At 33.7% G+C, this 72,089-nt stretch overlaps 7 protein-coding genes across 7 annotated transcripts in view; 5 read left to right on the forward strand and 2 right to left on the reverse strand.

Annotated features, from left to right (window-relative positions):
* The window catches only part of LOC123321031, a 1,047-nt gene extending 869 nt beyond the window's left edge, over positions 1-178 (reverse strand). Inside the window, exon 1 of the mRNA XM_044908534.1 lies at positions 1-178. This exon is cut by the window's left edge and continues 869 nt beyond it. Within this exon, the coding sequence (XP_044764469.1) occupies positions 1-178 (178 nt within the window).
* A 6,971-nt stretch (positions 179-7,149) lies between these two features.
* Positions 7,150-16,541, reverse strand: LOC123320420. Its single transcript, XM_044907740.1, has 2 exons — positions 16,485-16,541; positions 7,150-9,961 (listed from the first exon to the last, which is right to left on the reverse strand). The coding sequence occupies exon 2, from the start codon at positions 9,952-9,954 to the stop codon at positions 7,165-7,167; it is 2,790 nt and encodes a 929-aa protein (XP_044763675.1). The 5' UTR covers positions 9,955-9,961; positions 16,485-16,541; the 3' UTR covers positions 7,150-7,164.
* Positions 15,127-15,966, forward strand: LOC123321032. Its single transcript, XM_044908536.1, has one exon. It carries the CDS (start codon positions 15,127-15,129, stop codon positions 15,964-15,966), a length of 840 nt encoding a protein of 279 aa, XP_044764471.1.
* Positions 16,542-20,995: 4,454 nt separating the features above from the next.
* Positions 20,996-28,906, forward strand: LOC123321033 (ankyrin-3-like). The gene is made up of 4 exons (XM_044908537.1): positions 20,996-21,182; positions 21,551-21,814; positions 23,071-23,925; positions 28,848-28,906. Exons 1-4 carry the CDS (start codon positions 21,089-21,091, stop codon positions 28,904-28,906), a joined length of 1,272 nt encoding a protein of 423 aa, XP_044764472.1. The 5' UTR covers positions 20,996-21,088.
* Positions 28,907-31,117: 2,211 nt separating this feature from the next.
* Positions 31,118-33,741, forward strand: LOC123321034 (ankyrin-3-like). The gene is made up of 2 exons (XM_044908538.1): positions 31,118-31,519; positions 32,777-33,741. The coding sequence occupies exons 1-2, from the start codon at positions 31,228-31,230 to the stop codon at positions 33,739-33,741; spliced, it is 1,257 nt and encodes a 418-aa protein (XP_044764473.1). The 5' UTR covers positions 31,118-31,227.
* Positions 33,742-39,809: 6,068 nt separating this feature from the next.
* LOC123321035 (ankyrin-3-like) lies at positions 39,810-52,104 on the forward strand. Its single transcript, XM_044908539.1, has 4 exons — positions 39,810-40,211; positions 41,469-42,323; positions 49,218-49,481; positions 50,735-52,104. Exons 1-4 carry the CDS (start codon positions 39,920-39,922, stop codon positions 52,102-52,104), a joined length of 2,781 nt encoding a protein of 926 aa, XP_044764474.1. The 5' UTR covers positions 39,810-39,919.
* A 7,156-nt stretch (positions 52,105-59,260) lies between these two features.
* Positions 59,261-60,365, forward strand: LOC123321036 (putative ankyrin repeat protein RF_0381). The gene is made up of 3 exons (XM_044908540.1): positions 59,261-59,279; positions 59,381-60,225; positions 60,345-60,365. Exons 1-3 carry the CDS (start codon positions 59,261-59,263, stop codon positions 60,363-60,365), a joined length of 885 nt encoding a protein of 294 aa, XP_044764475.1.
* The last annotated feature ends 11,724 nt before the right edge of the window (positions 60,366-72,089 follow it).

The raw sequence follows: 72,089 nt of genomic DNA on the forward strand, positions 1-72,089 counted from the left end.
TGATGAGAGCTGCATCATGCATAAGGACCCATGTATCAGCACGATTTATGGTTATTTCAATAGTATCATTATTGCCGAAAGATTTTACAAACGGCAAATATGTTCTTGTCTCCACATTTGTGATTGATTCGTCATTGTTGACTGGCTGATATAGGTTAAAGGTGTTGTTGGATAGCATGTCCAATAGATTTTAGGAATAATTTATTCTTCACGGTGAGTTTTCCACCCAGCTTCTTACACGTTCTCTTCACAACTGGTTTAGATGGAGTAGGGGCTGCATATTTATTTTTCACAACTGGTATAGATGGAGTAGGGGCTGCATATTTATATGATGAGTTAATTATCAAGACCATTTTTTCAATTCTAATCGTATTATTATCTCCTCACCCCTGAAGTTAACTAGTTCAGAATCTTGATCGAGCACTTTCAAAGTTATATTGTATATTCTTGATGTCGTCAGTGGCAAATAAATCAAATTTCTAGGCACTTCGTCGATACTATATCCAGGATCGGAGTCTACTGAAAATTCATATATTGTATGTGATGGTCTATTGTTATAGAAAGCTCCTCCAGTAATATTGCTATCTATGTGTATAGTTTGAACCTTAACAATATTAACAGGTATATCAGATTCGTGAATTTGATTTGGTGGAAGAATTATTTTAGAGAACCCCAAGAGTTTTCCAATCGAATTGTCTTTGGAGAAATCAATCGCAGAGTCTTTATGGTAAATTTCACTTTTGAGTGTATTGCGATTGGGTCTTAAGAAAAATAGTTCCTCACTGTCACTCCTGTATTTTTCTTCCGGAAGTAGTTTTTTCTTCAGAAATTCTTCAATATCACTTATTTCATACGCCCCTGAAGGAATTTCAATTACCTTTTTATTTTCATTCAGAAAGTCATCAAAACCTGCTTTAGTTTCATAATAACAGAACTTATTATTATTTTCGTCAATGTTTGGGATTGAGTTATAAGTATGAAATCCTATCAATGCAATGCCATACTGGTAATTTGGATCTAATTCTATTGGAGTTGGTAAATCAATAGAGAGTATAGGAGATCGATCTTTCAATGTGAAAAGAACAGACATGACTGAAAGAGAGTAACACATCATCTATTCATTTATATCATTTTGTTTGATAAAAATTCCAAACACAGATGACCACAATTGTAGGGATTAGTTCTCTGATAATCAGTTTGGTTATATTTAATTTCAGAGTTTCTGAAATAACGAACTAATTCTTTAGGCGGTTTCAAATTTCCATAACTATCAAAATATTCCACATCTTTTCCCTTTTTGACATATGCAACCCAGTGCGTTCCTGGACCATATGAAGTATCTAAATTCACAACTCCACACTCTGTTCTGTTTATAGCTTTTGGTAAAGTGTTTCGCATAAATACACCTCGAAAATGAGGAATACTTTGGGCAAATTGTAATATCTCGTGATCATATAATGCCCTTTTGGGCAAACTTTTCAGAGGTTTTTTTTTTTTTGCTTCTTCAAAAATAGTCCATAACCTTTATTCATCTTTTTTAAGAACAATCCATGTCCAATAGCTTCCATAGCCCTATTATGCCGTTTTTCTTCCTCTAACTTCTTTTTTGCTCTGTTGGCATTGATAACAGCATTGGCAACTGAACCACTTCCTCCAAGCACTGATCCAATAGCACCCAAACCAGCTAAAATACCCATTAATGGTAGTACTCCACCACACTTACTTTCAAAGGGTATAGTTCGTGGAATTCGTATTTTACGTTTACAACCTGCCCTTTTAACAGCTGCTCTTGCTGCTCTCAGAGCTATGGATGCTAATTTCTTCAGATCATTCGTATAAGATTTTTGTAATATTTTATTCACAGGGTTCAATATAGCAGTCCGGAAGGATTTTCGATATCCCATACCTAATTTTCGTTTGGCTTTCATAGTACCAGTTACAAAAAGCGCTGCAGTTTTTTCACGCCACGAAGCGTCCTTGGAGCGAAATCGATTCCAAGCTCTATCTTCCAATTCTTTGTCTGCTTTATGTCTTTCTTCTAAATTGTTTGTCCTGCTATAGGTTATATCATGAACCTTACACGCCTGATCTAAAGGATTTATTCCAGGATCACCTCTTTCTAATCGTTTTTGCAGTTTAGTACCAGGTCCACAATATGAGTATCCTACAGAGAGAGAGAAAGAGAGAGAGAGAGAGAAAGAGAGAATATATTAATTATAATCGTACAACTTTCATCATTTTTTTTCTCACCAGGCAAATGGAGTTCAATAGGAAGCTTATTTATTATGGAGTTTATAAGACCCCCACCATTGGCGAAGGTCAGCATTATACTGAATAAATAATGTGTAAGCTCTATTCATATATAACATTATATAATGAGACAGAAAGAGGATCTGGCTTTATTTGATTGTAAGATGGAAGTCGAACAGCAACCATCTGTTTTATCAGTTGATAATTTAGATATGTTAGAAAATGAAAGATTTCCAAAACATGGAGATCTCTTTCCTGACAGTTGTCGAATTTTATTTGCCGGACCAAGTGGTTGTGGAAAATCCAATGCACTTTTGAGTTTACTGTTATCTCCGAACGGATTACGATTCAAAAATATATATATTTATTCTAAGAGTCTTTATCAACCGAAATATCAATTGTTGGAACAAGTGCTGAAAGGCGTGCCTGAAATAGGTTATCATCCATACAAGGAGAATGATGATATAATTGATCCTAATGACGCTGAAGAAAATTCTATCATTATTTTTGATGATGTTGTTGGAGATAAGCAAGATAAGATTAAAGCCTATTACTCTATGGGTCGACATAAGGCCATTGATGTGGCATTTCTATGTCAAACTTATGTTATGGCAAGCAAACACTTATGTCGTGATAACTTGAATGTTATTGTATTATTCAAACAAGATGATACTAATCTGAAACATGCATTCAATGAGCATGTCTCTCCGGATATGTCATATGAAGAGTTTAAACAACTGTGTGCATTCTGTTGGAATTCAACCAAATATGGATTCATTGTTATTGTTAAAAACTTTGATATTGATGGAGGACGCTATCGTCAAGGATTTGATAGGTTCATAAAAAAAAAAAAAATCAGTCAAATATAAAAATTATGTAAATACATGAAATGCCCTCAGTATAGATCAAACTAAGCCGTAATGAAGAGTGCTATTGAGCAGCAGAGAAAACGTAAAATACAACAACTTATAAGAGATGTGAGAAAGAAGTTTCTCACATTCAAGCTAGGAAAAAATGAAGACGATCGATCAATTTCTCAATTATTTGATCCGATCACTAAACGACTAGATAGAATAGAATATAAGCAAACAGATGGTTTATTGAAGACTGTGAAATTCCATACAGCTCCAGTACAGCTCAAGACAGCTCAACTGACAGATCCAACACAGCTTCAGACAGATAAGCTGTCAGCTCTGAAACAGCATCAGACAGCAGGGCTGTCAGATTCCTCATATTTTTCAAAGGAAGATTTCTTTCCGGAAAACACTGAAGAAGAAAGTCAAGAGACTCAGTATGAAAATGTGTACCAATCAAGTGTTGATGAATATTTGAAACAGTATCCAGTTGAATCTAGACATTATATTTCATCTATATTGTCATCCCCTGAACAAGATAATGTAGTCGATATCACATATGGGCCTAAATACGATTCTAAAATTTCTAAATGGTTCCTTGGTAACAAGGCTATCAGTTTTGATGGGAAAACTAGTGAGATTATAATAGACAATAATGAACGATTTCCCGGTACACCAGGGCTGTACAGACTGATATTCGATAAACAACCGACCGATTATACGAAAGAGGATTCACAATGTTATAAAACAGTTTTAAATTTGACAAACGTTCATAGGAGACAGTTTGATGCTACAAAGCAACGACGTGGATCAGCAGCATTTAAATGGGTTGAAATTATAAAACCTTTAACTTCAACTCAAGGAGGTAGTTTGTTGACATACAATGAAAAACCAATCGAGTATGTGTATTGGAATGATGTGAATGAACTAGTTGATAGATTACAATTACTTCATGCGTCAAGAGATGCAGGTAATACATCGGTGGATAATGAAATCCAATCTATTATCGAAGAACTGCGCGAAGCTAACATTATATATTAATAATGCAGTTTGAAATGATCAACAGTTCAAGAATGCCTCTCAGTAAGTTTGGTGGAACCTCACGAGGGCTGCAAAATAAATATAAACGTAAACGTACTGAAAGTCAAAGCTTCCCTTTAACTTCAGATGGTGATTATGATTTCGGTAATCGTAAGCTATGCAATGTGAGAATACCTACCGAAAAAAGTGATGTTGTGACTAAAGAAATTCTAGACAATGAATTGCTCAAAGTTATCAATTTAATGGGCGATTTAGGAATCAGAGTCCAAAGTATCAAAAACGAGTTGGAGCTCAGCCATGAGAAAATTATCTCTGATGTTTTATCCAACCAGGAAAAATGTCTTCAGGATTTGAAACAAGAACTGAGGGAAGATTTCAGATCATTTGTTATAAAGTTTAGTGAGAAGGTCACAAAGAATTGATTGAGATTTTAACTTTACGAATAGACTAGGTACAACTACAACTGACTCGATAGTTATCCTACTCAATAAAAAAAAAGACCATTTCCAATGGAGCACTCAAAGGAGAAAGTTCAAGTGGTTAATGAGCTGCATAGACCAGCTAGAAAAAATTTCCCCCGAAGGCGTACTATCATCAAGGGTATAGATGATTTGTGGCAGAGTGATTTGATGCAAATGGACTCGTATGCTGATGAAAACAAAAATCATACATTTGTTCTCGTTGTGATTGATTGCTTTTCCAAATTTGTCTGGACTAAAGCATTGAAAACGAAATGTGCCGAAAAAGTTACTAAGGCGTTTTCGGAAATATTGAAACAGAGTAATAGAAGACCCAAGAACCTACAGACTGACCAAGGAAGAGAATTTTTCAATTTTAAATTCAAAAACCTAATGAAAAAATATAAGATCAATCATTACAATACATATTCTGTGAAAAAAGCAGCAATTGTTGAACGAGTAATACGAACTCTTAAAGAAAAACTATTCAAGTATTTCAGTTTGAATGGAACATACTATTGGTTGCAAATCCTACCGAAAATTGTCGCTGATTACAATACAATTAAACATAGAACAATTGGAATGAGTCCTATTGAAGTAAATAAGTCAAATGAGAAACTCCTACTTAGAAGTCGGTACAATCACATCAAAATAGCTGGTAGAGGAAAATTTAGAGTTGGTGATACTGTGCGTATAAGTAAATTCAAACATGTTTTCTCTAAGGGTTATTTACCAAATTGGACAACAGAAATATTCAAAATCAGTAAGATACAAATTACTAATCCAGTAACTTACCTTCTTGATGACTTACAAGGTAATCCAATCCGAGGAGCTTTTTATGAGCCTGAACTGCAAAGCGCTTCAAACTCAGATATATATTTAGTTGAAAAAATTCTATGTGAGCGGGGAAACAAAGTACTTGTGAGATGGCTTGGATTCGATCAGTCACATGATTCATGGATAGATAAATCCAACCGTTTATAGAGATTTTTTAATTTAGTATCGCTTTGATCTTCAGTTCAGCAACATGTACTGTCAAGAGAGTGATTTTAATCCATCTCCATATTACGATTCTGAAATGATTGATATCGAAAAAAAATTTGTTTTGAATACAAATTTCAAAACAGGAGGATATAACATCGATTGTGGCTTAAGTAGTGCGAGAAACTATGAACCCTCAGTGAAGCTGTCAACGAATGAAGACTCTTTGATGTTTGGTGGAAAAATGTTCATTTCGTTTGATTACATGCAATGGATGATGCTTACTGAAATCCTCAACTTGAATGAAGCAAATGATATTCGATTTATTGATGATATTTCTGTTACAACCACAACTGTGAATGGATTCAAAATGATCATGATATCAAGGAAGGAAAATCATTTATATCTTATTAGCGACGATGTTGCTAAGATTCTAGAATTCAATAAAAGTTTTCTCAGAAATAGATTGGAAATGCTTATGAAACTTGATTTCAAATCTTATTATAAGAATTTTCTGATAACTATAACCAATATTAAAAAAGATAGTTCGAAATCCATTGAAGAACTAATAGGAATTTTTTGTCAGATCAATCCTTCTATTGAAAATTTGATATTATGTGAATGTATGATTTCAAATGAAAACAACATTCTTTGTGACATAGAGAAATATTTGTGAAGGATAATAAAAATACTTTTTATACATTTCTTAGTATTTATTTCATATACATATATATCCACATATTTACAATGTTGAATGGTTCATTTAACATATTTCATAAATAAAATATTTCAGAGTCCGAATCTGAAGATTCGGAATCGAAACAAAATGAGGATTTGTATAAATCTGGAGGTTCCCTTTCCAACTTTTCATATAAATATCTATAAATGGGGTACACAGAGGGATCGCTTAAGTATTTCAAAAAAGACAAATATTTAAGAGGAGGAGGATTATAAACTAAAACATTTTTATACATTTCAGAATCAATTGATTCAACACAATGAGAGTGACATTTACTATATTAAGAATTAATCAATATGGATTTTTTTAACAGCAATGCTCTTCTGTCAACATGATTTGAAAAATAATCATTCAGTTTACTGAACGTGTCCAAATAATGACAATGCGACATATTTTTCGCTGGCATATCTGTGTATTCCATAACATGAACTTTGATAGTAATTTCATTAATCGTACATATATATGAATCAGATTTGATTAAATTCCACTCAAAATGAAAATCTGCGTGATTTTCATCATCATCATCATCATCATCATCGCCCTCATTTGTCTTTGTCCACAATATGGATTTGCCACGGAACCAATCCATCATTAGATCATGATGAGGACCCAGTATCCATACTTCGATTATGTCAAAGGTTGGAATCAATCCCTGTAAGTACAATATGAATTGTCCCACAAGCATCCAATCCTTTATTGGAAACTGTTCAAATTCTTCATATTGTTGTGGAAACTTTTTGAAGAATTTCTCAGACAAATTCGGGTCGTATGAGAAAGTTCTCTCAATGGCTGTCACAGCATAATTCATCATTATAGTTCTCCCCCTCTCACCCTCTGGAATCTAGGATGATGATGGTATTCGATAATGACCCCAAGGTAGAGTACAATGTGAATTAGGTAGGATGTATCTTTTATCGTCTCTACTACACAATGCAATTTTCTCCTGCTCAATAGAAAAAACATCATGACATTTAGATATTATATTTCTTTGTCTTACTAATTTAGTGTTGGAATCAATCAAGCATTTCAAGTAGTCATCGAAAGAAAGGCTTTTAATCACATTCCGCTTTATGCCTTTCACTTTTTTTATTTCCTCTTTATCAACACGAAATGAGTACATTTTTGATCTTAATCCTACAAAATCGGTCATAATCTTACCATTATTCTCATCCTTCATCAAACCCAATACTTTTTTATTGACTTGAGGAATTCCATATGGATTTCCTTTAGGATAGTCAGATGTATCAAAGCGTGTGTAGCAATCTCGTTTTATGCACTCATAGGGATTTTGATTTGATACCTCATAAGTTAAACTATCAGTATCTACATAATTCAATATACTTTCTTTGAAATTAGGTTGGAAATAATCGTAATGAAATTCATACAAGCAAACCTTTGAAATGTCTAATACAGACATTCCTACATATATTGGTTTATCGATTGTGATTAAACGCTTTTGCAATTCAATAGCGACTAGATTTTCTCCGAAGATCATTCTATCCTTGTAGAAAGGGCTAGAAATCAAATTCATTGCACCATATCTGCCATACCATTTGTTGACCAATTTAACTTCTCTATGCTTCCGGACGTTTTCAATCGTTTTCCCATACACAGCATTAACCATTAATTTGAAAAGATTTTTTTCAAAATTGTTTTTTGCTGTCTGCCTCAAATGTGTATTTTTGTCAATATACATTTTGAGCCAGGCAGATTGTTTGAATTGAAGAACTCTATGGACTTTTTTCAAAACAAGTCCATGACTCAAGGCTTGTTTCAACGTCCTATAATGCACGATATAATTTTTTTTATGATAAAGGGTAGTTAATAATTTAGGCAACTTTGATCCAGGTGGGATACGTGATTCCGCACAGAATGGCAAGTCTTTGTGCTTGTCGTGTATTTCGGCGGGATATTCCAAATCAACCTCTAAAATATATCCCTCGGGAGCATCATCAGGTATTTGTGTAATATCTATATTTGTGTCTGTCCACTTGAATCCCCCATATGGCAAAAACTGACTCATAGCCCAACCATATAAGTTATTCACATCTAAGTAGAGTAAATACTTTTCAGGTTCATTAACATCGAATTTTGGCCCCATATATTTGTTATTAGCCGTAGAGTATCTGTTTGAACACTGACTTATTCCACCTCTTATACCGTTTTCTATGAATAGTAATATGTCAATATCTTTAATGATTTCTAATTTGATTTTTGTTGTTTTAAGCATACATTGAAAGGTATAACCCGGAAGGGTGTAAAAATGAATAGGATCTAATTCATACTCTTTTATACAGCTATTGCGGAATTGTTCAAACACATCGGCTAAAAGCATAATATCAGTTTTAAGATATAACATCATATAATCTTTCAATGATTGACAATTGAATGTGGACCATATTAGTTGAGCGTGTAGATATTGTTCATCACTTATCTCTTCATAATTCAATTTGTTGTAGAATTTCTCAATGGACGGTAGACATGTATCATTCAATTTATCAACACTACTAATATAGTCATAGGGAAACACACCTTTTTTAGTCAAAAGTTTGAATGCATCATCATTATAGTCGAAAAATTGTTTTTTCAATTCAATAAACTGATTCAATGAAAGATATGAGGCTAAATTCTCTAGCGAACTGTTGAGAAAACGTAAACTGTCAATGAACCTGAATTGTATTTGAGTATTTTCATCATATTTCGTAAAACTAATATATTTTTCTTTATTTAATGGTAGAAGAGAAACGCGGCCCTGTTTTGCAATCTCCTTTATAAGAAAATGTGCGTCATATCCACCTAGATTATGGAAAACTACTGGTATGATAAAAGACTTTTTGAAATTGAGATTACAACTATTGTGAGCCCACCCGCGGCACACTCCAGTAAAGTGATCATGGTCCATGACTATTTTATCATCCGCTTTGAATGTTTTCTCACATATATGGCATACAACTCGACTATGTGAACCAGTTGAGTTTATGGGTTTCACATGATTAATTATTTTGCATAACCTATCTGCAATCTCACACAATTTATTCGAGAACCATTCCATGCAATCAACCCCAGTATAGCTCTCATAATATGACGGTACAATGTCCTCATAAGAACTTTTCAAATAAAAACCTGCGCTGATAGGTTTGTGTTCTTGATACTTTAAACAACTCAAATTTATATCATTGATTGGTTTCAAATATGACTCAAAGTCACAATACATTACAAAAGGACTTCTCTGTTTGTATCTGTAATTTGTAAAACTAACATGAGACTTTTCTGGAAACTGTATGTGACATGGCTCATGATTCGAGCACAATTCGATATGTTTCCCTAGTTTTTCTTCTGTAGTGAAATAATTAAGACATTGATCGCATATGAACTTATTTTTCTTAGACTTACTAAGTTGTTTCGACACTAACCTCGACAAGTTCTTAATATACACATAATGATATTCTATTTTGGCATCAATAGGAGCATTTTTCCCATCATCAATATGGTTATATATATTCTGAATTAGAAGTAAATTGGCATGTCTTTGTGGAATTTTGGATTTGCAGATACGAGATGGAACTACAATGAAATCATCATTTTTAACCATTTGCAGTGAGAAAACATTCACTGAAACATTATTCAACATTTCAAACCTCTTGTTCGGGCATCATTTTTTGTTTATGTATGGGTTGCTTTCTAATTTTTCTCATACAATATATTTTTGTTATTGTTACAATTGAACTATTGTAACGCCTCATTTATTTTCTGTTTTCCTTCCAAATTAAAGTGTTTGTTGCGTGTAGTGTACGTACTTCGCGGTTCATTCAATTTTTCGCGCATGTGTGTTGGCCAATTTTCATATGATACCTGGTGCGAAGAAAGAAGACATATGCTTGGAATGTTGTTGAACCGAAGAGTGAAAATTTCGATCGAGCGAATCTTAATTATTCTCATCAATTCTCATTGTTGTATCTTCACAAACAAGAAAATCAGTGAATCTGATCTACCAAGCCAAACTACCCAGCGAGATCTTCAGCTGTTAAAAGGTAGGTGGAATTGGCCAATATTCGATTTGTCAAATTCGTTTTTCTTTCATACAAGTCCACTAAAATATCGTTGCGCCTCAGTCGGCGACATTGGTCCTTCGAGCCGGATTTTCTTTCCAACAAACATTTTAATTTTGAAATTCATTCATTTCAATTCATAAATATTCGTTTCACCTAATTCATTTTTTTCTCGTGTTGTTTCCGATAAGAAGCGGAGAGAGCATCAGACCTCTATCCCACATTTCGATTGCTTATCGTAAACATCACAATCTGTTTCCTTCATCACTGATTATTTCCATTCACGTCATCGATTCGCACATTCATATTCATTTTCGTTCTGAAAATAAAATTGTCATTCAATTTAATTCTTAATTTCGTAAATAGTTTCGGGTTTAACTGGGGGTAATTGAACACACCTATAATAGAGATTCATCTGTTGTATTTGTTCCTTCGAATCTTTGCAGAATATCGAAGTTCATTCATTCCTGATTCTTACGAATAAAATGAGTAGTAATAAGTTGAAGCAGGCAAAAGCGATTCGTCAGCTGCAGGTAGATGAGATTGAGGAAATTCTCGCACTCGCTCATATGGCTGTGACTGATGAGAGTTTGCATGTTCGATTTAAATTACGATGTTCAAATTTAGATGACATTCTCGAAGAATTCAAAACAATGCATAATTCAATAATCTCGATAATGTCAACTACCGAAAATCCGGATATGGCTGCTGAAAAAACAATAAGAACAAGTTTCATGGAGAATTTCTTCACTGTTAAGACTGTTTATACGAACATATTTTCCGATGAAACTGCTTCGAATAATGATACAACATCGACAACGCCAAATGTCAAACTTCCGAAAATTTCCTTACCAACATTTGATGGAAATTATACAAACTGGCCTACGTTTCTCGATATTTTCAATAGTCTTATTCACAAGAATGCCACATTGTCAGATATTGATAAATTCCAATATTTACTCGGTTCATTATCTCCTGCAACGCGAAATCTTCTAAAGGGATTTCAATTAACGAGTGAAAATTATCATTCAGCTTTCGAAACATTAACTGAAAGGTATCAAAATAAGAGGCTTTTAGCAAATTCATTTTGGCAGGAAATATGCAATGCACCTAAACTTAATAATGAGTCAGTAGATGGTCTTAGAAATTTATTAGCTATTTTTTCTGAAAATTTAGCATGTTTGAAGAATATGGAATTACCCATTGAACAATGGGACTTCGTTTTATTTCATTCACTTTTGCAGAAATTAGATACAGCTACAATTAAGAGGTTCGAACTGCAGGAATGTTCCACAGAAATTCCTTCTTATCGTGCTCTTACTAAATTTCTTAAAAATCAGTGCATCTCTCTAGAGTCATTAACGCTTGCAGTTTCACAACGCGCGCATTTAACATCGAAACAAAATGATAAGCCTCATAAGAAAAGCTCAGCATTTTTCACTCAATCGAATTCAATGAACAAATTGTCATGTAGCTATTGTAACGATAAACATACAATTTATAAATGCTCTTCTTTTATGGAAAAATCTCCTTCAACTAGGTTACAGATAGTTAAAGATAAAAACTGGTGTATTAACTGCCTTCATTCGGGACATAGAGTATCAGATTGTTCGTCAAAGTCAACTTGTCGCCATTGCCATAAGAATCATCACACATTGTTACATTTGAAACCAATTGATCCATCTTCTAACATTAATGATTCTGTCAATGATAGTTCATCTCCTTCCACTTCATATGGTCCTCAAGTTTTAACAAACACCTCTGTTTCACCGTCTACGGTTTTATTAGCTACTGCTAGAGTTGAAATCTTAGATGCTCGAGGACAATATCAAACCATTCGCATTCTCTTGGATCCAGGATCCCAGACGAATATAATTGCACAGAAATGCGTCAAACGGTTAGGTCTTAAATGTTTCAAAACTCCACTTTGTATTTTTGGCTTGGGTGAGACATCATCATCTGTTTCTGATTCCGTTACCTGTACGATTCGTCCTGTTGGATCTATAAATCCGTCTTATACCATCGAAGCTGTGGTATTACCAAAAATTTGCTCTAATATGCCCAACAGTTTTGTACCCTATCATAAATGGGACTCTATTTCGAATATTAACTTGGCTGACCCATCATTTCATTCTCCTGGTTCTATAGATATGCTTGTGGGAGCAGCTATTTTTCCTTTAATTCTGAAATCAGGTCGTTTACAAGGAAACCTATTTCAACCTTCGGCGTTAGAAACCATATTCGGTTGGATACTTATGGGAAATACTTCTAGCCCATCAACAAAAATTAACTCTTTTCATCTCACAACTAATTCTTCGATTGATGCAACTCTCAAGCGATTTTGGGAAATCGAAGAAATTCCTAACTTCGAACAGTCTTCGGCAGAAGATGCTCTATGTGAGCAAATATTTGTCGAAAGTCACTCTCGAGATTCTACTGGTCGTTTTATGGTTATGTTACCTTTCAAAGAAGCGATTTCCAGTTCCTTCGGAGATACCTACTCCATGGCGTTACGTCGTCTATTTTCACTAGAGCGTAGATTCAAAAATTCTCCCGAGTTTCATTGCGAGTACAACAAGTTCATGCACGATTATCTTGATTGTGGTCATATGACGTTACTTCCTGAAGCTTGTCCTTCTGTTGATGAATATTATATGCCACATCATGCTGTTTTCAACCCAAATAGTCCTTCCACAAAACTCAGAGTGGTCTTTGACTCTTCCGCGAAGGTTTCGGGAAACGTTTCTCTCAATGAAATTCTTTTGACAGGTCCGAAGCTTCAGAAAGATGTGATGGTTCTTCTGTTGAAATTTCGGTTTCATAATGTTGTTTTAACCGCAGATATAAAACAAATGTATAGGCAGATTCTGGTTCACCCTTCTCATAGACGGTTTCAACGAATTTTGTTCAGATTTTCGGTTTCTGATCCGGTTCAAGTATACGAATTGAACACTGTTACGTATGGTGTTGGTTCATCTCCTTATCTTGCCCTTCGAGTACTCAAGCAGTTGGCTTCAAATGAAGAGATAGACTTTCCTTTAGCAGCAACGGTTCTTCAATCGGAATCGTATGTTGATGATATTTTATCGGGTAGTGATACCTTGGAGGGAGCTCGAGGTTTACAGGAACAGTTAATTTCTTTATTGAGGCGAGGCGGCTTTGAGTTGAGAAAATGGTCCAGTAATATTCCAGAGCTAATAAATCATTTACCACCAGATCATCGACATCAACAGTCGTTGAATTTCGATGATAATTCGGTTTTGAAAATTCTTGGATTAAGGTGGTTTCCATCTGGAGATCATTTCTCGTATTCTATCGATATTAACGAAAAACCAGTTACAAAGCGGACCATTCTGTCGGATTTGGCGCGTATTTTTGATCCTATCGGTTTTCTAACTCCATTCACTTTCTTTGTCAAACATCTAATTCAACATCTCTGGACACTCGGTCTACAGTGGGACGACGTTCCTCCTACGGATATATTGAATCGCTGGAGTCAGTGCAAATCAGAGTTGCACATTCTGTCCACTCTGCGAATACCGCGCAGAATATTCACGCAATCATTTTCTAAATGTGAAGTTCATGGATTTGGGGACAGCAGCGAAAAGGGGTATGCCGCTGTCATATATTTCCGATTTTTAAATGTTGATGGTACAATAAATGTTTCTTTCATTTGTGCAAAGTCAAAAGTCTCACCTATCAAACGCATGACTCTACCAAAGTTGGAGCTATGTGCAGCGCTCCTCCTTGCAAAATTGCTTTCTATTGTAATAAAATCTTATGAAGGTTCATTAAAGGTGGATGAAGTATTCGCTTGGTCAGACTCAACCGTAGTACTTCATTGGATTAGATCATCTCCTTACCGCTGGAAAAGTTTCGTGAGTAATCGTACTGCACAAATCCAAGAATTGGTTCCTCCAGATAGATGGGGTTATGTTAAATCCCAAGATAATCCAGCAGATTGTGCATCACGGGGTTTGTCTCCTTCCGGTTTGTTAGACCATTCCTTATGGTGGGCGGGACCTCCATGGCTTCAGTCTATGGATCCGATTGAGAAGACTTGTGGTCCACCAATCAAAGAAATTCCAACTGATGAAGAGCGTCAGGTTGTTCTGAGTACCTTCACTTCATCTGATATATTTGACGAGCTCATAGCTAAATATTCTTCCTTCTCTAAACTCAACCAAGTTGTAATATATTTACATCGTTTCATTTTCAATCTTAGAACTCCTTTATCTAAAAGAGTCGGTAGCATCCTATCCGTGGAAAGAAAACAATCTCTCAACTTTCTCATTAAATGCGTTCAGCAAAGAGTTTTTGGTGAGGAAATTCAAAATCTTCGATCAAATCGTCCTATCACAATGAAATATCTTCAGAAACTGAATCTCTTCATCGGAAATGATGATATTTTGCGTGTGGGTGGTCGATTATCGTTTTCTGGCCTTCAATATGACCATAAACATCCAGCGTTATTGCCAGGTAACAATAAATTCACTGATCTGCTCATCAAGCATTTCCATCAATTATATCTTCATCCAGGTTCACAAACATTACAATTCCTTCTCTCTCGGCAGGTTTGGATTTTATCTGCAAGAAAGCATATTCGAAGAGTCACTTCAAAATGCTTAACGTGCTTTCGTTCTAATCCAAAACCCTTACAACCGATGATGGGCAATCTTCCATCTTGTCGCGTTAATCAATTGAAGCCTTTTCAATGTGTGGGTGTCGATTTTGGCGGTCCATTTCGCATTACCATGTCCAGAGGTAGAGGTGCAAAGGTTCTCAAGGCATATCTCTGTCTTTTTGTGTGTTTCACGACCAAAGCACTGCATCTGGAACTCGTTTCAGATTTGTCTAGTGAAGCCTTTCTGGCTGCTCTGAAACGTTTTATTGCTCGCAGAGGTAGATGCAATAGGTTATTTAGTGACGGTGGTACTAATTTCAAAGGTGCTCAACGAGAACTTCTCAATAATATGAAGTACGCCGCAGAAGCTGAGAAGATGGATTGGGATTTTAATCCTCCTTCAGCTCCTCATTTCGGAGGGTTGTGGGAAATCGGAATCAAATCCGTTAAAACGCATCTCTACAAGTTAGTTGGTGATCAGGTGCTTACCTACGAAGAGTTGTATACTGTGTTCGTTCAAATAGAAGCGGTATTAAATTCACGGCCACTTTGTCCTTTGAGTACAGATCCAAATGACCTATCTGTGCTCACTCCAGGTCATTTTCTTACCCTCGCTCCTCTTTCCGACCTTCCTGAACCTGACCTATCCAATTTATCCATGAACAGATTATCCAGATGGCAACTGCTAACTCGGTTACATCAGGATTTTTGGAAACGGTGGCATGTTGAATACCTAAATACTTTGCAACAACGAACAAAATGGTTTACACCAGCCGATTCTCAGTTATCTATAGGACAACTTGTATTGATCAAGGATGAACAGCAACCTCCTCGACGTTGGCGTACAGCTCGCGTGGTTGATGTTCATCTGGGTAAGGACGGTATAGCACGAGTGGCTACTGTTCGCACTTCTAGCGGTATTCTGCAAAGACCGTTGGTCAAATTATGTCCTCTCCCAGGACAATCATAATCATGTATGTAAAATAATTCTATTTTAGGTGGGCGGAATGTTCGGGCATCATTTTTTGTTTATGTATGGGTTGCTTTCTAATTTTTCTCATACAATATATTTTTGTTATTGTTACAATTGAACTATTGTAACGCCTCATTTATTTTCTGTTTTCCTTCCAAATTAAAGTGTTTGTTGCGTGTAGTGTACGTACTTCGCGGTTCATTCAATTTTTCGCGCATGTGTGTTGGCCAATTTTCATATGATACCTGGTGCGAAGAAAGAAGACATATGCTTGGAATGTTGTTGAACCGAAGAGTGAAAATTTCGATCGAGCGAATCTTAATTATTCTCATCAATTCTCATTGTTGTATCTTCACAAACAAGAAAATCAGTGAATCTGATCTACCAAGCCAAACTACCCAGCGAGATCTTCAGCTGTTAAAAGGTAGGTGGAATTGGCCAATATTCGATTTGTCAAATTCGTTTTTCTTTCATACAAGTCCACTAAAATATCGTTGCGCCTCAGTCGGCGACACCTCTCTATATCTTTAAGTTTTATAGGAAAATCTATACCATCACAATTAAAAATAGTGCTTGGGTAGGGATATGATGACACTCTATCAGAGTGGGAAGATGCTGGATGTAAGCATGCAGTAATACTCCACAAAAAACAACATTGATCATTGTTTTTGATATTAATGCATGCTTTTTTGGCCGCAATTTTTTCAGGAAGATTGATGAATGAACTACCTCCATTACCCATTTCCACCTTATTCATATTGACTTCTAATGAAACAATTGATTGAAGAGCAAAACCACTCTCTTTCTCTTGAAATTCTTCAAGTTTTTGTTTGATTATGTTTAAAGCATTTCTTTCAAACCAATCGTTTAAATCTGTTCCCCCATCAATTGTTGCATTTTGTGTAGGGAAATATTTGAAATCGAGTAGCTCATCATCACCACTTTTTTTAATGAATTGTCCGCAAAATACTAAATTCACTTTAACAATTCCAATACTGCTTATTGCATTTCTAATTCTATGTTTGAAAAGATGAAATGCATCATCGAAAAATTCTTCAACGACCGTATGCTTTAAATTGATTATAACCCCAGTTCTTATTCTTGATTCAAATGCTGATTGAACATCCTCCCATTTCACCCGATTACTTCTTACACTTCGTATTCCCTCACCTCTATGCGCATCAAAGGATTTTAGTTGAATTTTGTATCTTTTCAAATGGCAAATGGCAGATTGAATGCTGAATTTTTGTCCGTGATGAGTATTTTTCATTAAATTTTTCAATAAACGAATATGTTTGTTAATCAAATTGATCCATTTTTTTCTAATCATGATGTCATTTTCGTGAAACAGAAGATTCATTGCATTATGGAATAAATCAATATTACATACCTCCATCTTCACAATTGGACAATCTCAAAGAGTTGAACTGGTTTATATTTCGGTATTTCCTTCACCCCAAGGAATTTGATTCCAAACCCAGCTCCACTGAATTCCTTTATGACTTGCTTCAGATGGTCGTTTGCTCGTTTCGGTAGAAATATACACTTTTCTTCCAACTCCAAGAGAATAGATTCCCCGAATCTAGTCTTCAGTAATTTTGCATCAATTATTCGATGGACTTCACCCACTATCAAATCCTTAAGTGATGCAATTGGTTTCTGGTGCTGTGAAAGTGAACCACACTGGTTAATTTTTGTCAGATCCATTGTTATAATTTTTATTGTTTTTTTTTTATTTTATGCTGAAATAAATTTCAAATATTTAAGAATATTTCTATCGCTACAAAGTTTGAATACTTACATTGGAAAATGAGATTCGTCACAAAAATTCACTGAAGAAAAACAATTTCTTATTACTCTATGGACTGCAACAAACTCTGTGATATTTCTTTTTTCATCAAAGTCAGAGCAACTGAGAATTGAAGACTGATGTTGGAATGGCAGTTCTATTCTTTTTATATTCTTCTCGACCCTTTTTCCCCACCATCATGGCCCTTCTTACCATTCAAAAAAATAACCAGACTGTTTTCGTTATAAAAGATCTGCATCAAACGAATCTGAACTGAAGACCAATTAAATCTTTTATTTATTACGGTGAGAAACGCCACTCGACAGGTGTATCGAGAAGAATTAAGGGATAGCTCCGCCCTTTGTCATTAAACACAATAAACCTTCAGCCCCCATTAGCGGTCATAATGTACCAATTTTTGGACAAAGGGAATGAGTAAACCTGTCATTCTTATCACATGAGGCGGAATGCAGACTGACATCTTCGAATACCTATAGCACCAAAACTATTTCGAATGGGTAAAATTTACATTTTTATTACGGTTAGAATCCACAGGTATATTGGGGAGTAAAAGAGTGACCATTAATTCAGATAATTGTCATTTTATGATAAAAGACCCAAACTGATAGTTTTCTCGATACATCCTCATAGATAAGAAAAAAAACCCTGTCAATGGAATCTCATCTATTATACTGAATTATTGCCGATCTTTATTGCTCTTTTTTTCCGGCATGCAAAGACACCCTTATTTAAACAATAAAAGACCCAAACGTTTTTCTCGGAACATCTCCACAGATGAGAAAAAAAAAACCTCTGTCAAAGGAACAAAGAAACATTTCCAATTTTATCTATTATACGAAATCATGGACCACCTTTGTAGCTTCTTCCTTTCACGCACACAGAGACACCACCCTTAATTAAACAACGATTTTTTCATCTAACTCTGAAAAATATTCATCAATCAATCTAATAACACACCAGTATAACATTTCATAATCCAACCACATAATGTTCAAGTACTCCGAATCATACTTTGTCGGATTACTCTTCATTCGCCATTGAAGTGGTTCAGAATCTGCTTACCTACCCTACTGAGGTTGTTTAAATAACGACAAATACAAGATACAAGGATCCAAGAAAACATGTTATTCTGCAACAACAACAAAATATACGTGTAGGATTTATTGGGCTATTACCACTTTCTCCCCAACGTTTCGGCAAGATTTTGCTAGCCGTCTTCAGAATCATAAAATTTATTGGGTTATGAAGTTGAAATTTTTGCAAAAATTTCACAATGACGGACTCAAAAAGTGATTTTAAACGTGACATCCGAGTAAAATTTCAACTCTATGTATACTAACAATTTTGAAAAATTCGTTTCGTATATCATTTCATTTTTCATAGTTCAATATTTAGTGATTCTATATTCACTAATTACATAATTTTTGGTTGAAATCTGTCAAGAAATAACTGCTCTCAATGTAGTACATATCTGGCTATTCAAAATTACACCACAATTATTAAACGTTTTTATCTTTCGAATACTCCGAATTCGACTGAAAAAACGTTTCATTTGAAAATTTTCATTTCAGTTTCTCTTATCATTCCACAATTGATCAGTGAAAAATTATGCTGGATAAGAGACTCAGAGATAGCGTACCCTGTAGACAAGAGAAAAAATTATTTATTCAGGACAATATGTACGAAGTGTGGTCCATTATCTTCACAAGATGTGGATAGGCTGCTATATGAACACATCTTGTATAAATGCTACACTATTAGTACAATAAGAATGAATCAAATGAAGCTTAGAATAATTGAACAATGATTTCAGTAGTTTCTTTTTGTAGGTGTTGTAGTGGGGGTTCCATACAATAGAGGCGAAATTCAATTTGCTGAATACATATAGAAGTCATACAGCGCAATGAGAGATCTGTAGATGGAAAACGATAAATAATCTATTATTCCGAAGAGAAATTTCACAGTTCACATTATTATAGATTTTTGAAGTCTGAAATATTCTTGTAAAAATTGGGAAAACATATAAAAACTCATTATATTTTTGAAAAAGATGTGTTCGTTTCGAACGTATTTGAAAAATTTTAGTGTCATCTGGCGAACACTTTGCGAGATGCAAAATGTTTTTGAGATTTTATTTTCACTTTTTAGTGATACGATTTCCACAAATGCTCCATGAGTCTAGCAAAATTGAATTACATCGAAATGTTTACAGGCATGTTTTTTGTTTTTCAAATTAAGATTTTTTGAATTAAGGTTGGAATATTGGAAACACTTCGAAAATTAGGAGTCTCAGAAGTGATTCCAGTTATTAATGTTCATCACAGGTGTCTATTGCATAATTTCTTCAAGAAACGATAAATATAGGTAACTCACTGATAATTTATGGCAATCGGATTTCAGAACTAGCTCTCAACTTTCATCTTTCGAAAAATATTCCTTTTCTAAAAATCTGCCTCTTACTTATGAAAGCTTGATTTATGTATAAAATTTTCAGAAGTAAAAACAAGGTGCAAATAAATACGTACCTACTTGTTTGCAAACAAACTAATCGAGTGTTATCAAAAACCAACAAACTGACAAATAGAGATTGAGCAAGCGAAAAGGTTCTCCAAAAAGTTTTTGCTGGTGTTTCTCTGTATGATTGCGAGATGAAAGGTGTAGGAAAAGCTACCGCTTAAGCATCTCTCAAGCTTGTTTCCCGAAAAATATTTTCCTTACTCTTATTATGCCATGGAAATAGTTATTTTCCCAACAAGTGTCGAAAGTGAAACTTTTCCGCAAGAGACTCCAGTTGACAGAATGACGCGGAGCGGAGCGGAAAAATATATTTAAGAGAAAGTTTGATTCACTCTGAACAAATGAGGTCTCTTATAATTTCCTACACAACGTTTTAGAGAAAAAAATAATGAATCAATGGATTCGTAGAGGAACAATAAAAAATTTAGCATGAAAATTCGCCTATTTTTTATCTATTTTGATTATTTTTTACAATCATAGGGGAACATCACTTAACATTGAGACCAAGGTGCCTTCTCGGTCGCATAAAATCGCCCCCTTTTTTATGAACTGTATATTACCAGAGGCTCAGAGACCACCCTCCTTTTTGACAAGGAACCACCATACAAAATTTTCCGCAGCTTTTATTCACATCCTGTACCTATATTCGAAATAGTCATAATTGATATTTAGAATATCAAACGGTAATAAAAAAAAACCGTGGTACCCCCGAAAACTTTAAACTTTTTCTCTGCTCCAGCTTATCATTAGTAGAAGAATTTTACCCTTTCACAGTCGAGAATTCCTGGAAGTATGACTTCACTTCCAATAGTTGTTAAATACTTTTACCCAGAACTAGCAGGGATGCTTATCTTCAACAGACTTGAACGAATGGTTCGTATAAAAGGTACCTGTTATAAATGTTTAGAATAGGTATAGTCGTGAAAGAAGTGGAAGTAAAGAACAAGCATTATTTACAATATGAGTAGTGATTCACATGTACCGACAGGTAACAAATTTCATTTTACACTCTGTACCTGCGCAGATCTGGATTCCATGCCCGAAACGAATTGCAGCTTGTATAAAGGGTACTGCCAGAAAAAAGAATAATTAAACGAAAACCGGGATTCAGAGAGTTCATACCTTAAGTTTTAGTTGTGAAGAATCTTCGCTCACTTTTTTTCTTTTGAGATCCATTCCAAAACTATTTTTCTAAATTAAATTATTTCCCAAGTTCGTTGAACATCATGGAGTACAATTACAGAAACGTTTCAGCTGTTCAATTCGTCAAGAATGTGAAATGTCATTGGACCGTCGAAAATGTGGCAGACTTTTTGGAGAATAGGCTGCCGCATTTGGATTTCAGTGTGGACACTTGGAGTTATCAGAGGAAAACTGCCTTAGAATTATTGGTAGGTGACAAGACTCGTCATAGTTCCAGGGACAAGTTAGTGATGTGCCTTCTTCTGAAGCATGGAGCAAATCCTTTGAAATGTAGGAGCAGGGAAACCATTATGCAGAGGATTTTACGACATAAGGGTAAGTTGTTCATATTTCTGACTCGGATATTACTTATTTTGCTATGCGTAAGCATCATTTCGCACAATTCACTAATCTAAAATAGATTGTTATTGATATATATTTCATTTCAACGGCTATTTTGATGTTTTTTGATCAATTTAATTGTTCAATTCAAAAATTTCGGGCTCATAATTATCAGTTCATAGTGATAGTTGGGGAGCATACAAAAAATTCATTAATCTGACACTAATCAGGGGAGTTTCCTTAATCTGATAGTTTCATAATAATAAGGCATTTTTTTTAATTATCTCCCTTCCTGTACCTCTAATCGTTTCTGTATTCTTTATTGAAGCTGTAGATAATAAAATTCTTCGCAACTTTTGTCTGCAGCAGTTTTATAACAGTTTCCGAGTAATAGGGCGATAAGGGCGAGGAGCTTAGCCAGAAATACGAAAATCCAAGGTCGATGTAGAATCACAGTCTAATATACACTTATCGCCATATATCTCAAAAACGTTCGAAAGTAGAAAAAATTGCTTCGGACAAAATTCATAGAAAATGTTATGCTCTACAACTTTCATGTTGAATGCGATAACAATTTGAATCCCAGGAGAGGAGATAATTCAAAAAAACTGATTTTAGTGACCTTTATGGCCATTTTTTTTGTTTCGGCTTGCTGAAACTGTCATATTTTATTTCTTCTGTTATTCTTGAATCATTAGCTTAAAATTAGGGCTCTAAAACGTGCCAATATCCTAAACGAAACCACATGGTCGAATCGATAAGTTTTTTCCATTGCTTTGCGATAATTCAGCTAACAAAAGGTCTAGGGTCGTATCAGGATCTATTTCAGTAATTTTTTTTAATTATTTTATTATTTATTTAATTAATTTTTGTTTTAAGATTTGTCATTTTGAAAGTTTTGTATAGGTGATTTTTGGTGAAACGCTTCATTTTAACCAGTTATATTATACCTTCTGTTAAAAAAAGCCTCACCTTTAAATACACCCTTATAATTTATATTATAAACTCTTGCCTATTTTGAAAAAAAAGTGGAAAATGATGAAACAAAAAATATTTAAGAAAATTTTATCGGAAAAAATTCTTGTTATCACTATTTTTTTTTAACTTCTCTATCACAATATCATCTCCAGATGGGTGAAAGTAAAAGATGTTGGTGAAAATTATATATTTCTGTTTTTAGTTTAAAAATGGATTTTCCTTATGTATCGGCCACATCAATTCAATGTTTTCTCAACATTATTTTGTTACAGATTCTGCCTTGATCATCAACTTTCTTATGTTCGTGAAAGATATAAACATTTTTCATGGAGGAAGTACTGCCTTACATATCGCCGTTAGTAGAAGATTGAAAGACGTGGTGGAATATATTATCAGAAGGAACGAGTTAAATATAAACATGAGGACGAATGGAAAATGGACAGCTTTACACGAAGCTACAAAAGCAGGAAGGCTTGATATCATTAAAACCCTCCTGGACAATGGGGCGGACGTAGAGGCCAGAGATGAAGCTGGGCAAACTCCACTGCATTGGGCTGTCAGATTCCATTCTTCCATGGATCTAGTCAAGACACTGGTTGAAAGCGGAGCGGATGTTAACTCGAAGGATGAATATGGATGTACACCCCTGCATATCCTCTGTACTAAAAGAGCAGGAGTGAATATGGATATATTTGATCTCCTGCTCCAAAAAATGGACAATCCAAATATAGAGGACTCAAAGGGATCTACACCAATTCATAACCTGATGAGACTCTTACCAGCCAATTCCCTGCCTAGAAATAAGAAGCTCGTAGAATTATTTTTGAAATATGGTGGAAGCTTGAACAAGGAAGACGGTATATTTGGTACCGTGCTTCACGTGGCAGCTTGTTCAAACCATTCTGCGAATTTTTTGATGTTCCTTATGGAAAAGGGAGCCTATGCGTGCATTTTGAATGGGGCAAACTCAACGTTCTTGGACTACATTATACGGAGCGATAGGAAGAAAGTGAAAGAAATCGTGAAAAATATGATTGTCCAGGAGTTCAAGGGAAGATTCGATTTGGATCCCCTACTTTTGAATTGCGTGAGGACAGACCGTGAAATCAATGAATATGTGAGGTCGTGTAAGATTGAACTCTGCTTACTTAATGGCCGTCAACTGGGGAACGAAAAACAAGTATCCTTATTCACGGCCTTGTCCTCGGATGACAGAACCCTGGCAAATATTTTCAGAAATGCTCTTACCAGGAATGAAATGGCCAAATTTCATAGGCGAAAATTTCCTATGTTCAAGAAAAAAATTCCTATTTATGGGCGGAATTTGATTTGTAACTATAAACTTGGTTTGAAAAGGATGCAGTCTGAAAATATTTTTCACGATTTCTTAACACGAATCGGTGGAAACGATCTGAGCATTTACTCAGTGGAAGAAATAATAAGACTTTGTCCTACTGAGGAAATGATTAAACTGAAACCGATTTCATTCCAACGGTCTGCTCATATAAAGAGTTTGATCACTGAAAGAGTAGCGAATTTCCAAAATCACAACGCGGACAATTTTGTAAGGAATATTTTATTCAGTATTCATTTGTATATTTTCGTTTATCTTATTACCATTTCTTTCAAATCTGACATTTAATAATTCATTTAAATGTATTAATTTATATATTATTTATTTGATATTTATGTTTAAAATACTGGTGAGGTTTTATTTGTGTTGAAACCATATTTATACCTTTTGTTAACTTATTTTTATTCTATGATATAATATATATTTTGTTATGATCCGTTTTCATTTTCTATTTTATATATGAAGCGTGAGTCTTTGACTTGTAAGTTAAGTATTAAATATCAATACTCAAATGCTTGTACACAAATTTTCACAGATAATTTCTGAAATCAAAAGAAACCCTTTTTTCCTTTACCATCCTTTACATGTTGTTGAAAATCCATATAAAAATGTAATATTCAGAGTTATATAAAGCCGTTTGTAAGAGCCAGAAATTCTCTACAGAATTTTGGCAAGAAAAGAACAGAAAGTCTATTTTTAGAAAATACCTGCAACGGCAAATTTGGGATTATAATTTGAAAAATGAACACTCAGTACCAGTACCTATTGACACACACAACTTAATCATGCAAAATATAACGGGAGACGGACATCGTTTCAGACAAAATTACTTTCATACAATATGAATCTTTGTGTGTGAAGATTTGTGTTTCTTGACGAAACTTGGATTTACCAAGTGGTTTCTGTTCGACAACTGATGTAAGGTCTTCAACCTTTAGCCAAAGAAGATAACCAACATTAACTCTTCTCAAGCAACTGTATATTATTATATTTGTCATCAAATTAATTTTCACCCATTGCGAAAATAGATATATTTAAAAAATGATTTCTAGTACTTTCTATGCAAATAACTAGATAAGGAATCCCTTTTACCAGTTTGTTTAAACGTAAGTTATGTTTATCACTTATAGTCATGTTGAACATATATATTTTCGACTTAATTTATTTTTTGAAGAAAATACGTAATTACTGAAACTTTTACGTATAACGGACAACATAGCGCTGATTTCAAAACAAAAATGTTTCGACAAGTGTCATAACCTCACATTTTCGTATCAGTGTGGAATGTGTCAAATTTCCACGTCCAATAACCGAGTGCTTTCATAAAAAAGAATGGAGTATATATAGTCACTGTACCGAGAAACAAGCTTCAGCGCTCCGTTTCACGGTACATGTACTAATTTGAAAAAACAATTGTAAATGATTCTATAGCGCACATTTCAAGTTTTCTATTAGTAATCCAGACAAACATCTTTGAAACTAGCCAAAGGAAAATCAGAGAAAGATTCGCATCAGCTGTTTATTGCGAAATTGTTTTTAATGAAGAACTAAAGCTAAAAAGAATCTTATTCTATTTTCTTTCCTCGTATTTACGACCATGTTCAAAGCCACTGCACTTTCTTGTAGTGTAGAACTACCAGAAATATTTGGAAGATATCACCGAGCATTTCTCTGTCTCTTCACTCGATCATATTCGATCGAATCCATTTCATTATGCAACTATTTTACATAAAACTAGAAATTAATTCTTTAGTTTTCGAATGATTTATTATTTCATTGAAGTTTTTAGTTAGATTATGTTTTATAAGAACGTTTTCATCATAACGTGATCTTTCGAACTTTTTCCTGAGCTTTGCCTGCAATATTCGAAACTTATCTGAGTTCATCGAAATTAAGGTTGACGCTAACGAATCGGAATTAACTGATTCCTTCAAAGAGTCCACTCAATTAGTTGCCTGATAGTTAGCTGAAACGGAAATTATTCATGTCGGACGCAGTAGATCACTACAGAACACAATGTTGATCACGATCATTCAGGAGTGGCCACGATCTGCTTTCTCCGAATGCAGCTACACCCATCAGCCATCAATTTCAGCATAATTTTTCTTCTTTACTGTACCATCCTAACAGGTGGCGCCAGAAACAAGAGGTTCATATATGTTATTAAATTAATCTTTTATGGATTTTCAACAAACTGTATCTTCTGAACCGAGCAGAAATGGAAAAAAATGGCGAAAAAAAAAGTGTTTCTTTTGATTTCAGGAATCTTCTGTAAAAATGTTTTCACAAGTCAAGGACTAGCCCACTGTTTACTTATTCATATAAAACTGGGTGTTCTCATATAATTAATAAATGGATTATTATGTATTTTTAAAATGTTATATGTGGCCCCTTCTACGCCCTTCTGGGCGGAAGGAAGTTCCTATAGTTCATGAATATCGAAAAGGATGAATCAGAAGATAAAGGCATAAAAACAGGAGTCCGCCAAGGTTCAATGTTGGGATTTGTCGAAAACTCCAAACACAAAACTTGCTAAGTAGGTACCTGTGCAAACACCACAATAATAGCCAATTTAAGCAATTTAACAAGTATATAGCATGATCTACTTTGGTAGGTTATGTGCTTCCTGCTAGATAGATGGATTGAATTAAAGTGAATCCAGTTGTACTATTTCATTATGAAAAAACTTCGAGCAAATCTACTAGTAGTATAAACTTAAAAAGCATCCCAATCTCACCAAGTATTTACGAGTAATATTCGAGGAGAAACTCAATTTCAACGCCCATATCAGACAAATGAACATATCAACGCTAGAAGAATGAGAAGCTTTCTCTATTCATTACTGAACAGGAACAACAAAGTCATAATAAATAATAACACCGGAAATGGACCAGTGGAAATCTAAATTGAGAAGTGAACTGCATAGAACGTGACGTCATCGATTGAGAGAATAGTAGGCAGAAACAGGTTGTCTGTGGTATTAGGCTCATTTGCCGTCATCAGTACAGCCAAAATGCAATTAATATAAGCTCTGCATTTCATTTTGGTTGTCATCATCGATTTGAGCCAGGTGATACTGATGACGTCAAATAAGCGAGAAACTGATCTACCTACTTCTCTTTCGATCGATGACGGCATGTTCCATGCAGTTCACTTCTCAATTTAGATTTCAACTAGTCCATTTCCAGTGTTGAATTGAGAATATACAAGACAGTAGGTAATAAGGGCGACAATAACACACGCAGCGTAGTGTTGGAAGGAAAAGAATCCATAACATCTACCTAAGACAGGCAATAGGATCAGCAATGAACTGATTCACAAGACATAAACATGGCATTATTGAACGGCCATGCAAAGAAAATAAATGAAAACCTTGCATGAGAAAATTGCAAAAATCACAGCAATCCACAAATAAGGAAAATAATGGAATAAAATCAAGAAAAGAAAAGAATACTGTCGAACAAATTACAAGACGGCCGATAAAAGAAAATAACTTCGCAACGCGAAAAAAAGAGAAAAACACGATACAGTATATTGCTTTCGAAATTGACAATCGACGCAGATTCACAGTGACATTTCAGTTATAGGTTATATAAGATGATTATACAGAGCATTTGCTGCCGACCCGAAGCTATTTCTGTCGGTTTTGTCATTGTTTTATTATGGTAGATTACTCATTTATTTTGCTAGCCGTCTTCAGAATAAGTGGACATTTTTGCAAAAATTTCACAATGACGGACTCAAAAAGTGAGTTTAAACGTGACATCCGAGTAAAATTTCAACTCTGAATAAGCAGAAAAGGATAACGGTAAACGCATTTCTTGGAAGGACTGTAAACACCAAAATGATTTACTGAGAGAACTTGAAGCTTTGTTTGCATAATACTTTTCGTACAGTGTTCGGTTGTAAATTCAACCTCACTGGGTGGAATCTTCCTCGAGGTTGTTTAAATAACGACAAATACAAGATACAAGGATCCAAGAAAACATGTTATTCTGCAACAACAACAAAATATACGTGTAGGATTTATTGGGCTATTACCACTTTCTCCCCAACGTTTCGGCAAGATTTTGCTAGCCGTCTTCAGAATCATAAAATTTATTGGGTTATGAAGTTGAAATTTTTGCAAAAATTTCACAATGACGGACTCAAAAAGTGATTTTAAACGTGACATCCGAGTAAAATTTCAACTCTATGTATACTAACAATTTTGAAAAATTCGTTTCGTATATCATTTCATTTTTCATAGTTCAATATTTAGTGATTCTATATTCACTAATTACATAATTTTTGGTTGAAATCTGTCAAGAAATAACTGCTCTCAATGTAGTACATATCTGGCTATTCAAAATTACACCACAATTATTAAACGTTTTTATCTTTAGAATACTCCGAATTCGACTGAAAAAACGTTTCATTTGAAAATTTTCATTTCAGTTTCTCTTATCATTCCACAATTGATCAGTGAAAAATTATGCTGGATAAGAGACTCAGAGATAGCGTACCCTGTAGACAAGAGAAAAAATTATTTATTCAGGACAATATGTACGAAGTGTGGTCCATTATCTTCACAAGATGTGGATAGGCTGCTATATGAACACATCTTGTATAAATGCTACACTATTAGTACAATAAGAATGAATCAAATGAAGCTTAGAATAATTGAACAATGATTTCAGTAGTTTCTTTTTGTAGGTGTTGTAGTGGGGGTTCCATACAATAGAGGCGAAATTCAATTTGCTGAATACATATAGAAGTCATACAGCGCAATGAGAGATCTGTAGATGGAAAACGATAAATAATCTATTATTCCGAAGAGAAATTTCACAGTTCACATTATTATAGATTTTTGAAGTCTGAAATATTCTTGTAAAAATTGGGAAAACATATAAAAACTCATTATATTTTTGAAAAAGATGTGTTCGTTTCGAACGTATTTGAAAAATTTTAGTGTCATCTGGCGAACACTTTTCGAGATGCAAAATGTTTTTGAGATTTTATTTTCACTTTTTAGTGATACGATTTCCACAAATGCTCCATGAGTCTAGCAAAATTGAATTACATCGAAATGTTTACAGGCATGTTTTTTGTTTTTCAAATTAAGATTTTTTGAATTAAGGTTGGAATATTGGAAACACTTCGAAAATTAGGAGTCTCAGAAGTGATTCTAGTTATTAATGTTCATCACAGGTGTCTATTGCATAATTTCTTCAAGAAACGATAAATATAGGTAACTCACTGATAATTTATGGCAATCGGATTTCAGAACTAGCTCTCAACTTTCATCTTTCGAAAAATATTCCTTTTCTAAAAATCTGCCTCTTACTTATGAAAGCTTGATTTATGTATAAAATTTTCAGAAGTAAAAACAAGGTGCAAATAAATACGTACCTACTTGTTTGCAAACAAACTAATCGAGTGTTATCAAAAATCAACAAACTGACAAATAGAGATTGAGCAAGCGAAAAGGTTCTCCAAAAAGTTTTTGCTGGTGTTTCTCTGTATGATTGCGAGATGAAAGGTGTAGGAAAAGCTACCGCTTAATCATCTCTCAAGCTTGTTTCCCGAAAAATATTTTCCTTATTCTTATTATGCCATGGAAATAGTTATTTTCCCAACAAGTGTCGAAAGTGAAACTTTTCCGCAAGAGACTCCAGTTGACAGAATGACGCGGAGCGGAGCGGAAATAGTTATTTTCCTATCAAGTGCGGAAAGTGATACTTGCCCGCACGAAACTGCCGTTGCCCGAACGAGGCGAAGCAGAGTTCGGGTAAGCAGTTGAGTGCGGGCAAGACACTTTCCGCAAGAGTTAGGAACAATATTTTTTCTACAAGCGCTTGAAATATATAAATATAACCATTTCACGAAACAGATCATATCTCATTTGATTAATTCATATATAATGACAGACGTAATTCTGCATGTCATTACTATGGGTTACTCATCGTTGACGTTCGGTGCATAGAGACATGATAGAATTTAATTTATTCTATAAGATTTGCGTGCGGGAAAAACCCCTGCTAATCCATTCCCGCACGCAAATGCGTGCGGGAAAGAAATAGCAGGCGTTTTTCCCGCACGTTTTGGAAAAGTGACTCTTTGCAACTTGAAATGCGTGCGGGAAAAAGGTTGAACGCGCACGCTTGTAGAAAAAATATATTTAAGAGAAAGTTTGATTCACTCTGAACAAATGAGGTCTCTTATAATTTCCTACACAACGTTTTAGAGAAAAAAATAATGAATCAATGGATTCGTAGAGGAACAATAAAAAATTTAGCATGACAATTCGCCTATTTTTTATCTATTTTCCTTATTTTTTACAATCATAGGGAAACATCACTTAACATTGAGACCAAGGTGCCTTCTCGGTCGCATAAAATCGCCCCCTTTTTAATGAACTGTATATTACCAGAGGCTCAGAGACCACCCTCCTTTTTGACAAGGAACCACCATACAAAATTTTCCGCAGCTTTTATTCACATCCTGTACCTATATTCGAAATAGTCATAATTGATATTTAGAATATCAAACAGTAATAAAAAAAAACCGTGGTACCCCCGAAAACTTTAAACTTTTTCTCTGCTCCAGCTTATCATTAGTAGAAGAATTTTACCCTTTCACAGTCGAGAATTCCTGGAAGTATGACTTCACTTCCAATAGTTGTTAAATACTTTTACCCAGAACTAGCAGGGAAGCTTATCTTCAACAGACTTGAACGAATGGTTCGTATAAAAGGTACCTGTTATAAATGTTTAGAATAGGTATAGTCGTAAAAGAAGTGGAAGTAAAGAACAAGCATTATTTACAATATGAGTAGTGATTCACATGTACCGACAGGTAACAAATTTCATTTTACACACTGTACCTGCGCAGATCTGGATTCCATGCCCGAAACGAATTGCAGCTTGTATAAAGGGTACTGCCAGAAAAAAGAATATTCAAACGAAAACCGGGATTCAGAGAGTTCATACCTTAAGTTTTAGTTGTGAAGAATCTTCGCTCACTTTTTTTCTTTTGAGATCCATTCCAAAACTATTTTTCTAAATTAAATTATTTCCCAAGTTCGTTGAACATCATGGAGTACAATTACAGAAACGTTTCAGCTGTTCAATTCGTCAAGAATGTGAAATGTCATTGGACCGTCGAAAATGTGGCAGACTTTTTGGAGAATAGGCTGCCGCATTTGGATTTCAGTGTGGACACTTGGAGTTATCAGAGGAAAACTGCCTTAGAATTATTGGTAGGTGACAAGACTCGTCATAGTTCCAGGGACAAGTTAGTGATGTGCCTTCTTCTGAAGCATGGAGCAAATCCTTTGAAATGTAGGAGCAGGGAAACCATTATGCAGAGGATTTTACGACATAAGGGTAAGTTGTTCATATTTCTGACTCGGATATTACTTATTTTGCTATGCGTAAGCATCATTTCGCACAATTCACTAATCTAAAATAGATTGTTATTGATATATATTTCATTTCAACGGCTATTTTGATGTTTTTTGATCAATTTAATTGTTCAATTCAAAAATCTCGGGCTCATAATTATCAGTTCATAGTGATAGTTGGGGAGCATACAAAAAATTCATTAATCTGACACTAATCAGGGGAGTTTCCTTAATCTGATAGTTTCATAATAATAAGGCATTTTTTTTAATTATCTCCCTTCCTGTACCTCTAATCGTTTCTGTATTCTTTATTAAAGCTGTAGATAATAAAATTCTTTGCAACTTTTGTCTGCAGCAGTTTTATAACAGTTTCCGAGTAATAGGGCGATAAGGGCGAGGAGCTTAGCCAGAAATACGAAAATCCAAGGTCGATGTAGAATCACAGTCTAATATATACTTATCGCCATATATCTCAAAAACGTTCGAAAGTAGAAAAAATTGCTTCGGACAAAATTCATAGAAAATGTTATGCTCTACAACTTTCATGTTGAATAAGATAACAATTTGAATCCCAGGAGAGGAGATAATTCAAAAAAACTGATTTTAGTGACCTTTATGGCCATTTTTTTTTGTTTCGGCTTGCTGAAACTGTCATATTTTATTTCTTCTGTTATTCTTGAATCATTAGCTTAAAATTAGGGTTCTAAAACGTGCCAATATCCTAAACGAAACCACATGGTCGAATCGATAAGTTTTTTCCATTGCTTTGCGATAATTCAGCTAACAAAAGGTCTAGGGTCGTATCAGGATCTATTTCAGTAATTTTTTTTAATTATTTTATTATTTATTTAATTAATTTTTGTTTTCAGATTTGTCATTTTGAAAGTTTTGTATAGGTGATTTTTGGTGAAACGCTTCATTTTAACCAGTTATATTATACCTTCTGTTAAAAAAAGCCTCACCTTTAAATACACCCTTATAATTTATATTATAAACTCTTGCCTATTTTGAAAAAAAAGTGGAAAATGATGAAACAAAAAATATTTAAGAAAATTTTATCGGAAAAAATTCTTGTTATCACTATTTTTTTTTAACTTCTCTATCACAATATCATCTCCAGATGGGTGAAAGTAAAAGATGTTGGTAAAAATTATATATTTCTGTTTTTAGTTTAAATATGGATTTTCCTTATGTATCGGCCACATCAATTCAATGTTTTCTCAACATTATTTTGTTACAGATTCTGCCTTGATCATCAACTTTCTTATGTTCGTGAAAGATATAAACATTTTTCATGGAGGAAGTACTGCCTTACATATCGCCGTTAGTAGAAGATTGAAAGACGTGGTGGAATATATTATCAGAAGGAACGAGTTAAATATAAACATGAGGACGAATGGAAAATGGACAGCTTTACACGAAGCTACAAAAGCAGGAAGGCTTGATATCATTAAAACCCTCCTGGACAATGGGGCGGACGTAGAGGCCAGAGATGAAGCTGGGCAAACTCCACTGCATTGGGCAGTCAGATTCCATTCTTCCATGGATCTAGTCAAGACACTGGTTGAAAGCGGAGCGGATGTTAACTCGAAGGATGAATATGGATGTACACCCCTGCATATCCTCTGTACTAAAAAAGCAGGAGTGAATATGGATATATTTGATCTCCTGCTCCAAAAAATGGACAATCCAAATACAGAGGACTCAAAGGGATCTACACCAATTCATAACCTGATGAGACTCTTACCAGTCAATTCCCTGCCTAGAAATAAGAAGCTCGTAGAATTATTTTTGAAATATGGTGGAAGCTTGAACAAGGAAGACGGTATATTTGGTACCGTGCTTCACGTGGCAGCTTGTTCAAACCATTCTGCGAATTTTTTGATGTTCCTTATGGAAAAGGGAGCCTATGCGTGCATTTTGAATGGGGCAAACTCAACGTTCTTGGACTACATTATACGGAGCGATAGGAAGAAAGTGAAAGAAATCGTGAAAAATATGATTGTCCGGGAGTTCAAGGGAAGATTCGATTTGGATCCCCTACTTTTGAATTGCGTGAGGACAGACCGTGAAATCAATGAATATGTGAGGTCGTGTAAGATTGAACTCTGCTTACTTAATGGCCGTCAACTGGGGAACGAAAAACAAGTATCCTTATTCACGGTCTTGTCCTCGGATGATTTATGGGCGGAATTTGATTTGTAACTATAAACTTGGTTTGAAAAGGATGCAGTCTGAAAATATTTTTCACGATTTCTTAACACGAATCGGTGGAAACGATCTGAGCATTTACTCAGTGGAAGAAATAATAAGACTTTGTCCTACTGAGGAAATGATTAAACTGAAACCGATTTCATTCCAACGGTCTGCTCCTATAAAGAGTTTGATCACTGAAACAGTAGCGAATTTCCAAAATCACAACGCGGACAATTTTGTAAGGAATATTTAATTCAGTATTCATTTGTATATTTTCGTTTATCTTATTACCATTTCTTTCAAATCTGACATTTAATAATTCATTTAAATGTATTAATTTATATATTATTTATTTGATATTTATGTTTTAAATACTGGTGAGGTTTAATTTGTGTTGAAACCCTATTCATACCTTTTGTTAACTTATTTGTATATATATGATATAATATATGATATAATATATATTTTGTTATGATCCGTTTTCATTTTCTATTTTATATATGAAGCGTGAGTCTTTGACTTGTACCGTTAAGTATTAAATATCAATACTCAAATGCTTGTACACAAATTTTCACAGAAAATTTCTGAAATCAAAAGAAACCCTTTTTTCCTTTACCATCCTTTACATGTTGTTGAAAATCCATATAAAAATGTAATATTTAGAGTTATATAAAGCCGTTTGTAAGAGCCAGAAATTCTCTACAGAATTTTGGCAAGAAAAGAACAGTAAGTTTATTTTTAGAAAATACCTGCAACGGCAAATTTGGGATTATAATTTGAAAAATGAACACTCAGTACCAGTACCTATTGACACACACAACTTAATCATGCAAAATATAACGGGAGACGGACATCACTTTACAAAATCTTAAAATCAATTGGTTATACATAAAAAAGGGTGAACGAACGAAAAATTTTATGTGAACAAATGCATATCGTTTCAGACAAAATTACTTTCATACAATATAAATCTTTGTGTGTGAAGATTTGTGTTTCTTGACGAAACTTGGATTTACCAAAATGGTTTCTGCTCGACAACAGAGGTAATGTCTTCAACCTTCAGCCAAAGAAGATAACCAACATTAACTCTTCTCAAGCAACTGTATATTATTATATTTGTCATCAAATTAATTTTCACCCATTGCGAAAATAGATATATTTAAAGAATGATTTCTAGTACTTTCTATGCGAATAACTAGATAAGGAATCCCTTTTACCAGTTTGTTTAAACGTAAGTTATGTTTATCACTTATAGTCATGTTAAACATATATATTTTCGACTTAATTTATTTTTTGAAGAAAATACGTAATTACTGAAACTTTTACGTATAACGGACAACATAGCGCTGATTTCAAAACAAAAATGTTTTGACAAGGGTCATAATCTCACATTTTCGTATCATACAGTGTGGAATGTGTCAAATTTCCACGTCCAATAACCGAGTGCTTTCATAAAAAAGAATGGAGTATATATAGTCACTGTACCGTGAAACAAGCTTCAGCGCTCCGTTTCACGGTACATGTACTAATTTGAAAAAACAATTGTAAATGATTCTATAGCGCACATTTCAAGTTTTCTATTAGTAATCCAGACAAACATCTTTGAAACTAGCCAAAGGAAAATCAGAGAAAGATTCGCATCAGTTGTTTATTGCGAAATTGTTTTTAATGAAGAACTAAAGCTAAAAAGAATCTTATTCTATTTTGTTTCCTCGTATTTACGACCATGTTCAAAGCCACTGCACTTTCTTGTAGTGTAGAACTACCAGAAATATTTGGAAGATATCACCGAGCATTTCTCTCTCTCTTCACTCGATCATATTCGATCGAATCCATTTCATTATGCAACTATTTTACATAAAACTAGAAATTAATTCTTTAGTTTTCGAATGATTTATTATTTCATTGAAGTTTTTAGTTAGATTATGTTTTATAAGAACGTTTTCATCTCAACGTGATCTTTCGAACTTTTTCTTGAGCTTTGCCTGCAATATTCGAAACTTATCTGAGTTCATCGAAATTAAGGTTGATGCTAACGAATCGGAATTAACTGATTCCTTCAAAGAGTCCACTCAATTAGTTGCCTGATAGTTAGCTGAAACGGAAATTATTCATGTCGGACGCAGTAGATCACTACAGAACACAATGTTGATCACGATCATTCAGGAGTGGCCACGATCTGCTTTCTCCGAATGCAGCTACACCCATCAGCCATCAATTTCAGCATAATTTTTCTTCTTTACTGTACCATCCTAACAGATGGCGCCAGAAACAAGAGGTTCATATATGTTATTAAATTAATCTTTTATGGATTTTCAACAAACAGTATCTTCTGAACCGAGCAGAAATGGAAAAAAATAGTGAAGAAAAAAGTGTGTTTCTTTTGATTTCAGGAATCTTCTGTAAAAATGTTTTCACAAGTCAAGGACTAGCATACTGTATACTTATTCATATAAAACTGGGTGTTCTCATATTAATAATAAATTGATTATTATGTATTTTTAAAATGTTATATGTGGCCCCTTCTACGCCCTTCTGGGCGGAAGGAAGTTCCTATAGTTCATGAATATCGAAAAGGATGAATCAGAAGATAAAGGCATAAAAACAGGAGTCCGCCAAGGTTCGATGTTGGGATTTGTCGAAAACTCCAAACACAAAACTTGCTAAGTAGGTACCTGTGCAAACACCACAATAATAGCCAATTTAAGCAATTTAACAAGTATATAGCATAATCTACTTTGGTAGGTTATGTGCTACCTGCTAGATAGATGGATTGAATTAAAGTACAGTTGTACTATTTCATTATGAAAAAACTTCAAGCAAATCTACTAGTAGTATACACTTAAAAAGCATCCCAATCTCACCAAGTACTTACGAGTAATATTCGAGGAGAATATTACTCGTATATATTATAATAATAATAAATTATATATTCATATATAAATGAAAACCTTGCATGAGAAAATTGCAAAAATCACAGCAATCCACAAATAAGGAAAATAATGGAATAAAATCAAGAAAAGAAAAGAATACTGTCGAACAAATTACAAGACGGCCGATAAAAGAAAATAACTTCGCAACGCGAAAAAAAGAGAAAAACACGATACAGTAAATTGCTTTCGAAATTGACAATCGACGCAGATTCACAGTGACATTTCAGTTATAGGTTATATAAGATGATTATACAGAGCATTTGCTGCCGACCCGAAGCTATTTCTGTCGGTTTTGTCATTGTTTTATTATGGTAGATTACTCATTTATTTTGCTAGCCGTCTTCAGAATAAGTGGACATTTTTGCAAAAATTTCACAATGACGGACTCAAAAAGTGAGTTTAAACGTGACATCCGAGTAAAATTTCAACTCTGAATAAGCAGAAAAGAATAACGGTAAACGCATTTCTTGGAAGGACTGTAAACACCAAAATGATTTACTGAGAGAACTTGAAGCTTTGTTTGCATAATACTTTTCGTACAGTGTTCGGTTGTAAATTCAACCTCACTGGGTGGAATCTTCCTCGAGGTTGTTTAAATAACGACAAATACAAGATACAAGGATCCAAGAAAACATGTTATTCTGCAACAACAACAAAATATACGTGTAGGATTTATTGGGCTATTACCACTTTCTCCCCAACGTTTCGGCAAGATTTTGCTAGCCGTCTTCAGAATCATAAAATTTATTGGGTTATGAAGTTGAAATTTTTGCAAAAATTTCACAATGACGGACTCAAAAAGTGATTTTAAACGTGACATCCGAGTAAAATTTCAACTCTATGTATACTAACAATTTTGAAAAATTCGTTTCGTATATCATTTCATTTTTCATAGTTCAATATTTAGTGATTCTATATTCACTAATTACATAATTTTTGGTTGAAATCTGTCAAGAAATAACTGCTCTCAATGTAGTACATATCTGGCTATTCAAAATTACACCACAATTATTAAACGTTTTTATCTTTCGAATACTCCGAATTCGACTGAAAAAACGTTTCATTTGAAAATTTTCATTTCAGTTTCTCTTATCATTCCACAATTGATCAGTGAAAAATTATGCTGGATAAGAGACTCAGAGATAGCGTACCCTGTAGACAAGAGAAAAAATTATTTATTCAGGACAATATGTACGAAGTGTGGTCCATTATCTTCACAAGATGTGGATAGGCTGCTATATGAACACATCTTGTATAAATGCTACACTATTAGTACAATAAGAATGAATCAAATGAAGCTTAGAATAATTGAACAATGATTTCAGTAGTTTCTTTTTGTAGGTGTTGTAGTGGGGGTTCCATACAATAGAGGCGAAATTCAATTTGCTGAATACATATAGAAGTCATACAGCGCAATGAGAGATCTGTAGATGGAAAACGATAAATAATCTATTATTCCGAAGAGAAATTTCACAGTTCACATTATTATAGATTTTTGAAGTCTGAAATATTCTTGTAAAAATTGGGAAAACATATAAAAACTCATTATATTTTTGAAAAAGATGTGTTCGTTTCGAACGTATTTGAAAAATTTTAGTGTCATCTGGCGAACACTTTTCGAGATGCAAAATGTTTTTGAGATTTTATTTTCACTTTTTAGTGATACGATTTCCACAAATGCTCCATGAGTCTAGCAAAATTGAATTACATCGAAATGTTTACAGGCATGTTTTTTGTTTCTCAAATTAAGATTTTTTGAATTAAGGTTGGAATATTGGAAACACTTCGAAAATTAGGAGTCTCAGAAGTGATTCTAGTTATTAATGTTCATCACAGGTGTCTATTGCATAATTTCTTCAAGAAACGATAAATATAGGTAACTCACTGATAATTTATGGCAATCGGATTTCAGAACTAGCTCTCAACTTTCATCTTTCGGAAAATATTCCTTTTCTAAAAATCTGCCTCTTACTTATGAAAGCTTGATTTATGTATAAAATTTTCAGAAGTAAAAACAAGGTGCAAATAAATACGTACCTACTTGTTTGCAAACAAACTAATCGAGTGTTATCAAAAATCAACAAACTGACAAATAAAGATTGAGCAAGCGAAAAGGTTCTCCAAAAAGTTTTTGCTGGTGTTTCTCTGTATGATTGCGAGATGAAAGGTGTAGGAAAAGCTACCGCTTAAGCATCTCTCAAGCTTGTTTCCCGAAAAATATTTTCCTTATTCTTATTATGCCATGGAAATAGTTATTTTCCCAACAAGTGTCGAAAGTGAAACTTTTCCGCAAGAGACTCCAGTTGACAGAATGACGCGGAGCGGAGCGGAAAAATATATTTAAGAGAAAGTTTGATTCACTCTGAACAAATGAGGTCTCTTATAATTTCCTACACAACGTTTTAGAGAAAAAAATAATGAATCAATGGATTCGTAGAGGAACAATAAAAAATTTAGCATGACAATTCGCCTATTTTTTATCTATTTTCCTTATTTTTTACAATCATAGGGGAACATCACTTAACATTGAGACCAAGGTGCCTTCTCGGTCGCATAAAATCGCCCCCTTTTTTATGAACTGTATATTACCAGAGGCTCAGAGACCACCCTCCTTTTTGACAAGGAACCACCATAAAAATTTTCCGCAGCTTTTATTCACATCCTGTACCTATATTCGAAATAGTCATAATTGATATTTAGAATATCAAACAGTAATAAAAAAAAACCGTGGTACCCCCGAAAACTTTAAACTTTTTCTCTGCTCCAGCTTATCATTAGTAGAAGAATTTTACCCTTTCACAGTCGAGAATTCCTGGAAGTATGACTTCACTTCCAATAGTTGTTAAATACTTTTACCCAGAACTAGCAGGGAAGCTTATCTTCAACAGACTTGAACGAATGGTTCGTATAAAAGGTACCTGTTATAAATGTTTAGAATAGGTATAGTCGTAAAAGAAGTGGAAGTAAAGAACAAGCATTATTTACAATATGAGTAGTGATTCACATGTACCGACAGGTAACAAATTTCATTTTACACACTGTACCTGCGCAGATCTGGATTCCATGCCCGAAACGAATTGCAGCTTGTATAAAGGGTACTGCCAGAAAAAAGAATATTCAAACGAAAACCGGGATTCAGAGAGTTCATACCTTAAGTTTTAGTTGTGAAGAATCTTCGCTCACTTTTTTTCTTTTGAGATCCATTCCAAAACTATTTTTCTAAATTAAATTATTTCCCAAGTTCGTTGAACATCATGGAGTACAATTACAGAAACGTTTCAGCTGTTCAATTCGTCAAGAATGTGAAATGTCATTGGACCGTCGAAAATGTGGCAGACTTTTTGGAGAATAGGCTGCCGCATTTGGATTTCAGTGTGGACACTTGGAGTTATCAGAGGAAAACTGCCTTAGAATTATTGGTAGGTGACAAGACTCGTCATAGTTCCAGGGACAAGTTAGTGATGTGCCTTCTTCTGAAGCATGGAGCAAATCCTTTGAAATGTAGGAGCAGGGAAACCATTATGCAGAGGATTTTACGACATAAGGGTAAGTTGTTCATATTTCTGACTCGGATATTACTTATTTTGCTATGCGTAAGCATCATTTCGCACAATTCACTAATCTAAAATAGATTGTTATTGATATATATTTCATTTCAACGGCTATTTTGATGTTTTTTGATCAATTTAATTGTTCAATTCAAAAATCTCGGGCTCATAATTATCAGTTCATAGTGATAGTTGGGGAGCATACAAAAAATTCATTAATCTGACACTAATCAGGGGAGTTTCCTTAATCTGATAGTTTCATAATAATAAGGCATTTTTTTTAATTATCTCCCTTCCTGTACCTCTAATCGTTTCTGTATTCTTTATTAAAGCTGTAGATAATAAAATTCTTTGCAACTTTTGTCTGCAGCAGTTTTATAACAGTTTCCGAGTAATAGGGCGATAAGGGCGAGGAGCTTAGCCAGAAATACGAAAATCCAAGGTCGATGTAGAATCACAGTCTAATATATACTTATCGCCATATATCTCAAAAACGTTCGAAAGTAGAAAAAATTGCTTCGGACAAAATTCATAGAAAATGTTATGCTCTACAACTTTCATGTTGAATGCGATAACAATTTGAATCCCAGGAGAGGAGATAATTCAAAAAAACTGATTTTAGTGACCTTTATGGCCATTTTTTTTTGTTTCGGCTTGCTGAAACTGTCATATTTTATTTCTTCTGTTATTCTTGAATCATTAGCTTAAAATTAGGGCTCTAAAACGTGCCAATATCCTAAACGAAACCACATGGTCGAATCGATAAGTTTTTTCCATTGCTTTGCGATAATTCAGCTAACAAAAGGTCTAGGATCGTATCAGGATCTATTTCAGTAATTTTTTTTAATTATTTTATTATTTATTTAATTAATTTTTGTTTTCAGATTTGTCATTTTGAAAGTTTTGTATAGGTGATTTTTGGTGAAACGCTTCATTTTAACCAGTTATATTATACCTTCTGTTAAAAAAAGCCTCACCTTTAAATACACCCTTATAATTTATATTATAAACTCTTGCCTATTTTGAAAAAAAAGTGGAAAATGATGAAACAAAAAATATTTAAGAAAATTTTATCGGAAAAAATTCTTGTTATCACTATTTTTTTTTAACTTCTCTATCACAATATCATCTCCAGATGGGTGAAAGTAAAAGATGTTGGTAAAAATTATATATTTCTGTTTTTAGTTTAAATATGGATTTTCCTTATGTATCGGCCACATCAATTCAATGTTTTCTCAACATTATTTTGTTACAGATTCTGCCTTGATCATCAACTTTCTTATGTTCGTGAAAGATATAAACATTTTTCATGGAGGAAGTACTGCCTTACATATCGCCGTTAGTAGAAGATTGAAAGACGTGGTGAAATATATTATCAGAAGGAACGAGTTAAATATAAACATGAGGACGAATGGAAAATGGACAGCTTTACACGAAGCTACAAAAGCAGGAAGGCTTGATATCATTAAAACCCTCCTGGACAATGGGGCGGACGTAGAGGCCAGAGATGAAGCTGGGCAAACTCCACTGCATTGGGCTGTCAGATTCCATTCTTCCATGGATCTAGTCAAGACACTGGTTGAAAGCGGAGCGGATGTTAACTCGAAGGATGAATATGGATGTACACCCCTGCATATCCTCTGTACTAAAAGAGCAGGAGTGAATATGGATATATTTGATCTCCTGCTCCAAAAAATGGACAATCCAAATACAGAGGACTCAAAGGGATCTACACCAATTCATAACCTGATGAGACTCTTACCAGTCAATTCCCTGCCTAGAAATAAGAAGCTCGTAGAATTATTTTTGAAATATGGTGGAAGCTTGAACAAGGAAGACGGTATATTTGGTACCGTGCTTCACGTGGCAGCTTGTTCAAACCATTCTGCGAATTTTTTGATGTTCCTTATGGAAAAGGGAGCCTATGCGTGCATTTTGAATGGGGCAAACTCAACGTTCTTGGACTACATTATACGGAGCGATAGGAAGAAAGTGAAAGAAATCGTGAAAAATATGATTGTCCAGGAGTTCAAGGGAAGATTCGATTTGGATCCCCTACTTTTGAATTGCGTGAGGACAGACCGTGAAATCAATGAATATGTGAGGTCGTGTAAGATTGAACTCTGCTTACTTAATGGCCGTCAACTGGGGAACGAAAAACAAGTATCCTTATTCACGGTCTTGTCCTCGGATGACAGAACCCTGGCAAATATTTTCAGAAATGCTCTTACCAGGAATGAAATGGCCAAATTTCATAGGCGAAAATTTCCTATGTTCAAGAAAAAAATTCCTATTTATGGGCGGAATTTGATTTGTAACTATAAACTTGGTTTGAAAAGGATGCAGTCTGAAAATATTTTTCACGATTTCTTAACACGAATCGGTGGAAACGATCTGAGCATTTACTCAGTGGAAGAAATAATAAGACTTTGTCCTACTGAGGAAATGATTAAACTGAAACCGATTTCATTCCAACGGTCTGCTCCTATAAAGAGTTTGATCACTGAAAGAGTAGCGAATTTCCAAAATCACAACGCGGACAATTTTGTAAGGAATATTTTATTCAGTATTCATTTGTATATTTTCGTTTATCTTATTACCATTTCTTTCAAATCTGACATTTAATAATTCATTTAAATGTATTAATTTATATATTATTTATTTGATATTTATGTTTAAAATACTGGTGAGGTTCAATTTGTGTTGAAACCATATTTATACCTTTTGTTAACTTATTTTTATTCTATGATATAATATATATTTTGTTATGATCCGTTTTCATTTTCTATTTTATATATGAAGCGTGAGTCTTTGACTTGTACCGTTAAGTATTAAATATCAATACTCAAATGCTTGTACACAAATTTTCACAGATAATTTCTGAAATCAAAAGAAACCCTTTTTTCCTTTACCATCCTTTACATGTTGTTGAAAATCCATATAAAAATGTAATATTCAGAGTTATATAAAGCCGTTTGTAAGAGCCAGAAATTCTCTACAGAATTTTGGCAAGAGAAGAACAGAAAGTCTATTTTTAGAAAATACCTGCAACGGCAAATTTGGGATTATAATTTGAAAAATGAACACTCAGTACCAGTACCTATTGACACACACAACTTAATCATGCAAAATATAACGGGAGACGGACATCGTTTCAGACAAAATTACTTTCATACAATATGAATCTTTGTGTGTGAAGATTTGTGTTTCTTGACGAAACTTGGATTTACCAAGTGGTTTCTGTTCGACAACTGATGTAAGGTCTTCAACCTTTAGCCAAAGAAGATAACCAACATTAACTCTTCTCAAGCAACTTGTATATTATTATATTTGTCATCAAATTAATTTTCACCCATTGCGAAAATAGATATATTTAAAAAATGATTTCTAGTACTTTCTATGCAAATAACTAGATAAGAAATCCCTTTTACCAGTTTGTTTAAACGTAAGTTATGTTTATCACTTATAGTCATGTTAAACATATATATTTTCGACTTAATTTATTTTTTGAAGAAAATACGTAATTACTGAAACTTTTACGTATAACGGACAACATAGCGCTGATTTCAAAACAAAAATGTTTCGACAAGTGTCATAACCTCACATTTTCGTATCAGTGTGGAATGTGTCAAATTTCCACGTCCAATAACCGAGTGCTTTCATAAAAAAGAATGGAGTATATATAGTCACTGTACCGAGAAACAAGCTTCAGCGCTCCGTTTCACGGTACATGTACTAATTTGAAAAAACAATTGTAAATGATTCTATAGCGCACATTTCAAGTTTTCTATTAGTAATCCAGACAAACATCTTTGAAACTAGCCAAAGGAAAATCAGAGAAAGATTCGCATCAGCTGTTTATTGCGAAATTGTTTTTAATGAAGAACTAAAGCTAAAAAGAATCTTATTCTATTTTCTTTCCTCGTATTTACGACCATGTTCAAAGCCACTGCACTTTCTTGTAGTGTAGAACTACCAGAAATATTTGGAAGATATCACCGAGCATTTCTCTGTCTCTTCACTCGATCATATTCGATCGAATCCATTTCATTATGCAACTATTTTACATAAAACTAGAAATTAATTCTTTAGTTTTCGAATGATTTATTATTTCATTGAAGTTTTTAGTTAGATTATGTTTTATAAGAACGTTTTCATCATAACGTGATCTTTCGAACTTTTTCCTGAGCTTTGCCTGCAATATTCGAAACTTATCTGAGTTCATCGAAATTAAGGTTGATGCTAACGAATCGGAATTAACTGATTCCTTCAAAGAGTCCACTCAATTAGTTGCCTGATAGTTAGCTGAAACGGAAATTATTCATGTCGGACGCAGTAGATCACTACAGAACACAATGTTGATCACGATCATTCAGGAGGGGCCACGATCTGCTTTCTCCGAATGCAGCTACACCCATCAGCCATCAATTTCAGCATAATTTTTCTTCTTTACTGTACCATCCTAACAGGTGGCGCCAGAAACAAGAGGTTCATATATGTTATTAAATTAATCTTTTATGGATTTTCAACAAACTGTATCTTCTGAACCGAGCAGAAATGGAAAAAAATGGCGAAGAAAAAAGTGTTTCTTTTGATTTCAGGAATCTTCTGTAAAAATGTTTTCACAAGTCAATTACTAGCCCACTGTATACTTATTCATATAAAACTGGGTGTTCTCATATAATTAATAAATTGATTATTATGTATTTTTAAAATGTTATATGTGGCCCCTTCTACGCCCTTCTGGGCGGAAGGAAGTTCCTATAGTTCATGAATATCGAAAAGGATGAATCAGAAGATAAAGGCATAAAAACAGGAGTCCGCCAAGGTTCAATGTTGGGATTTGTCGAAAACTCCAAACACAAAACTTGCTAAGTAGGTACCTGTGCAAACACCACAATAATAGCCAATTTAAGCAATTTAACAAGTATATAGCATGATCTACTTTGGTAGGTTATGTGCTTCCTGCTAGATAGATGGATTGAATTAAAGTGAATCCAGTTGTACTATTTCATTATGAAAAAACTTCGAGCAAATCTACTAGTAGTATAAACTTAAAAAGCATCCCAATCTCACCAAGTATTTACGAGTAATATTCGAGGAGAAACTCAATTTCAACGCCCATATCAGACAAATGAACATATCAACGCTAGAAGAATGAGAAGCTTTCTCTATTCATTACTGAACAGGAACAACAAAGTCATTATAAATAATAACACCGGAAATGGACCAGTGGAAATCTAAATTGAGAAGTGAACTGCATAGAACGTGACGTCATCGATTGAGAGAATAGTAGGCAGAAACAGGTTGTCTGTGGTATTAGGCTCATTTGCCGTCATCAGTACAGCCAAAATGCAATTAATATAAGCTCTGCATTTCATTTTGGTTGTCATCATCGATTTGAGCCAGGTGATACTGATGACGTCAAATAAGCGAGAAACTGATCTACCTACTTCTCTTTCGATCGATGACGGCATGTTCCATGCAGTTCACTTCTCAATTTAGATTTCAACTAGTCCATTTCCAGTGTTGAATTGAGAATATACAAGACAGTAGGTAATAAGGGCGACAATAACACACGCAGCGTAGTGTTGGAAGGAAAAGAATCCATAACATCTACCTAAGACAGGCAATAGGATCAGCAATGAACTGATTCACAAGACATAAACATGGCATTATTGAACGGCCATGCAAAGAAAATAAATGAAAACCTTGCATGAGAAAATTGCAAAAATCACAGCAATCCACAAATAAGGAAAATAATGGAATAAAATCAAGAAAAGAAAAGAATACTGTCGAACAAATTACAAGACGGCCGATAAAAGAAAATAACTTCGCAACGCGAAAAAAAGAGAAAAACACGATACAGTATATTGCTTTCGAAATTGACAATCGACGCAGATTCACAGTGACATTTCAGTTATAGGTTATATAAGATGATTATACAGAGCATTTGCTGCCGACCCGAAGCTATTTCTGTCCGTTTTGTCATTGTTTTATTATGGTAGATTACTCATTTATTTTGCTAGCCGTCTTCAGAATAAGTGGACATTTTTGCAAAAATTTCACAATGACGGACTCAAAAAGTGAGTTTAAACGTGACATCCGAGTAAAATTTCAACTCTGAATAAGCAGAAAAGGATAACGGTAAACGCATTTCTTGGAAGGACTGTAAACACCAAAATGATTTACTGAGAGAACTTGAAGCTTTGTTTGCATAATACTTTTCGTACAGTGTTCGGTTGTAAATTCAACCTCACTGGGTGGAATCTTCCTCGAGGTTGTTTAAATAACGACAAATACAAGATACAAGGATCCAAGAAAACATGTTATTCTGCAACAACAACAAAATATACGTGTAGGATTTATTGGGCTATTACCACTTTCTCCCCAACGTTTCGGCAAGATTTTGCTAGCCGTCTTCAGAATCATAAAATTTATTGGGTTATGAAGTTGAAATTTTTGCAAAAATTTCACAATGACGGACTCAAAAAGTGAGTAAAATTTCAACTCTACGTATACTAACAATTTTGAAAAATTCGTTTCGTATATCATTTCATTTTTCATAGTTCAATATTTAGTGATTCTATATTCACTAATTACATAATTTTTGGTTGAAATCTGTCAAGAAATAACTGCTCTCAATGTAGCACATATCTGGCTATTCAAAATTACACCACAATCATTAAACGTTTTTATCTTTCGAATACTCCGAATTCGACTGAAAAAACGTTTCATTTGAAAATTTTCATTTCAGTTTCTCTTATCATTCCACAATTGATCAGTGAAAAATTATGCTGGATAAGAGACTCAGAGATAGCGTACCCTGTAGACAAGAGAAAAAATTATTTATTCAGGACAATATGTACGAAGTGTGGTCCATTATCTTCACAAGATGTGGATAGGCTGCTATATGAACACATCTTGTATAAATTCTACACTATTAGTACAATAAGAATGAATCAAATGAAGCTTAGAATAATTGAACAATGATTTCAGTAGTTTCTTTTTTTAGGTGTTGTAGTGGGGGTTCCATACAATAGAGGCGAAATTCAATTTGCTGAATACATATAGAAGTCATACAGCGTAATGAGAGATCTGTAGATGGAAAACGATAAATAATCTATTATTTCGAAGAGAAATTTTTACGTAGAGGGTTTCTGTAAGCAAATAAGTGTCCCACAAAAATTTCACGGTTCACAGTTCATTATTATAGATTTTTGAAATCTGAAATATTCTTGTAAAAATTGGGAACACATATGGAAACTTATTATTTTTCGAAAAAGATGTGTTCGTTTCGAAGGTATTCGAAAAATTTTAGTTTCATCTGGCGAATACTCTTCGAGATGCAAAATTTTTTTTTATTTTTATTTTTTAGTGATACGATTTCCACAAATGCTCCACGAGTCTAGCAAAATTAAATTACATCGAAATGTTTACAGGCATGTTTTTTGTTTTTTAAATTAAGATTTTTTAAATTAAGGTTGGAATATTGGAAACACTTCGGAAATTAGGAGTCTCAGAAGTGATTCCAGTTATTAATGTTTATCACATGTGTCTATTGCATAATTTCTTCAAGAAACGATAAATATAGGTAACTCACTGATAATTTATGGCATTCGGATTTCGGAACTAGCTCTCAACTTTCATCTTTCGAAAAATATTCCATTTCTAAAAATCTGCCTCTTACTTATGAAAGCTTGATTTATGTATAAACTTTTCAGAAGTAAAAACAAGGTGCAAATAAATACGTACCTACTTGGTTGCAAACAAACTAATCGAGTGTTTCCATCAAAAACCAACAAACTGACAAATAGAGATTGAGCAAGCGAAAAGGTTCTCCAAAAAGTTTTTGCTGGTGTTTCTCTGTATGATTGCGAGATGTAAGGTGTAGGAAAAGCTACCGCTTAAGCATCTCTCAAGCTTGTTTCCCAAAAAATATTTTCCGTATTCTTAGTATGCCATGGAAATAGTTATTTTCCTAACAAGTGTCGAAAGTGATACTTTTCCGCAAGAGACTGCAGTTGACAGAATGACGCGGAGCGGAGCGGAAAAATATATTTTAGAGAAAGTTTGATTCACTCTGAACAAATGAGGTCTCTTGTAATTTCCTACTCAACGTTTTAGAGAAAAAAATAATGAATCAATGGATTCGTAGAGGAACAATAAAAAATTTAGCATGACAATTCGCCTATCTTTCATCTATTTTGCTTATTTTTTACATACATAGGGGAACATCACTTAACATTGAGACCAAGAGTGCCTTCTCGGTGGCATAAAATTGCCCCTTTTTTGTGAACTGTATATTACCAGAGGCTCTGAGACAAACCTCTTTTTTGACAAGGAACCACCATACAAAATTTTCCGCAGCTTTTATTCACATCCTGTACCTATATTCGAAATAGTCATAATTGATATTTAGAATATGAAACGGTAATAAAAAAAAACCGTGGTACCCCCGAAAACTTTAAACTTTTTCTCTGCTCCAGCTTATCATTAGTAGAAGAATTTTACCCTTTCACAGTCGAGAATTCCTGGAAGTATGACTTCACTTCCAATAGTTGTTAAATACTTTTACCCAGAACTAGCAGGGATGCTTATCTTCAACAGACTTGAACGAATGGTTCGTATAAAAGGTACCTGTTATAAATGTTTAGAATAGATATAGTCGTAAAAGAAGTGGAAGTAAAGAACAAGCAATATTTACAATATGAGTAGTGATTCACATGTACCGACAGGTAACAAATTTCATTTTACACTCTGTACCTGCGCAGATCTGGATTCCATGCCCGAAACGAATTGCAGCTTGTATAAAGAGTACTGCCAGAAAAAAGAATATTCAAACAAAAACCGGGATTCAGAGAGTTCATACCTTAAGTTTTAGTTGTGAAGAATCTTCGCTCACTTTTTTTCTTTTGAGATCCATTCCAAAACTATTTTTCTAAATTAAATTATTTCCCAAGTTCGTTGAACATCATGGAGTACAATTACAGAAACGTTTCAGCTGTTCAATTCGTCAAGAATGTGAAATGTCATTGGACCGTCGAAAATGTGGCAGACTTTTTGGAGAATAGGCTGCCGCATTTGGATTTCAGTGTGGACACTTGGAGTTATCAGAGGAAAACTGCCTTAGAATTATTGGTAGGTGACAAGACCCGTCATAGTTCCAGGGACAAGTTAGTGATGTGCCTTCTTCTGAAGCATGGAGCAAATCCTTTGAAATGTAGGAGCAGGGAAACCATTATGCAGAGGATTTTACGACATAAGGGTAAGTTGTTCATATTTCTGACTCGGATATTACTTATTTTGCTATGCGTAAGCATCATTTCGCACAATTCACTAATCTAAAATAGATTGTTATTGATATATATTTCATTTCAACGGCTATTTTGATGTTTTTTGATCAATTTAATTGTTCAATTCAAAAATCTCGGGCTCATAATTATCAGTTCATAGTAATAGTTGGGGAGCATACAAAAAATTCATTAATCTGACACTAATCAGGGGAGTTTCCTTACTCTGATAGTTTCATAATAATAAGGCATTTTTTTTAATTATCTCCCTTCCTGTACCTCTAATCGTTTCTGTATTCTTTATTAAAGCTGTAGATAATAAAATTCTTTGCAACTTTTGTCTGCAGCAGTTTTATAACAGTTTCCGAGTAATAGGGCGATAAGGGCGAGGAGCTTAGCCAGAAATACGAAAATCCAAGGTCGATGTAGAATCACAGTCTAATATACACTTATCGCCATATATCTGAAAAACGTTCGAAAGTAGAAAAAATTGCTTCGGACAAAATTCATAGAAAATGTTATGCTCTACAACTTTCATGTTGAATGCGATAACAATTTGAATCCCAGGAGAGGAGATAATTCAAAAAAACTGATTTTAGTGACCTTTATGGCCATTTTTTTTTGTTTCGGCTTGCTGAAACTGTCATATTTTATTTCTTCCGTTATTCTTGAATCATTAGCTTAAAATTAGGGCGCTAAAACGTGCCAATATCCTAAACGAAACCACATGGTCGAATCGATAAGTTTTTTCCATTGCTTTGCGATAATTCAGCTAACAAAAGGTCTAGGGTCGTATCAGGATCTATTTCAGTAATTTTTTTTTTTTTTATTTTTTATTTAACTAATTTTTGTTTTCAAATTTGTCATTTTGAAAGTTTTGTATAGGTGATTTTTGGTGAAACGCTTCATTTTAACCAGTTATATTATACCTTCTGTTAAAAAAAGCCTCACCTTTAAATACACCCTTATAATTTATATTATAAACTCTTGCCTATTTTGAAAAAAAAGTGGAAAATGATGAAACAAAAAATATTTAAGAAAATTTTATCGGAAAAAGATTCTTGTCATCACTATTTTTTTAACATCTCTATCACAATATCATCTCCAGATGAGTGAAAGTAAAAGATGTTGGTGAAAATTATATATTTCTGTTTTTAGTTTAAATATGGATTTTCCTTATGTATCGGCCACATCAATTCAATGTTTTCTCAACATTATTTTGTTACAGATTCTGCCTTGATCATCAACTTCCTTATGTTCGTGAAAGATATAAACATTTTTCATGGAGGAAGTACTGCCTTACATATCGCCGTTAGTAGAAGATTGAAAGACGTGGTGGAATATATTATCAGTAGGAACGAGTTAAATATAAACATGAGGACGAATGGAAAATGGACAGCTTTACACGAAGCTACAAAAGCAGGAAGGCTAGATATCATTAAAACCCTCCTGGACAATGGGGCGGACGTAGAGGCCAGAGATGAAGCTGGGCAAACTCCACTGCATTGGGCTGTCAGTTTCCATTCTTCCATGGATCTAGTCAAGACACTGGTTGAAAGCGGAGCGGATGTTAACTCGAAGGATGAATATGGATGTACACCCCTGCATATCCTCTGTACTAAAGGAGCAGGAGTGAATATGGATATATTTGATCTCCTGCTCCAAAAAATGGACAATCCAAATACAGAGGACTCAAAGGGATCTACACCAATTCATAACCTGATGAGACTCTTACCAGTCAATTCCCTGCCTAGAAATAAGAAGCTCGTAGAATTATTTTTGAAATATGGTGGAAGCTTGAACAAGGAAGACGGTATATTTGGTACCGTGCTTCACGTGGCAGCTTGTTCGAACCATTCTGCGAATTTTTTGATGTTCCTTATGGAAAAGGGAGCCTATGCGTGCATTTTGAATGGGGCAAACTTAACGTTCTTGGACTACATTATACGGAGCGATAGGAAGAAAGTGAAAGAAATCGTGAAAAATATGATTGTCCAGGAGTTCAAGGGAAGATTCGATTTGGATCCCCTACTTTTGAATTGCGTGAGGACAGACCGTGAAATCAATGAATATGTGAGGTCGTGTAAGATTGAACTCTGCTTACTTAATGGCCGTCAACTGGGGAACGAAAAACAAGTATCCTTATTCACGGTCTTGTCCTCGGATGACAGAACCCTGGCAAATATTTTCAGAAATGCTCTTACCAGGAACGAAATGGCCAAATTTCATAGGCGAAAATTTCCTATGTTCAAGAAAAAAATTCCTATTTATGGGCGGAATTTGATTTGTAACTATAAACTTGGTTTGAAAAGGATGCAGTCTGAAAATATTTTTCACGATTTCTTAACACGAATCGGTGGAAACGATCTGAGCATTTACTCAGTGGAAGAAATAATAAGACTTTGTCCTACTGAGGAAATGATTAAACTGAAACCGATTTCATTCCAACGGTCTGCTCCTATAAAGAGTTTGATCACTGAAAGAGTAGCGAATTTCCAAAATCACAACGCGGACAATTTTGTAAGGAATATTTTATTCAGTATTCATTTGTATATTTTCGTTTATCTTATTACCATTTCTTTCAAATCTGACATTTAATGATTCATTTAAATGTATTAATTTATATATTATTTATTTGATATTTATGTTTAAAATACTGGTGAGGTTTAATTTGTGTTGAAACCCTATTTATACCTTTTGTTAACTTATTTTTATTCTATGATATAATATATATTTTGTTATGATCCGTTTTCATTTTCTATTTTATATATGAAGCGTGAGTCTTTGACTTGTACCGTTAAGTATTAAATATCAATACTCAAATGCTTGTACACAAATTTTCACAGAAAATTTCTGAAATCAAAAGAAACCCTTTTTTCCTTTACCATCCTTTACATGTTGTTGAAAATCCATATAAAAATGTAATATTCAGAGTTATATAAAGCCGTTTGTAAGAGCCAGAAATTCTCTACAGAATTTTGGCAAGAAAAGAACAGAAAGTTTATTTTTAGAAAATACCTGCAACGGCAAATTTGGGATTATAATTTGAAAAATGAACACTCAGTACCAGTACCTATTGACACACACAACTTAATCATGCAAAATATAACGGGAGACGGACATCACTTTACAAAATCTTAAAATCAATGGGTTATACATAAAAAAGGGTGAACGAACGAAAAATTTCATGTGAACAAATGCATATCGTTTCAGACAAAATTACTTTCATACAATATAAATCTTTGTGTGTGAAGATTTGAGTTTCTTGACGAAACTTGGATTTACCAAAATGGTTTCTGTTCGACAACTGATGTAATGTCTTCAACCTTCAGCCAAAGAAGATAACCAACATTAACTCTTCTCAAGCAACTGTATATTATTATATTTGTCATCAAATTAATTTTCACCCATTGCGAAAATAGATATATTTAAAGAATGATTTCTAGTACTTTCTATGCAAATAACTAGATAAGGAATCCCTTTTACCAGTTTGTTTAAACGTAAGTTATGTTTATCACTTATAGTCATGTTAAACATATATATTTCCGAATTAATTTATTTTTTGAAGAAAATACGTAATTACTGAAACTTTTACGTATAACGGACAACATAGCGCTGATTTCAAAACAAAAATGTTTTGACAAGTGTCATAACCTCACATTTTCGTATCATACAGTGTGGAATGTGTCAAATTTCCACGTCCAATAACCGAGTGCTTTCATAAAAAAGAATGGAGTATATATAGTCACTGTACCGAGAAACAAGCTTCAGCGCTCCGTTTCACTAGTACTGTACTAATTTGAAAAAACAACTGTAAATGATTCTATAGCGCACATTTCAAGTTTTCTATTAGTAATCCAGACAAACATCTTTGAAACTAGCCAAAGGAAAATCAGAGAAAGATTCGCATCAGTTGTTTATTGCGAAATTGTTTTTAATGAAGAACTAAAGCTAAAAAGAATCTTATTCTATTTTCTTTCCTCGTATTTACGACCATGTTCAAAGCCACTGCACTTTCTTGTAGTTTAGAACTACCAGAAATATTTGGAAGATATCACCGAGCATTTCTCTGTCTCTTCACTCGATCATATTCGATCGAATCCATTTCATTATGCAACTATTTTACATAAAACTAGAAATTAATTCTTTAGTTTTCGAATGATTTATTATTTCATTGAAGTTTTTAGTTAGATTATGTTTTATAAGAACGTTTTCATCATAACGTGATCTTTCGAACATTTTCCTGAGCTTTGCCTGCAATATTCGAAACTTATCTGAGTTCATCGAAATTAAGGTTGATAATCGGAATTAACTGATTCCTTCAAAGAGTCCACTCAATTAGTTGCCTGATAGTTAGCTGAAACGGAAATTATTCATGTCGGACGCAGTAGATCACTACAGAACACAATGCTGATCACGATCATTCAGGAGTGGCCACGATCTGCTTTCTCCGAATGCAGCTACACCCATCAGCCATCAATTTCAGCATAATTTTTCTTCTTTACTGTACCATCCTAACAGATGGCGCCAGAAACAAGAGATTCATATATGTTATTAAATTAATCTTTTATGGATTTTCAACAAACTGTATCTTCTGAACCGAGCAGAAATGGAAAAAAAATGGTGAAGAAAAAAGTGTTTCTTTTGATTTCAGGAATCTTCTGTAAAAATGTTTTCACAAGTCAAGGACTAGCTCACTGTATACTTATTCATATAAAACTGGGTGTTCTCATATTAATAATAAATTGATTATTATGTATTTTTAAAATGTTATTTGTGGCCCCTTCTACGCCCTTCTGGGCGGAAGGAAGTTCCTATAGTTCATGAATATCGAAAAGGATGAATCAGAAGATAAAGGCATAAAAACAGGAGTCCGCCAAGGTTCAATGTTGCGATTTGTCGAAAACTCCAAACACAAAACTTGCTAAGTAGGTACCTGTGCAAACACCACAATAATAGCCAATTTAAGCAATTTAACAAGTATATAGCATGATCTACTTTGGTAGGTTATGTGCTACCTGCTAGATAGATGGATTGAATTAAAGTGAATCTAGTTGTACTATTTCATTATAAAAAAACTTCAAGCAAATCTACTAGTAGTATACACTTAAAAAGCATCCCAATCTCACCAAGTACTTACGAGTAATATTCGAGGAGAATATTACTCGTATATATTATAATAATAATAAATTATATATTCATATATAAATGAAAACCTTGCATGAGAAAATTGCAAAAATCACAGCAATCCACAAATAAGGAAAATAATGGAATAAAATCAAGAAAAGAAAAGAATACTGTCGAACAAATTACAAGACGGCCGATAAAAGAAAATAACTTCGCGAAAAAAAGAGAAAAACACGATACAGTAAATTGCTTTCGAAATTGACAATCGACGCAGATTCACAGTGACATTTCAGTTATAGGTTATATAAGATGATTATACAGAGCATTTGCTGCCGACCCGAAGCTATTTCTGTCGGTTTTGTCATTGTTTTATTATGGTAGATTACTCATTTATTTTGCTAGCCGTCTTCAGAATAAGTAGACATTTTTGCAAAAATTTCACAATGACGGACTCAAAAAGTGAGTTTAAACGTGACATCCGAGTAAAATTTCAACTCTGAATAAGCAGAAAAGAATAACGGTAAACGCATTTCTTGGAAGGACTGTAAACACCAAAATGATTTACTGAGAGAACTTGAAGCTTTGTTTGCATAATACTTTTCGTACAGTGTTCGGTTGTAAATTCAACCTCACTGGGTGGAATCTTCCTCGAGGTTGTTTAAATAACGACAAATACAAGATACAAGGATCCAAGAAAACATGTTATTCTGCAACAACAACAAAATATACGTGTAGGATTTATTGGGCTATTACCACTTTCTCCCCAACGTTTCGGCAAGATTTTGCTAGCCGTCTTCAGAATCATAAAATTTATTGGGTTATGAAGTTGAAATTTTTGCAAAAATTTCACAATGACGGACTCAAAAAGTGATTTTAAACGTGACATCCGAGTAAAATTTCAACTCTATGTATACTAACAATTTTGAAAAATTCGTTTCGTATATCATTTCATTTTTCATAGTTCAATATTTAGTGATTCTATATTCACTAATTACATAATTTTTGGTTAAAATCTGTCAAGAAATAACTGCTCTCAATGTAGTACATATCTGGCTATTCAAAATTGCACCACAATTATTAAACGTTTTTATCTTTCGAATACTCCGAATTCGACTGAAAAAACGTTTCATTTGAAAATTTTCATTTCAGTTTCTCTTATCATTCCACAATTGATCAGTGAAAAATTATGCTGGATAAGAGACTCAGAGATAGCGTACCCTGTAGACAAGAGAAAAAATTATTTATTCAGGACAATATGTACGAAGTGTGGTCCATTATCTTCACAAGATGTGGATAGGCTGCTATATGAACACATCTTGTATAAATGCTACACTATTAGTACAATAAGAATGAATCAAATGAAGCTTAGAATAATTGAACAATGATTTCAGTAGTTTCTTTTTTTAGGTGTTGTAGTGGGGGTTCCATACAATAGAGGCGAAATTCAATTTGCTGAATACATATAGAAGTCATACAGCGTAATGAGAGATCTGTAGATGGAAAACGATAAATAATCTATTATTTCGAAGAGAAATTTTTACGTAGAGGGTTTCTGTAAGCAAATAAGTGTCCCACAAAAATTTCACAGTTCACAGTTCATTATTATAGATTTTTGAAATCTGAAATATTCTTGTAAAAATTGGGAACACATATGAAAACTTATTATTTTTCGAAAAAGATGTGTTCGTTTCGAAGGTATTTGAAAAATTTTAGTGTCATCTGGCGAATACTCTTCGAGATGCAAAATTTTTTTTTATTTTTATTTTTTAGTGATACGATTTCCACAAATGCTCCACGAGTCTAACAAAATTAAATTACATCGAAATGTTTACAGGCATGTTTTTTGTTTTTTAAATTAAGATTTTTTAAATTAAGGTTGGAATATTGGAAACACTTCGGAAATTAGGAGTCTCAGAAGTGATTCCAGTTATTAATGTTTATCACATGTGTCTATTGCATAATTTCTTCAAGAAACGATAAATATAGGTAACTCACTGATAATTTATGGCATTCGGATTTCGGAACTAGCTCTCAACTTTCATCTTTCGAAAAATATTCCATTTCTAAAAATCTGCCTCTTACTTATGAAAGCTTGATTTATGTATAAACTTTTCAGAAGTAAAAACAAGGTGCAAATAAATACGTACCTACTTGGTTGCAAACAAACTAATCGAGTGTTTCCATCAAAAACCAACAAACTGACAAATAGAGATTGAGCAAGCGAAAAGGTTCTCCAAAAAGTTTTTGCTGGTGTTTCTCTGTATGATTGCGAGATGTAAGGTGTAGGAAAAGCTACCGCTTAAGCATCTCTCAAGCTTGTTTCCCAAAAAATATTTTCCTTATTCTTAGTATGCCATGGAAATAGTTATTTTCCTAACAAGTGTCGAAAGTGATACTTTTCCGCAAGAGACTGCAGTTGACAGAATGACGCGGAGCGGAGCGGAAAAATATATTTTAGAGAAAGTTTGATTCACTCTGAACAAATGAGGTCTCTTGTAATTTCCTACTCAACGTTTTAGAGAAAAAAATAATGAATCAATGGATTCGTAGAGGAACAATAAAAAATTTAGCATGACAATTCGCCTATCTTTTATCTATTTTGCTTACTTTTTACAATCATAGGGGAACATCACTTAACATTGAGACCGAGAGTGCCTTCTCGGTGGCATAAAATTGCCCCTTTTTTTGTGAACTGTATATTACCAGAGGCTCTGAGACAAACCTCCTTTTTGACAAGGAACCACCATACAAAATTTTCCGCAGCTTTTATTCACATCCTGTACCTATATTCGAAATAGTCATAATTGATATTTAGAATATCAAACGGTAATAAAAAAAAAACCGTGGTACCCCCGAAAACTTTGAACTTTTTCTCTGCTCCAGCTTATCATTAGTAGAAGAATTTTACCCTTTCACAGTCGAGAATTCCTGGAAGTATGACTTCACTTCCAATAGTTGTTAAATACTTTTACCCAGAACTAGCAGGGATGCTTATCTTCAACAGACTTGAACGAATGGTTCGTATAAAAGGTACCTGTTATAAATGTTTAGAATAGATATAGTCGTAAAAGAAGTGGAAGTAAAGAACAAGCAATATTTACAATATGAGTAGTGATTCACATGTACCGACAGGTAACAAATTTCATTTTACACTCTGTACCTGCGCAGATCTGGATTCCATGCCCGAAACGAATTGCAGCTTGTATAAAGGGTACTGCCAGAAAAAAGAATATTCAAACGAAAACCGGGATTCAGAGAGTTCATACCTTAAGTTTTATTTGTGAAGAATCTTCGCTCACTTTTTTTCTTTCAAGATCCATTCCAAAACTATTTTTCTAAATTAAATTATTTCCCAAGTTCGTGGAACATCATGGAGTACAATTACAGAAATGTTTCAGCTGTTCAATTCGTCAAGAATGTGAAATGTCATTGGACCGTCGAAAATGTGGCAGACTTTTTGGAGAATAGGCTGCCGCATTTGGATTTCAGTGTGGACACTTGAAGTTATCAGAGGAAAACTGCCTTAGAATTATTGGTAGGTGACAAGACCCGTCATAGTTCCAGGGACAAGTTAGTTATGTGCCTTCTTCTGAAGCATGGAGCAAATCCTTTGAAATGTAGGAGCAGGGAAACCATTATGTAGAGGATTTTACGACATAAGGGTAAGTTGTTCATATTTCTGACTCGGATATTACTTATTTTGCTATGCGTAAGCATCATTTCGCACAATTCACTAATCTAAAATAGATTGTTATTGATATATATTTCATTTCAACGGCTATTTTGATGTTTTTTGATCAATTTAATTGTTCAATTCAAAAATCTCGGGCTCATAATTATCAGTTCATAGTAATAGTTGGGGAGCATACAAAAAATTCATTAATCTGACACTAATCAGGGGAGTTTCCTTAATCTGATAGTTTCATAATAATAAGGCATTTTTTTCAATTATCTCCCTTCCTGTACCTCTAATCGTTTCTGTATTCTTTATTAAAGCTGTAGATAATAAAATTCTTTGCAACTTTTGTCTGCAGCAGTTATATAACAGTTTCCGAATAATAGGGCGATAAGGGCGAGGAGCTTAGCCAGAAATACGAAAATCCAAGGTCGATGTAGAATCACAGTCTAATATACACTTATCGCCTTATCGCTTGCTGAAACTGTCATATTTTATTTCTTCCGTTATTCTTGAATCATTAGCTTAAAATAAGGGCGCTAAAACGTGCCAATATCCTAAACGAAACCACATGGTCGAATCGATAATTTTTTTCCATTGCTTTGCGATAATTCAGCTAACAAAAGGTCTAGGGTCGTATCAGGATCTATTTCAGTAATTTTTTTTTTTATTTTTTATTTAACTAATTTTTGTTTTCAAATTTGTCATTTTGAAAGTTTTGTATAGGTGATTTTTGGTGAAACGCTTCATTTTAACCAGTTATATTATACCTTCTGTTTAAAAAAGCCTCACCTTTAAATACACCCTTATAATTTATATTATAAACTCTTGCCTATTTTGAAAAAAAAATGGAAAATGATGAAACAAAAAATATTTAAGAAAATTTTATCGGAAAAAAATTCTTGTTATCACTATTTTTTTTTAACATCTCTATCACAATATCATCTCCAGATGGGTGAAAGTAAAAGATGTTGGTGAAAATTATATATTTCTGTTTTTAGTTTAAATATGGATTTTCCTTATGTATCGGCCACATCAATTCAATGTTTTCTCAACATTATTTTGTTACAGATTCTGCCTTGATCATCAACTTTCATATGTTCGTGAAAGATATAAACATTTTTCATGGAGGAAGTACTGCCTTACATATCGCCGTTAGTAGAAGATTGATAGACGTGGTGGAATATATTATCAGTAGGAACGAGTTAAATATAAACATGAGGACGAATGGAAAATGGGCAGCTTTACACGAAGCTACAAAAGCAGGAAGGCTAGATATCATTAAAACCCTCCTGGACAATGGGGCGGACGTGGAGGCCAGAGATGAAGCTGGGCAAACTCCACTGCATTGGAATGTCAGATTCCATTCTTCCATGGATCCAGTCAAGACACTGGTTGAAAGCGGAGCGGATGTTAACTCGAAGGATGAATATGGATGTACACCCCTGCATATCCTCTGTACTAAAGGAGCAGGAGTGAATATGGATATATTTGATCTCCTGCTCCAAAAAATGGACAATCCAAATACAGAGGACTCAAAGGGATCTACACCAATTCATAACCTGATGAGACTCTTACCAGTCAATTCCCTGCCTAGAAATAAGAAGCTCGTAGAATTATTTTTGAAATATGGTGGAAGCTTGAACAAGGAAGACGGTATATTTGGTACCGTGCTTCACGTGGCAGCTTGTTCAAACCATTCTGCGAATTTTTTGATGTTCCTTATGGAAAAGGGAGCCTATGCGTGCATTTTGAATGGGGCAAACTTAACGTTCTTGGACTACATTATACGGAGCGATAGGAAGAAAGTGAAAGAAATCGTGAAAAATATGATTGTCCAGGAGTTCAAGGGAAGATTCGATTTGGATCCCCTACTTTTGAATTGCGTGAGGACAGACCGTGAAATCAATGAATATGTGAGGTCGTGTAAGATTGAACTCTGCTTACTTAATGGCCGTCAACTGGGGAACGAAAAACAAGTATCCTTATTCACGGTCTTGTCCTCGGATGACAAAACCCTGGCAAATATTTTCAGAAATGCTCTTACCAGGAATGAAATGGCCAAATTTCATAGGCGAAAATTTCCTATGTTCAAGAAAAAAATTCCTATTTATGGGCGGAATTTGATTTGTAACTATAAACTTGGTTTGAAAAGGATGCAGTCTGAAAATATTTTTCACGATTTCTTAACACGAATCGGTGGAAACGATCTGAGCATTTACTCAGTGGAAGAAATAATAAGACTTTGTCCTACTGAGGAAATGATTAAACTGAAACCGATTTCATTCCAACGGTCTGCTCCTATAAAGAGTTTGATCACTGAAACAGTAGCGAATTTCCAAAATCACAACGCGGACAATTTTGTAAGGAATATTTTATTCAGTATTCATTTGTATATTTTCGTTTATCTTATTACCATTTCTTTCAAATCTGACATTTAATAATTCATTTAAATGTATTAATTTATATATTATTTATTTGATATTTATGTTTTAAATACTGGTGAGGTTTTATTTGTGTTGAAACCCTATTTATACCTTTTGTTAACTTATTTTTATTCTATGATATAATATATATTTTGTTATGATCCGTTTTCATTTTCTATTTTATATATGAAGCGTGAGTCTTTGACTTGTACCGTTAAGTATTAAATATCAATACTCAAATGCTTGTACACAAATTTTCACAGAAAATTTCTGAAATCAAAAGAAACCTTTTTTTCCTTTACCATCCTTTACATGTTGTTGAAAATCCATATAAAAATGTAATATTCAGAGTTATATAAAGCCGTTTGTAAGAGCCAGAAATTCTCTACAGAATTTTGGCAAGAAAAGAACAGAAAGTTTATTTTTAGAAAATACCTGCAACGGCAAATTTGGGATTATAATTTGAAAAATGAACACTCAGTACCAGTACCTATTGACACACACAACTTGATCATGCAAAATATAACGGGAGACGGACATCACTTTACAAAATCTTAAAATCAATGGGTTATACATAAAAAAGGGTGAACGAACGAAAAATTTTATGTGAACAAATGCATATCGTTTCAGACAAAATTACTTTCATACAATATAAATCTTTGTGTGTGAAGATTTGTGTTTCTTGACGAAACTTGGATTTACCAAAATGGTTTCTGTTCGACAACTGATGTAATGTCTTCAACCTTCAGCCAAAGAAGATAACCAACATTAACTCTTCTCAAGCAACTGTATATTATTATATTTGTCATCAAATTAATTTTCACCCATTGCGAAAATAGATATATTTAAAGAATGATTTCTAGTACTTTCTATGCAAATAACTAGATAAGGAATCCCTTTTACCAGTTTGTTTAAACGTAAGTTATGTTTATCACTTATAGTCATGTTAAACATATATATTTTCGACTTAATTTATTTTTTGAAGAAAATACGTAATTACTGAAACTTTTACGTATAACGGACAACATAGCGCTGATTTCAAAACAAAAATGTTTTGACAAGTGTCATAACCTCACATTTTCGTATCATACAGTGTGGAATGTGTCAAATTCCCACGTCCAACCGAGTGCTTTTATAAAAAGAATGGAGTATATATAGTCACTGTACCGAGAACCCAGCGAGCACAAACATCCCTGGGATGTTTTGGGATGTTTCGAAAATGTTGGCATGAGGATGTTTCTTTGAAACGTTATATGCACTTCCGAAAGGTCTCCAAAGGCTATTGGAAATCATTATTTGTTCTGATCTGTGCCATCTGTGGCATTTCTTCGTCTACCTACTGAGAGGTACTGTCGTGTTGAAAATAATGTAAACGTGTGGATATCTTCTCTTGGCGTCGCATAGTTTGACTTGGGAGGTTTATTCAAAATAAACAATATACAATTCACCTATTTCATTTTGCCGCCATTTCCACTTTCTTCGTAGTTTGGACTGTGGACTGTTCGGAGTTGAAAGTTGATTGGTGATTTGTATAATATTAACTACTTCTGTGTTGGTTTTGATTGTGAATTTAGGATCGATCTCTTCATAGTAACGAAATACAATTAATAAGTAAGTATTACATAAATTGAATGTATAGTATAATGTCCAGAAACATACATACACAGATTACAGAGAATAGATGGGACACTGGCCTTCTATGAGATGAAATAATGTTTGGCGCTTTTCTATAGCGGATGCGATCCGTACTACAAGCAGCCTAAGGAAACTGTATTATCAACAATACAGGAGTCTGTATAAGCGAGAAAAGGCGCGAAATTTCAAAACCGTTCGCACTACTGGTTCCGCGAAATATTTAGTTCAAGGAAGCTTGAACTATTTTAAAGGAAAGGATGCTGCTAAGGAAATAATATTAATAATTATAATAATAATGTTTATTTACATAATAATAATCATTACTTACATATTCGTGAAATTTCAATTAAACAAACATTTCCCACAAAGTGAAAATATTATGTATGTACTTTAAACAAATTCAGAATAATATTTACAAGAAATATATAAAATTGTTATACATCGAACATTATCAGGTATATAAATAAACAAACATTGTTTTCCCACTAAGTGAAACCATCAATATGGATGAACAATTATGAACTTTCACAGAATTTAAGTGAAATTACTCGCATTAAAAATTCAGAATAATATTTAAAATATATGTACAGGTTTTTTCAAGTAGACAGACATCTACTTACGTACTTTCAACGAATTCAGAATAATATTTATAAGAAAAATATACAATCGGTATACATTGTACATTGCAGGTATATAAATAAACAAATATTGTTTTCCCACAAAGTGAAACCAACAATATAAATGAATAATAATTATCTTTTCATGTTTACCTTGACTGTCTGATTCCTCAATTGACATAAGATGAAATTATAAGTTGGTCCAGAGATATGCTAAGAAAGCGTTTGAAATCCACGAGATGAAATAATTTTTTTTGCATAAGCTAATTGTTACCTCAGACATTTATTTTGGTATGACTGACTCATCCTGCTGACTCATCCTAGCATTGCACTCTTTCAACATTGAGTACATTATTTTTTCTTTCGCAGTTAGTTGTGAAATCCTAGTGTACTGCAACCTCGTCAAAATTGACTTTCTAACCCCTAAAACAAAAAATATTCTATGTAACAATTGATCACCTGGAAATTTGATGAGGAAAATTGATTTCCTTATTTTCAAAAATCAATGAAAAATGAAAAAAATGTTACTAACCTTTTCGAATTTTTTTCTTATTCATCATCGAGTCAGATTGTGGTTCTTGTATGTCCAGCTTGGTAAAATGTGGATGACACACGTAATATCTATTGTAAATCTGTTCATCGGATAATTCTTGCCAATTTTGTGGATTAATAACTTCTAACCAAGTTTTAAAAATACTTGGATTGGCTTTGGGGAAACGATGTCTGGCTTACTCGGTCCATAAATCCAGGTACACAACAATTGTTCATTGTTATCATTTTTAAAAGGTATAAATTAGCTTACAAATCACTAATACCTTCAACGTCCACTAATACTAATAATACAACATTTTTTAACAGAAAAGAACGAACTTAACTTCTCAACTTCTGAAACTGAAGCCATGCTTGAATCGCACCTAGCGGTCCTAGCGGCTGAACAATAAACTAACTGCGAATGTAGCGCCACCAAGCGGTTGCGATCCTCACTAAAAACATCAATTGTGGTGGGGGTTAAGAGGTGTCCCATCTATTCTCTGTAATCTGTGCATACATATAACCTCAATAGAATCCACGCTGCGTGGTTAATATTATTTGTGTATTTGGGACTAGGTATAAGAGATCATTGTATTTTGGTTGGAATAATCGAATGGTATATGGAAGGTTATTATAATTATTCAAGAAATAACTTTATAAAGTTTAAAGCCATATCATCGAGGATTTCAACATATTTCGATAATCTATCTCTGCCGTTGATAATTCCCAGAATATTTTGTAAGATTACTCTTCCGATGATGATAATAATCATTCATCACTTGTGAATCACAAAATAATTCAAATTGTCCCAGAAAGAAAAGTTCTTGTTTTTGAAAACTGCCTTAAATTGTTGTATTGTATCTTTAAATACCAGTACAAATAATGAAATAAATGAAATCGTTTCGCAAATCAACCTGGTCAGGAGCTATATACAACTCAAATCTTCCAGATCCTTTCATGCAGCTATTTTCTCTGTTATTTCAATTGGAAAAAATCATCTTAACCTTTATATATTTTGTGAATTAATTGTTTGAATTGTTTTTATTTTGTAGATGTGATCCATAAAAAATACCAAATTACTAGGAAAGTATTCGAACTCTATGCCAAAGATTGGTTAAGGCATATTAGGCAGAGGAGGAGGGACGATAAAATGAAGGGAAAATAAATTTTTCATAAATTTTTTTTCATTTTCCCTTTCGGTACATCTAAAATTATAATCAGTTTGTTTTCTATTATTTCTGTTTTTTTTTATGTTAAATGTGATATTTCTTTTTGGTTATTAATGTTTGTTTTATTGAATGTGTTATATTTTTTTGTTTATTCTCCCTTTCTGTAGTATAATATTTATCAATTGTTTTTTGTTGTTCAATTTTTTATGTGAAATGTAATTTCTTTTCCTTTTGTACCTGTTGAAGCATCATTCAAATATTTTTATTCTTATATAGTATTCTGTATTTCATTCAAAAACTTTGTAGTTCATTTAAAATTGAATGTGGTATCCTCAAACATTCAAATGAAAGAAAAAAGGCCTCACAAAAGAATTTCATATAAAGTCTTACAAACAGCGATTTCGTGTGCGCAAAGCGCTTTAGAAATGTTCTATTGTGTACATGAAAAGGCTATCAAAAAAACTTTTGAGTAGTTCTTTTCGTGACATCCCAGGGACATTCATATAATAGCCGCCTGCGGCGGACATTGGCTGTTCTATAAAAGTTCTATCTTAATATACAGGGTGTCCCGTAAAGACCACGTCAAACGAAAACGGAAAGTAGATCAGAATGTGCTCTACCTGATGTGAAAAAATTGTTCATATGAAAGTCTCACAGTTTTCGAGATATCTGATGTTTTATGAAAATGTTGAATTTTTTCACTTAAAATGCTTTTTCTCTTGCGGAAGCTACAATTAAATACTTTTCGAATCAGTTTTTTTCCGTAAATTTTGTTGAATGATTTCTTCAATTCATGCAATGAAAAATACCACAAAATTTCATACAGGGATTCTGAAAAAATAAATTAAAATTCATGTTCTGAAGGAAGTGTTTTTTTGTGATGAATTCTATCTGACGTGGTATAAAAAAAAGACACTAGACCTTTCTGCATATTACGTTGAAAAGTTGCCCATTTTGTGAGGATTCCGAAAAGGTTAAATACAGGTGATAACCTTCTTCACGAAAAAAGATATTTGAATGTTTATCGAAAATGGAGCATTTCTGTGAAAAACTAATTTTGTCACCTTTCCCACATTTTCTTTCATTTTGCAGATTCTGCTGTAACATATTGAATAATTCTCTTGAAAAATGTCAGTTAGTCCTTAAATTAATTATAAAATGGAATTATTCATTAATTGCAATGATATAATGTAATAACCTTGAACATCAATAAATCTATTGTGAATGAACTTAAAAATATCAATAATAAAAATTCAGGATTCTTATTAGAGCAAATGCTCAAAATGACCACCACCTTCGCTAATACATGCCCTGCATCTATTGAGAAATGACCTTTTCAAACCATACAAACTTCTCCCCGCTATTTTGGCTGCTGAAATACGAATGCGTTCCCTAAGTTGTGCTTCATCTCTTATGGGATTCGAATAAATTTCATTTTTTAAAAAACCCCAGTAAAAAAAATCCAGAGGATTTAAGTCTGGTGAACGGGGAGGCCACAAAATTTCACCGCCCCTTCCGATCTACCGGTGAGGATATGTTTGGTTTAAATATTCCCTAACATTACGACTGTAGTGTGCTGGGCACCCGTCGTGTTGAAACCATAGATTACGTCGCATATCCAGTGGTATATCTTCTAAGAGTAAGGGTACACTGTTCCTTAGAAAATTCAAATAGTTGTTGCCGTTTAATGATTGCGGCAATTCTGTCGGACCAAATATTTTTCCATCATTGAATCGCATCACATCATATCGATGTTCGAGAGTTCTTTAGGCAAAGAAAATGAAATAAAAAAAACTCAGTCAGTGGCAATTGGCATCTTAATAACAATTTATTGATTTGTTGATTGATTATTTTCATCAGGAAGTGCAAAATGAAAGTATTTATGGAAAAAGTGACAAAATCAGTTATTCAAGAAATGCTCCATTTTCGATAAACATTCAAATATATTTTTTCGTGAAGAAGGTTATCACCTGTATTTTACCTTTTCGGAATCATCACAAAATGAGCAACTTTTCAACGTAATATGCAGAAAAGGTCTAGTGTCTTTTTTTTATACCACGTCAGATAGAATTCATCACAAAAAAAACACTTCCTTCAGAACATGAATTTTAATTTATTTTTTCAGAATCCCTGTATGAAATTTTGTGGTATTTTTCATTGCATGAATTGAAGTAACCATTCAACAATATTCACGGAAAAAAAATGATTCGAAAAGTATTTAATTGTAGCTTCCGCAAGAGAAAAAGCATTTTAAGTGAAAAAATTCAACATTTTCATAAAACATCAGATATCTCGAAAACTGTGAGACTTTCATATGAACGATTTTTTCACATCAGGTAGAGCACATTCTGATCTACTTTCCATTTTCGTTTGACGTGGTCTTTACGGGACACCCTGTATATAATTATTCTGTTCGTGGCTTTGTCACTCAACTCCTCCTAAACGGCTGGGCCGATTTTGATGAAATTTTTTGTGTATATTCCAGTGAACTCGAGGATGGTTTAGAATCACAATTTAGTCCACTGGAAAATATTTTTCTTGGAAATTTTATACTTTAAAGGGGAAAATTTTATATTTTTGTTAGTTAATTCAAAAACTACTGAACCGATTTCAGAAATTTTTTCACTCTCAGAATGCTTCATCATTCCCGAGTGGTATATGCTATATTTTTCACTGAAAAAAATTCAGACATCTACAAAAATTCCAAAAATGTACGAAAATTTGCAATTTTCGAGCTATTGTTGCGTACGCTGCGAAAACCTGATGACTTACATTGATACAATGTATGACCAAAATGTGGCTCTTCAACAGTTCTACAAAAAAGTCCGCGAGAGCATATGTCTATCTCTCAAGGTTAACTGAAAAAAACCCTTTAAATGTAATAAAATTTTTACCAAAATATTGCCTTATTTCAGAGGATGTTTTTATGAATACGGTATCGATCCTGATTCAAATAAATAAGCTATTCATCATAATTATTTAATAATGAACAAAATTGCCCTTTACATAATTTGATTTAGATGAATACTTTAGAAGATATCGTAGGTTGAAGATAAAGCCGTATCCCGCATCAAATAATGATGCTGCCGTAGTAGACGTCAGTGAGAAACCGGCTCGGCTACAGACTAGGGCCAGCTAGTTCATGTATAAACAGAACATCGCAGTGGATGTTCAATGTCTCGAAATCTCTTACTTTTAACATCTCTGAGATGTTTTTGTGCTCGCTGGGAAACATGCTTCAGCGCTCCGTTTCACGGTACATGTACTAATTTGAAAAAACAATTGTAAATGATTCTATAGCGCACATTTCAAGTTTTCTATTAGTAATCCAGACAAACATCTTTGAAACTAGCCAAAGGAAAATGAGAGAAAGATTCGCATCAGTTGTTTCTTGCGAAATTGTTTTTGACGAAGAACTTAAGCTAAAAAGAATCTTATTCTATTTTCATTTCCTCGTATTTACGACCATGTTCAAAGCCACTGCACTTTCTTGTAGTGTAGAACTACCAGAAATATTTGGAAGATATCACCGAGCATTTCACTGTCTATTCGTGTGTAATTATTATATATAAACCCCTCATGGTTCTCTACGATAAAATTACTGTTTGCTCTCTGCAGGTTCCGAATTTTGTCGATATTTCCCCTCTTTATCCGTTGGAAGTTTATCTCGAAATTAAAGCTATTAACATGCTCTGCTTTCCGGAATATGTCCTCAGGAAGTCTATAAACGAATTGTGAAAGACCCAACTGAAAAGTACCAAGAAAGAGTCAACAATTTTGTGAAATTGCTGCTTGAAGGTGAATATATTGACAAGGCTCAAAGTATGAAAATTAAGATTAGCAACTCCGTTCCCCCCAAAATTTATGGACTCAGAAAAACCCATAACGAGTCGTTTACTCTAATTGTTAGCTGTGTAAACTCCCCGTCCTATAGTTTGGCAGTATTTCTACATCAAATCCTAATGCCTTCAACAACAACATTCAAATATAAGATTCAAATCTCCTTCGACTTAAAACTTAGAAAACGAAAATTTATCACCGAATTACAGGTTGATTTCGTTGGATGTAAAAGTCATTATTTACGAACATAACAATAAATCTAGTACTCGGAATACTGAGAAAGAGATGGATATAGATATATTTTCTCAACTCGTCAACACTTTTTTAAAAAAAATCAGGAAGAACTTTTACAAGCGGTTTATTCAAAGTCTTTACAATGAATCTTATCTACTAACTCTGTCTTATTCTAACACCTTACATCCTTAAATAAATTAATTATGCCTGATCAGCAGTTGGCGGTCAGTGCTTCTTCATTTACGGGATGTGCCGGATCGGCTTACATATCATCTCCCCCTTTTATTGAACTGAGTTCATTCTGAATGTTTGAACTCTGTTTATCCACAATTTTACGAAATTTCATTATGAAAATTTTATACATTACAAGAACAATAATGAGTAAACACATCATTAGGAAAATAAAATAAAGGGTTGAAATGTGGTTTGGATGCAAATTCCATTCGTATAATTTTAAGTCCGAAAAATGCGTGACATTCAAAGGGTCTAAAGTTAAATCTTTAATCTGTGAAATATTTAAGTTATCAAGTTGAAACTCATGGTAAAAATGATCAATTTTGGAGGATTGAAAAGTTTTAAAACCATTAGAAATTATACAATCACTTTCTATTAGGAGAATTTTCTTTGGTTCGTGTTCATATGATAAATGGCCTGAACAGTTTTCTTTCAAAAAATCATTGAAGAGGGATAAATATTGTCCATTTGGTAGGGCTTGTAAGTCTTTGAAACTTGGAGTACTTTTCCTCGTACAATTTTCACGTTTTTCACGCACAAATGCACTCATACACGAAGGTGGTTTCACTAGTTTATCCTGTGAACAAAGCATCCATTTTTCCACTTTCTGACATTCTTCATACAGGGACCATATGATTTCTTCTTGTTGTAAGAGCAAATACTTAGGTTGATCTATCAGTTGGGTATTTAGGAAGGGAACAAATTTCAACTCAAAGGAATTATAAGGGATGGAATTTACCAAAGGTGCTTTTATAACAAATATAATCTGAGATTCCTCTACTTTCACTGACGTGAAACATACTGAGTAAATATCTTTCAAGTAGACTAGATGTTTTAATAAATCATTATTTTGAATATAATTTCTGAAATAGTTGAGAGGTAAAATAGACTCGTGCAGCAAATGAAGTCTAGCAAAACTGACGGCTGTATTTATTTCTGAAAGCATTTTAGATATTTTAATTTGTTCAAATTGTAAAAGTACGATCTTATCAAGAACCTGCTGAATTTTTAGGAATTTATCTACTTGATTTATCATGGCATTGGTTTGATTATGAAATCTATCAGATATTGAATTAATTATTGTTATAATCCTATTTTGATTTATTTTGATGGTACCTACGTTATCTTGTAATGTTCGAAAATATTCTTGATAAAGAGTTTCATCTTCATCATCTAAAGTGCCAAAAAGAAATTTGGAAATTTTTCCTCCCATATTAACAAGACCTCGTTTATTCCTTGATGGGATTAATTCATGCAAGATATGTTTATTTGCAAAAAGCTGATTTAAAGTCAACTCATATAAGTATTGCGTCGCAGTATCCCTTGTTTCATTTTTATTAATTATGTCACTCAAAATTTCTTCGTGTTTGTCCAGAATTGAATTAATTTGAGAAAGATTATAATGATACATTAGTATATGATAATTTTGTACAATATATGTTTTGGGACCACTGAAGGTGATTATATTATTCCTTATTTCTTTTGTTTTCATGGAAAATGTGGTTGTGAGAGAAATTAAGATTATCCCTAGATGAAGGTAGACCATCCTGAAACAGACGTAATTATTTCTTTCTTTGTTTGATTTTACCTTTATGGTAAATGTGCCCTTTATTGGCTTCTTTAATAAGAATATTGTCTAAAATTTTGATTTTGGCTTCTTTGAATCTGGGTTTTAATTTTGCATCTACCGGTAATTTGAGAAACACTTTTTGATCTTCGTCTAAACTAACATCCTCAGCTCTATTTTCGTTTACTTTCTGCCTTCTATTATCATTTTTCTTGTTGTTATTTGCTAGAACTTTAGAAATTTCTTTAAGATTTTGATTATATTGATCGATATAGTTGGAAACTTTTTCATTTTCTGTGTATTCAACAGGCAAACTATAATTTAAATCTGATTTTATAATTTGTAGGGGACTATATTTTAGAGTAGAATGGGTGGAATTATTATAACTTAGAAGTGCTCTACTCAATTTTTTTCTTAAACTCAAATTTTTATCTTCAATGACCCTGATTTGTTCAATTAATGTTGAGTGAAATCTCTCAACAATGGAATTTGATGTGGGATTATAGTTGGTCACGTAGTGAATTTCGATATTATGAATAGATGCAAATTCTTGGAATAAAGAATTCTTGAATTCCGTTCCGTTGTCTGTCGTAATTTTCCTAGGAGTTCCGTGATTAGAGAAATAGCGAATACAACATTCTACAATTTCTGCTGCCGTTTTGCTTTTCAGAATGAAACACTGTCCATGCCTTGAAAATGAATCGATCAATGTTAGACAGGGTGTTTTCGCAATGTTGATTGTATCAGCGTATAAGTGTTCGAAAGGCTTTTCACCGATTGGATTTTGTTTGAATATTAGTTTATTTGGTTGGCGTTCATATTTTTGACGTTGACAGATGTCACAGCTGTTAACATAACGTTGGACTTTCAAAAACATATTTGGAAAATAGAATTTTTTCTTGAGGCTTTCCACATTTTCTTGAATACCTCGATGTGTGGTTTTGGTTTCATGGTACAATTTGATTTTTTCCATTTGATCTTCTTCGTTTTCTATGTCTTCCAACAAAGTGTTTGAAATTTTAAACTTGAAACTTCCTGAATTGAATAGTTTTTGTGAATACTGAATAAATGATGTTTCGATATTTTTATTTTGGAAGAAAATTCCATATGTCTTATCGGGGACTATGAATTCTTTCAGAAATTGCGTGAATTGACTTTCTTCTGAAATAGTTACATTGAGCCTAAATTTTGATTGATTATGTAATTTTACTTTGGTGACGTTGAAGTTATTACCGCTTTTAATGATAATTTGGTATTGGAATGCATTAATTGCTCGTTCGGTGTAGGGAATATCTAAAATTGGATCTTCTTCGTTAGAATGTACCGTTTCCGCATCTGAATTTTCATCTGGGTTAATTGCAATTAATTCGTCGAAATCTTCTTTTCTTAAGTTAAGATCTTCATGTGATATTTGTGGCATTATTGATTCTAAATCTGATAACAATTGTTGTTCTTTTTCTGTAATATTAAATTCATCGATTTTTATCCTGGAAAGAGCATCCGCGTTATTATTGACACCTTTTCGAT

Source organism: Coccinella septempunctata, chromosome 9 (assembly GCF_907165205.1).
Source record: "Coccinella septempunctata chromosome 9, icCocSept1.1, whole genome shotgun sequence".
NCBI lineage: Eukaryota > Metazoa > Arthropoda > Insecta > Coleoptera > Coccinellidae > Coccinella > Coccinella septempunctata.

Excerpts from the sequence above, each read along its gene's own strand:
- LOC123320420 (XM_044907740.1), bottom strand. The coding sequence starts at position 9,954 with ATGTTGAATAATGTTTCAGTGAATGTTTTCTCACTGCAAATGGTTAAA.
- LOC123321032 (XM_044908536.1), top strand. The coding sequence starts at position 15,127 with ATGTCCAGAGGTAGAGGTGCAAAGGTTCTCAAGGCATATCTCTGTCTT.
- LOC123321033 (XM_044908537.1), top strand. The coding sequence starts at position 21,089 with ATGACTTCACTTCCAATAGTTGTTAAATACTTTTACCCAGAACTAGCA. Across the intron at positions 21,183-21,550 it reads ACGAATGGTTCGTATAAAAG|CTGTTCAATTCGTCAAGAAT; the intron begins GTACCTGTTATA and ends GAAACGTTTCAG. Across the intron at positions 21,815-23,070 it reads GAGGATTTTACGACATAAGG|ATTCTGCCTTGATCATCAAC; the intron begins GTAAGTTGTTCA and ends ATTTTGTTACAG.
- LOC123321034 (XM_044908538.1), top strand. The coding sequence starts at position 31,228 with ATGGAGTACAATTACAGAAACGTTTCAGCTGTTCAATTCGTCAAGAAT. Across the intron at positions 31,520-32,776 it reads GAGGATTTTACGACATAAGG|ATTCTGCCTTGATCATCAAC; the intron begins GTAAGTTGTTCA and ends ATTTTGTTACAG.
- LOC123321035 (XM_044908539.1), top strand. The coding sequence starts at position 39,920 with ATGGAGTACAATTACAGAAACGTTTCAGCTGTTCAATTCGTCAAGAAT. Across the intron at positions 40,212-41,468 it reads GAGGATTTTACGACATAAGG|ATTCTGCCTTGATCATCAAC; the intron begins GTAAGTTGTTCA and ends ATTTTGTTACAG. Across the intron at positions 49,482-50,734 it reads GAGGATTTTACGACATAAGG|ATTCTGCCTTGATCATCAAC; the intron begins GTAAGTTGTTCA and ends ATTTTGTTACAG.
- LOC123321036 (XM_044908540.1), top strand. Across the intron at positions 60,226-60,344 it reads ACCGTGAAATCAATGAATAT|AAATGCTCTTACCAGGAATG; the intron begins GTGAGGTCGTGT and ends AAATATTTTCAG.